General features: G+C 45.4%; 1 pseudogene; it reads right to left on the bottom strand.

Annotated features, from left to right (window-relative positions):
- Positions 1-24,966: 24,966 nt before the first annotated feature.
- LOC147959657 (uncharacterized) lies at positions 24,967-57,135 on the bottom strand (annotated as a pseudogene).
- Positions 57,136-72,089: the final 14,954 nt, after the last annotated feature.

The following is a 72,089-nucleotide window of genomic DNA, read 5'->3' as shown; positions in this document are numbered from 1 at the left end:
TCATGTCTTCATCAACAATTCCACTTCGATGCACATGAAGCATGGCTACTACCTCATATGGATACCTTGTGCATACTAAGGTACAATGGAGAAGCTAAGGAGCAAGGACAAGAAGAAGGGGAAGATGGACGAGAAGACGGAGAAGAAGAAGGGCTACAGGAAAAGTCCCAGCCACCGGACGACCGGCCGGGACCGGACGTCCGGTGCTTGAAGCATCAGCCGAGCCCCAGCCAGCGGACGTCCGGTCCAGACCGGACGACCGGTGCCCCTGCACCTGAGGCCAATGAGCGGACATCGGGCCCTGATCGGACGGCCGACGCGACCGCACCCGAGCCGAAGTCAGCGGAAGTCCGGAGCCTCCGGACGTCCGGCACCGCCATCACAGAGCGGAACCAGCGGACAACCGGAGGACACCGGATGATGAGGACATCAATACCATTGTTACACCCACAGCCCCTACTGTTACATATACTGGACCAATTACTAGAGCTCGCGCATGCCAATTAAATTACCAGGTACTTTCGTTTCTTGGTAATGATTCTAATGTTCATGAGATTATGATGCTGCCTAAATTGGATACATTTGTTTTGCTTTCAAATGAAGGGCCTAGCTTGGAGAAGGATGAACATTGGAGCAAGAACACGCATGAAGTTGATGGCATGCGCAAGGGGATCAAGAATGGAGTTACAAGTGATGATTTCAGGACTTTGAAGCCGCCATAAGGAGTGCATGAAGCCTTGGACGAAATATACAAGATGCCACTTCATAATATTCGTCCATAGGCTATTCTAGGTGCTGCGTCACCTTATTAATGGGCCAGGCCCATGTAATTTCGAAATACTTAAGTATAGGCTATTTTTAGAGTCCGTATGTGTGGGGAAACAAGAGTTAGGGTTGGTTTCGGACCCCACCCTCAAGGGCCACGAAATTCCCCTCTCTTCCTCCATATATACAGCCCTTAGGGCGTCGTTTAGACTTTGGGTTTTGTTTAGATTAAAAGTTCGCCATAGCTGCAACTTCGCGTACTTCGTTTGTGTCCAACGACCAGACCAAGACGTCACAGAACCCCACCTTGATCAATAAAGCTTTCATCTTATATTCGCAATATCCAGATTGCAATCTCAGTTTCTTGCTTGTTCTTCGTTTGCTCGCAGGAAACAGGCCCTCGTGGTCAGGTTGATCGTGCTCCGGCGTGGTCAATAACCCCTCGGAAGTTGGTTTAGCGATTGCTAAGGCGCGACGTCTCGCACGTTCGTAGTCGGATCGTCAAGGTCGACTCCCACAGAAAACGATAGCCACCATCTCATCGAAACATCGGGACACCTTTGCCTCTATCACCGGACGTTCGGCAGCTCCTGAGACACCAGACGACCGCTCCCCAGCGGACGTCCGGTACCTGTCTGCGCACAGAGTTCGGGCCCGAGGCCCATGTACCCCTTCACTTCGCCCCCTTTTGGACTTAGACTATTAATAGACCCCCCTATTCATCCTAGCTAGGGTTAGCATTGGTTTAGCTCATTTGAGAGAGAGAGCATTGCTCATCCATATCGGATCTACTCCATGAGAGAGACCGCGGCCCCTCTTCGGAGAAGATCCACCTTGGATTCAAGACCCCTTTTCAAGGGAAGATCCCCTTGTGGATTCAAGACCTCCTCACGGAGAAGAATCGGTTACCGTGTATCGTCCCTAGTTGTCCATGGATTCGTGTGTCGTTCTATGTACTCGAGGATCTAGCCCATGTGTGACTTATTCGTGTCGGTTTAGTGATTTCCTCTTGTGTTTTCCTTCCGTTCATCCTCGTGTTCTTCGTGTTTTCCCCAGGATCCGCTCCTTTCGTGAAAGATCAGGCGATTAGGGTCTCTACCCTACATCACTATGCTTGACTTGATTGCCTCACACATGGTGAACAATTGCTCTTTCTATTGTGTTGAGTGCCACACGATATTCACTACACCCAATGCACATTATGCTTGTATTGTCTTGCACTTGACACATGTGTTTAGACACTTCATTTTATTTGGTGTTGTGAATGATTCCTATGCCTACCATAGACCTTTCATTGAGCAATTTGTGAATGCTTGCTATGAACTTGAGGTAGAGGCTTCTTCACTTGTCCAACATATTTGCATCAATACCTCACATTTACATGCTTGTCCCCATGATATCCTTGATTATGCTCAATTTATGTGCTTACATGCCATGTCACAATCCTTTGTCACACCATATGCTATGCTTGATGACAACACTTGTTGGTGAATCACCTCTTGAATGCTTGGTTTTGCACTAACGCTAACCGCATTTGTTTTTCCAAGTGTTTGTTCTCCTTGCTCCCTTTGAAGGAATCACAAGACGGTGCGACATTGGAGAGTGCCCATTTTGAGCTTCAAGATGACGAGAACTTGGTGATCGACCACTCCTACACGGCGACGCCATCTCTTTCCCATGGTGATTTGGATTTCGATCCGAGGTCGGATCTTTCCCAAGGGAGGGGAGATGATGCGGAGCATCCTATGGGCATCACCATGTCAAGAGTCCGTTTGGCAAGTGACACGTGCGACCTCTACTTCACATACACAAAGGTGAATCATATCCTTTACACGTGCTCACTTGACCCCTTCGAGGATGGTATACTACTTGACACTTCTCCCGTGTGCATGCATAGGTATTGTCAGAACGCTGCGGACGACGTGGAGGAGTGCAAGCGCCAAGGAACACCTACACCATCCGCGAGGGAAGCATGGAAACGAAGACGCAAGAAGAAGAGATGTCGAAGAAGCTCCAGCCACCGGACGACCGGTCGGGTCCGGACGTCCGGCGCCTGAAGATCCACCAGACGACCGGTGTCCTTGCACCCGAGCCAAATGATCGGACGTCCGACGCCACCGGACGACCGGCGACCGGATGACTGATCCAGACCAGAAATTCGCTACACCAGCATCCGAGCCAGATCGAGCAGACGACCGGCCCCTACCGGACATCCGGCCGCCCACGAGCCACCGGACGACCGGTCCCCAGCGGACGTCCCATACCTGGCTGTGTCCAGTTGCAGGCTGAGGCCCATGTACCCCTTCACTTCACCCCCATTTGCACTAAGACTATAAATAGACCTCTCCCTCCTCCATTCTAGGGTTAGCGTTGTGTTAACTCATTTGTGAGATAGAGCTTCGCTCATCCATATCGGATCTACTCCTTGAGAGAGACCGCGGCCCCTCTTCGGAGAAGATCAACCTTGGATTCAAGACCCCTCTACGGGAAGATCCCCTTGTGGATTCAAGACCTCCTCACGGAGAAGAATCGGCTACCCTTTGTATCGTCCCTTGTTGGATTTGGATCATGTATCTCCCTTTGTGTTCATGGATCTAGCGCATGTGTGATCATTCTTGTTGGTTTGAGTGTTCTCTTGTGTTCCCCCTGTGATTTTCCCCTCGTTTCCCTCCTCGTGTTCTTCGTGTTCATCGCGGGATTCGCTCCTTTCGTGAAAGATCAGGCCACTAGGTTCTACCCTACATCAGGAGGTAGTCCCGAAGGTAGCTCATCGGGGAAAACATCTTGAAATTCTTGCAAAAGAGAAGACAACACTAGAGGAGGAGTGTGAGAAGTGTTAGTTTGTGGTGTGTTGTCCTTGCACACGAGGACGTAGTGTAGGACACTAGATGGGTTCTCACACACTTCTCTCATCTCACGTTTGGTGGCAAATAGAACTAGGTTCTTGTTTTCGCTCATCGTGGAGGCACTCAATTTGGGCTTGTGGCGCTCACTCTCTTTTTGGTGGCTCACTCTCTCACCATTCTCTCCACGATGGGTGGCTTGCTTATCGGCGATCACTTGGCTTGGAGACATAGGTCGTAACATAAACTCCTTTCCTTGCATTTTGAAGCTATAGTGGTTTGTACGCCCATTGTGGACAACTCCTTTATCGAATTGCCATGGCCGTCCAAGGAGAAGATGGCAAACGGTCATTGGGATGATGTCGCACTCCAAGGTGTCTTCGTAGGCGCCGATTTTGAAGGAGACTTATACTCGATGCTCGACTTGGATAGTGCCGGAGTCACTAAGCCATTGCACTTTGTATGGATGTGGATGCTTTGTCTTGGGCAATTGGAGCTTGGAGCAAAGTTCTTCACTTGCGAGATTGTGACAACTCCCTCCATCGATGATGACCTTGACGGATCGTCCATTGATGCCGGCCTTGGTGTGGAATATGGTGCATCTTTGGTCTTCTTCTTGGTGATAGAGTCAAAACTTTGGAGACAACAAGTGCAGGACTTGAGTCTTCATCACAGAAGACTTGTTCTTCTTCATTGTTCACTTGGCGGTGCATGACGACTTGCTCAAGGGCTTCCATTTCTCCTTCGCTCATGGAATCATAAGTGCCATCGTCGTTGAAGATTATGGTGCGCTTGTTGGTGCACTCATATGACTTGTGGCCTCGGCCTCCGCAAGTGAAACACTTGAGGGAACTCGTCTTGACGGTCTCATCGGTAGGGGTTGATGATGATGAAGCTCTCGGCTTGAAGTTGCTTGTAATAGGCGAAGCTTTCTTGGAAGTCGACTTGTCGATGTTGGAAGTAGACGGTCTAGTAGTCGGTGTTGGAGTCGTTGAAGCTTGGTTATTGGAGAAGCCGTAGGACTTGGATGAGAACTTGGCATACTTGAAATCATCTTGCACTTGGCGTTCTGCTTTGGTAGCTTGGTGCACGAGCTCGATGAGATTTGAGTATGGTTGGAAGTCGGCGATCTTCTTGATAGGATGATTGAGTCCATTCAAGAAACGTTCCATAGTTTGCTCATCATCTTCCGTCACATTGGCTCTTATCATTGCAATCTCCATCTCCTTGTAGTATTCTTCAACGCTCTTGGTTCCTTGCTTGAGTTGTTGGAGTTTCTTGAAGAGGTCGCGGTTGTAGTAGGTACGCACAAAGCGTGCTCTCATGACATCCTTCATTTGTGCCCAAGTAGTGATGGGTGGATCACCTCTTGCCTCGCGGCGTTCAATCACTTGTTCCCACCAGATGAGGACATAGTCTTGGAACTCAAGGGATGCCATCGCGATCTTCTTCTCTTCTTCATAATTGTGCAAACGGAAGATGTTGTCAACTTTCAATGCCCATGAAAGGTATTCTTCGGGGTTGTTGCTTCCGTTGAACTTGGGCATGGTGAACTTGAGCTTGCCGTAGCGTTGCTCTTCATTGTGATGGGGTCGGGGATGATGACGCCCATGTTGTAGATGATTGTCCAACTCGTGGTGCTCTTGATGCGGAGGGTTGTCAACCTCGTGTTGCTCTTGTCACGGAGGATTCCCATTGTTTTCATGCTCTTGATGAACTTGATGGTCTTGCCGAGCTTGTGGAGGAACGCGTTGAGCTCGAGGGGGAACTAGACGATGCAGGCGAGCTTGAAATCGTCGTTCATGAAGTTCTTCGCGAAGTGCTTCCTTTTGTTCACGTGCTTGTCGGCCTCGGTCGGCAACGGCTCGACTCGCATCACGTAGAGCTTGTTGCGCCTCAAGTGCTTGAGCATCACGGAGTTGTTGTTCTTGACGTTGAGCCTTGGCATTTTGTGCATTTTGGTGTAGACGCGCGCGTTCTTCCTCTTTATGTTGGCGTTGTTGTTGTCGTTCTCGAGCTAGCGCAAAGGCTTCTTCGGCTTGACGTCATTGGCGCTCTTGAGAGTCGGTGTCCGGAAGCGGATTTAGGTTTGCATGACGGTCGGTGCGCGCGGCTCGACGAAGAGTGTTCGATGTCAGTGTACTTGAGCCGGAGAGGGTAAAGTTGTAATGGCGACTGGAACGGCTCCTTCTTGAAGTGGAAGAAGATCGATTGAGCAACAAAGCGCAAATCTCGTCCATCCGTGCGTCATTCTCTTTCTTGTGATCGTCGAGCTTGTGGTTGAAGTAGTCCCTTGTACGTTGCTCGGAAAGTCGCAAGTCGGTGGCAAGGTTGTTGATGCGTTCACTCATAGCTTGTTGCTCTTGATGCAAAGCACGTTGTGCACCAAAGAGGTGACTCTTGGTGACGAAGGAGTTCATATCGTGGTCTTGCTCCATGAAGAGTGGGTTGGTAGAAGTACTTGGCCTATCCATCATTCCAAGACAAGTGTGAGTGGTAGAAAGATAAGAACGAATACCAAATGTACCTTGACCGAAGTTGAAAGTGAATCGATGATCACTCCAATGTAGGACAAGGAAATAGCCCAATTGGTACGAATTCCCGTCGGTTTCTCACACCTACACAAGTAAAAGCTTATGGTGGAGCTTGGTTAGGATGGTGGCACAATTTTTAATGTGAATGTAAGCAAGATTCAATAATGTTGGAGAAGATTCGCAAGATGCAAAGTAACAAGTAGACCAAGCATATACGGTACACGGAAACACACGCGCAAAAAGATAAGTGGGGTTGTGCAACCAAGGATGAGCCAAAATGTGGTATCCACAAAAATGCTCTTGTTGCACAACACTAGAGAGACGCTAGCACAATTGCACGATAGGCGGATACAAGAACTTGTGCACAACCTACTTAGCAAAAATGCAACGACTTCTATCCCAAATATGTTTTATGCAAGGTGTTGCTAGGATATGATCCAAGATGATCGAGTATGTCAATCTTAATGTTGTATGATGCTATTGTTCTTGCTTAAAAGCTCTTTGCTTATCTTTCCTCTTTGCTTAAAAGCTTGGTTGGCTCTTTGATGTTTGAGCTCTTTTCTCTTGCAATGCTTGACGAACCAAGATAGCAAGTGAGAATGCGGTGACAACTTTGTGACACAAGAGATGATACCAATATAGGCAACAATGATGTATGTATGTATGCTACGGGAAGTATGATCATTAATGTGCACAAGTCTCGTTGCCGGCAATACTCAATGGCTAGTCTCGATGGGTAAGCAATGCAAAGGAGTAAGGCGATGATGGCTATCAATCTAATGGCAAGAGTGATATGTCCAATACCAAGATGAGGTTACCGGTCTTGCTTCCGGTATGGTGTCAAAGTGGAGGCACGAATACCAAGTCGTAGTCAAAGTGGTCGTTGTTGATGACGCATCCATGGCGAAGATGAGCGGCGGTGATGTCGATGTCGAACCGTACCTACATAGCCGAAACACAAAAGGATACGGTACCGCAACTCATATTCTCAAAAGCAAGTGCGACCAAAAACGTCAGAGTAGATAGCGGTTAAGTGGTGGTGTTGTAGCGGATGATGTGGTAGAATCCGAAACAAAATTTGAGCGAAAACAGTGGCAGAGTAGCGGTCGTCCGGGAATGGACGGATGTCCGGTCGCCGGTCGTCCGGTAAGGTCGGACGTCCGGTACTTCCTGGGTCGTCGGACGTCCGGTGAAGTTACGGTCGTCCGGTGGTCGGGGTCAACACGAAATTTCAGATCCGGGAGGTGATTTTGGGAGGGATTTCGAGGTGGGGATGGTGGGGGAAGGCTAGATCCACTTGCAACACAACAAATTCATGGATCAAATCCAACAAAACATCATCAAAACTCACAAAACACAAGAAAAAATTTTGGGCTATTTTTGTGGGGATTTTCGGATTGGGACGAAAAACAACAAAATCAAGCTAGAAAAACGAAGAGGGGGGCTCCGAAACTGTGATCAACCTTGCTCATGATACCAAGATGATGTAGGGTAGGAACCCTATAGCCCGATCTTTCACGAAAGGAGCGGATCCCGCGAAGAACGCGAAGAACACGAGGAGGAAAACGAGGGGAAAATCACGAGGGGAACACAAGAGAACACTCAAACCAACAAGAATGATCACACATGCGCTAGATCCTCGAATACATAAGAGAAGATACACGATCCATGAACAACTAAGGACGATACAAGGGTAGCCGGTCTTCTCCGTGAGGAGGTGTTGAATCCACGGGGGGATCTTCCCTTAGAAAGGGAGCTTGAATCCAAAGGGATCTTCTCCGAAGAGGCCGCAGTCTCTCGCACGGAGGAGATCTGATATGGATGAGCGTAGCTCTATCTCTCAAATGAGATAAACCAACGCTAACCCTAGCTAGGATGAATGGGGGGTCTATTTATAGTCTAAGTGCAAATGGGGGCAAAGTGAAGGGGTACATGGGCCTCGGGCCCGAACACTGTGCGCAGACAGGTACCGGACGTCCGCTGGGGACCGGTCGTCCGGTGTCTTAGGAACTGCCGGACGTCCGGTGTCCTCCGGTCGTCCGCTGGTTCCGCTCTGTGATGGGGGTGCCGGACGTCCGGAAACATCGGTCTTCCGCTGACATTGGTTCGGGTGCAGGTGCGCCGGTCGTCCAGTCCGGACCGGACGTCCGCTCGTTTGCTTCGGGTGTCGGGGCACCGGTCGTCCGGTCTGGAGCGGACGTCCGCTGGCTGGGACACGGCTGAAGCTTCAGGCGCCGGACATCCGGTCCCGGCCGGTCGTCCGGTGGCTGGGACTTTTCCGGCAGCCCTTCTTCTTCTCCGTCTTCTCGTCCATCTTCCTCTTCTTCTTGTCCTTGCTCCTTAGCTTCTCCATTGTACCTGAGTATCCACAAAGTATCCATATGAGGTAGTAGCCATGCTTCATGTGCATCGAAGTGGAATTGTGAGAGGAGAGATGTCACATCAGTTTCAAGGGCTCTTGCATGTGATCGAGTCATGGGTCCGGTAGGCACTTGATGAGACGATGGTAGGTCCATGGGGATGACCTTGGGATGCTCCGCATCACATCTCTCCTCACAATTCCACTTCGATGCACATGAAGCATGGCTACTACCTCATATGGATACTTTGTGCATACTCAGGTACAATGGAGAAGCTAAGGAGCAAGGACAAGAAGAAGAGGAAGATGGACGAGAAGAAGGAGGGCTGGAGGAAAAGTCCCAGCCACCGGACGTCCGGCGCCTGAAGCGTCAGCCGAGCCCCAGCGAGCAGACGTTCGGTCCAGACCGGACAACCGGTGCCCCTGCACCCGAGGCCAATGAGCGGACGTCGGGCCCAGACCGGACGACCGGCGCGACCGCACACGAGCCAACATCAGCGGAAGTCCGGAGCCTCCGGACGTCTAGCACCCCCATCACAAAATGGAACCAGCGGACGACCGGAGGACACCGGACGTCCGGCAGCTCCTGAGACACCGGACTACCGGTCCCCAGCGGACGTTCGGTACCTGTCTGCGCACAGTGTTCGGGCCTGAGGCCCATGTACCCCTTCACTTCGCCCCCATTTGCACTTAGAATATAAATAGACCCCCCATTCATCCTAGCTAGGGTTACCAAATGTTTAGCTCATATTTGTGAGAGATATTTGCTCATCCACTTGGTTACCTTCTCCTCGGAGATTCGAGCCTCCACCGGAGAAGATCCCCCAAGCGGATTCAAGACCTCCTTGCGGAGAAGATCATCAAGACCCCCTCTTGGGCGGCCCCATCAAGACCTCCTCACGAAGAAGAACCGGTTATCGTGTATCGTCCCTAGTTGTCCGTGCATTCATGTATCGTTCTATGTACTCGAGGATCTAGCCCATATGTAACTTATTCGTGTCGGTTTAGTGATTTCCTCTTGTGTTTTCCTTCTGTTCTTCCTCGTGTTCTTCGTGTTTTCTCCGGGATCCACTCCTTTCGTGAAAGATCGGGCGATTAGGGTCTCTACCCTACATCATCTTGGTATCTAGAGCAAGGTTTATCACGATTCGAAGCCCCCCTCTTCGTTTTCTAGCTTGATTTTGTTGTTTTTCGTCCTAATCCGAAAATCCCCACAAAAATAGCCCCAAAATTTTTTCTTGTGTTTTGTGAGTTTTCATGATGTTTAGTTGGTTTTGATCCGTGAATTTGTTGTGTTGCTAGTGGATCTAGCCTTCCCCCACCATCTCCACCTTGAAATCCATCCAAAATCCACGAAATCCTATCAATTTCGCGTTGACCCCGACCCACCGGACGACCGCAACTTACCGGACGTCCGGCGACCCAGGAACCACCGTGATGAGGACATCAATACCATTGTTACACCCACACCCCTACTGTTACATATACTGGACCAATTACTAGAGCTCGCGCACGCCAATTAAATTACCAGGTACTTTCGTTTCTTGGTAATGATTCTAATGTTCATGAGATTATGATGCTGCCTAAATTGGATACATTTGTTTTGCTTACAAATGAAGGGCCTAGCTTGGAGAAGGATGAACATTGGAGCAAGAACACGCATGGAGTTGATGGCATGCGCAAGGGGATCAAGAACGGAGTTACAAGTGATGATTTCAGGACTTTGAAGGCGCCATAAGGAGTGCATGAAGCCTTGGACGAAATATACAAGATGCCACTTCATAATATTCGTCCATAGGCTATTCTAGGTGCTGCGTCACCTTATTAATGGGCCAGGCCCATGTAATTTCGAAATACTTAAGTATAGGCTATTTTTAGAGTCCGTATGTGTGGGGAAACAAGAGTTAGGGTTGGTTTCGGACCCCACCCTCAAGGGCCACGAAATTCCCCCCTCTTCCTCCATATATATAGCCCTTAGGGCGTCGTTTAGACTTTGGGTTTTGTTTAGATTAAAAGTTCGCCATAGCTGCAACTTCGCGTACTTCATTTGTGTCCAACGACCAGACCAAGACGTCACAGAACCCCACCTTGATCAATAAAGCTTTCATCTTATATTCGCAATATCCCGATTGCAATCTCAGTTTCTTGCTTGTTCTTCGTTTGCTCGCAGGAAACAGACCCTCGTGGTCAGGTTGATCGTGCTCCGGCGTGGTCAATAACCCTCAGAAGTTGGTTTAGCGATTGCTAAGGCACGACATCTCGCACGTTCGTAGTCGGATCGTCAAGGTCGACTCCCACAGAAAACGATAGCCACCATCTCATCGAAACATCGGGACACCTTAGCCTCTATCACACCGGACGTACGATGATTACCGGACGACCGGAACCTCTACACCGAGCTGAAATTAGCAGATTTCCGACCCTAGCGGAGGTCCGAGACCGGACATCCGTCCACTTCCGGACGACCGCTCCTTCCACCACATCATCCGCTACACCACCACCGACGTTCCGCAAACATTGCCAATATCCCAACCCACACCACCACTTACCCGCTTCCTACTCCGACGATTTTGCTCGCACTTGGTTTTGAGAATTTGAGTTGCGGTACCGTATCCTTTTTTGTTTCGGCTATCTAGGTACGGTTCAAAATCAACATCACCGCCGCTCATTTTCTCCACGGACGCGTAATCAACAACGACCACCTCGACTATGACTTGGTATTCGTGCCACCATTTTGACACCATACCGGAAGCAAGACCGATAACCTCATCTTGGTATTGGACATATCACTCTTGGCATTACATTGATAGCCATCATAGCCTTACTCTTTTGCGTTTCTTACCCATCGAGACTAGCAATTGAGTATTGCCGGCAACGAGACTTGTGCACATTAGTGATCATACTTCCCATAGCATACATACATACATACATACATCATTGTTGCCTATATTGGTATCATCTCTTGTGTCACAAAGTTGTCATCGCATAGTAACTTGCTATCTTGGTTCGTCAAGCATTGCATAAGAAAAGAGCTCAAACATCAAAGAGCCAACCAAGCTTTTAAGCAACGAGGAAAGGTAAGAAAAGAGCTTTTAAGCAAGAACCATAGCATCATACAACATTAAGATTGTCATACTCGATCATCTTGGATCATATCATGGCAACACCTTGCATAAAACATATTTGGGATAGAAGTCGTTGCATTTTTGCTAAGTAGGTTGTGCACAATCCGCCTATCGTGCAATCGTGCTAGCGTCTCTCTAGTGTTGTGCAACAAGAGCATTTTTGTGGATTCCACATTTTGGCTCACCCTTGGTTGCACAACCCCACTTATCTTTTTGCGCGTGTGTTTCCATGTACCGTATCTGCTTGGTCTACTTGTTACATTGCATCTTGCGAATCTTCTCCAACATTATTGAATCTTGCTTCATTCACATTAAAAATTGTGCCACCATCCTAACCAAGCTCCACCATAAGCTTTTACTTGTGTAGGTGTGAGAAACCAACGAGAATTCGTACCAATTGGGCTATTTCCTTGTCCTACATTGGAGTGATCATCGATTCACTTTCAACTTCGGTCAAGGTACATTTGGTATTCGTTCTTCTCTTTCTACCACTCACATTTGTCTTGGAATGATGGATAGGCCAAGCACTTCTAACAACCCACTCTTCATGGAGCAAGACAACGACATGAACCCCTTCGTCACCAAGAGTCACCTCTTTGGTGCACAACGTGCTTTGCATCAAGAGCAACAAGCTATGAGTGAACGCATCGACAATCGTGCCACCGACTTGCGACTTTCCGAGCAACGTACAAGGGACTACTTCGACCACAAGATTGATGATCACAAGCAAGAGAATGACGCAAGGATGGACGAGATTCACGCTTTGTTGCTCAACCGCCCTTCTTCCTCTTCAAGAAGGAGCCGTTCAAGTCGCCATTCCGACTTTACCCTCTCCGGCTCAAGTACACCGACATCGAACAGTATTCGTCGAGCCGCGCGCACCGACCGTCAAGCAAACCTTAATCCACTCCGATACACCGATTCTCAAGAGCGCCGACGACGTCAAGCCGAAGAAGCCTTTGCGCTAGCTCGAGAACGGCAACAACAACGCCAATATGAAGAGGAAGAACGCGCGCGTCTACACCAACATGCACAAGATGCCGAGGCTCAACGTCAAGAACAACAACTCCATGATGCTCAAGCACTTGAGGTGCAACAAGTTCTACGCGATGTGAGTCGAGCCATTGCCGACCGAGGCTGACAAGCCCTTGAAGAAGAGGAAGCACTTCGCGAAGAAATTCACGAGCGGCGATTTCAAGCTCGCATGCATCGTCTAGTTCCTCCTCGAGCTCGACGCGCTACTCCACAAGCTCGCCAAGACCATCAAGTTCATCAAGAGCATGAAGACAATGGGAATCCTCCGCGACAAGAGCAAGACAAGGTTGACAACCCTCCGTGTCAAGAACACCAGAAGTTGAACAATCATCTACAACATGGGCGTCATCATCCCCGACCCCAACACAATGAAGAACAACGCTACGGCAAGCTCAAGTTCACCATGCCCAAGTTCAACGAAAGCAACGATCCGGAAGAATACCTTTCATGGGCATTGAAAGTTGACAAGATCTTCCAATTGCACAATTATGACGAAGAGAAGAAGATCGCGATGGCATCCCTTGAGTTCCAAGACTATGTCCTCATTTGGTGGGAACAAATCATAGAGCGCCGCGAGGCAAGAGGTGAACCACCCATCACTACTTGGGCACAAATGAAGGATGTCATGAGAGCACACTTCATGCCTACCTACTACAACCGTGACCTCTTCAAGAAACTCCAACAACTCAAGCATGGAACCAAGAGCGTTGAAGAATACTACAAGGTGATGGAGATTGCAATGATAAGAGTCAATGTGATGGAAGATGATGAGCAAACAATGGCACGTTTCTTGAATGGACTCAATCATCCTATCAAGAAGATCGCCGACTTCCAACCAAACTCAAATCTCATCGAGCTAGTGCACCAAGCTACCAAAGCGGAACGCTAAGTGCAGGATGATTTCAAGTATGCCAAGTTCTCATCCAAGTCCTATGGTTTCTCTAATAACCAAGCTTCAACGACTCCAACACCGACTACAAGACCGTCTACTTCCAACATCGACAAGTCGACTTCCAAGAAAGCTTCGCCAACTACAAGCAATCCTAATACGAGCAACTTCAAGCCGAGAGCTTCATCATCATCAACCCCTACCGATGAGACCGTCAAGACGAGTTCCCTCAAGTGTTTCACTTGCGGTGGCCGAGGCCACAAGTCCTATGAGTGCACCAACAAGCGCACCATGATCTTCAACGACGATGGCACTTATGATTCCATGAGCGAAGGAGAAATGGAAGCCCTTGAGCAAGTCGCCATGCACCGCCAAGTGAACAATGAAGAAGAACAAGTCTTTTGTAATGAAGGCTCAAGTCCCGCACTTGTTGTCTCCAAAGTCTTGACTCTACAACATCACCAAGAAGAAGACCAAAGATGCCACATATTCCACACCAAGGCCGGCATCAATGGACGATCCGTCAAGGACATCATCGATGGAGGGAGTTGTCACAATCTCGCAAGTGAAGAACTTTTCTCCAAGCTCCAATTGCCCAAGACGAAGCATCCACATCCATACAAAGTGCAATGGCTTAGTGACTCCGGTACCATCCAAGTCGAGCACCGAGTGCAAGTCTCCTTCAAGATCGGCGCCTACGAAGACACCTTGGAGTGCGACGTCATCCCAATGACCGTTTGTCATCTTCTCCTTGGACGGCCATAGCAATTTGATAGAGGAGTCGTCCACAATGGGCGTACAAACCACTATAGCTTCAAGATGCAAGGAAAGGAGTTTGTGTTACGATCTATGTCTCCAAGCCAAGTGATCGCCGATAAGCAAGCCACCCATCGTTGAGAGAATGGTGAGAGAGTGAGCCACCAAAAAGAGAGTGAGCGCCACAAGCCCAAATTGAGTGCCTCCACGATGAGCGAAAACAAGAACCTAGTTCTATTTGCCACCAAACGTGAGATGGGAGAAGTGTGTGAGAACCCATCTAGTGTCCTACACTACGTCCTCGTGTGCAAGGACAATGCACCACAAACTAACACTTCTCACACTCTTCCTCTAGTGTTGTCTTCTGTTTTAAAGGAATTTCAATATGTTTTCCCCGATGAGCTACCTCCGGGACTACCTCCACTACGAGGCATTGAGCACCGCATCGACCTCATCCACGGAGCACCGCTTCCAAACAAAGCTCCCTACCGCGTCAACCCCGATGAAACCAAAGAAATTCAAAGGCAAGTAAAGCATCTCATAGAACATGGTCATGTGCGTGAAAGTTTGAGCCCTTGTGTCGTGCCGGTCATTCTTGTGCCAAAACGTGACGGTATCTTTCGCATGTGCTCCGATTGTAGACCAATCAATGCTACCATAGTTTGCTATAGGTACCCCATTCCACGCCTAGATGATATGCTAGATGAGCTTAGTGGTGCAACTATATTTTCCAAATAGATCTCAAGAGTGGTTACTATCAAATCCGCATACAAGAGGGCGATGAATGGAACACTGCCTTCAAAACCAAGTTTGGTTTGTATGAGTGGTTAGTCATGCCTATGGGTCTCTCGGAAGCACCGGGCACTTTTATGCGCCTTATGAATCATGTCTTTCGCCCTTACATTGGTATATTTGTTGTGGTTTACTTCGATGACATTCTTGTGTTTAGCAAATCTATGCAAGAGCATGTCACCCATGTCCGCACTATTTTGCAAACTCTTAGGAAAGAGCGTCTCTATGCTAATATGGAGAAATGCCTTTTTGGTGTTGATAAGCTCGTTTTCTTAGGGTTTGTTGTCTCTTCTAAGGGTGTTCATGTAGATGAGTCCAAGATCAATGCTATTAAGACTTGGCCGCAACCAACCAACTTGCATCAAGTCCGTAGTTTCCTTGGTTTTGCGGGTTTCTATCGTCGCTTTGTGAAGGATTTTAGCACCATTGTTTCACCTTTGCATGCTTTGAGCAAGAGGAATGCGCCGTTTGTTTGGGGACCATCCCAAGATACCGCATTCAATTAGCTTAAGAATTTGCTTACTCATGCTCCTGTGCTTGCTTTACCCAACTTCGACAAGCCTTTTGAGATTCATTGCGATGGTAGCGGTAATGGCATAGGAGTTGTGTTAACGCAAGAGAAGCGCCCCATAGCTTACTTTAGTGAGAAACTTCCGGAGCGCAACTCAACTATCCCATCTATGACAAAGAGCTATATGCTTTAGTCCGTGTTTTACATGAATGGGAACATTACCTTCGTCCCCATGAGTTTATCATTCATACTGATCATGAGACTCAAGTATCTTAAGGGTCAAACTAAGTTGAACAAGCATCATGCTAAATGGAGTGAATTCATTGAGTCTTTTCCCTATGTCATCAAGTACATCATGGGTAAGAAAACATCATAGTGGATGCTCTTTCCCTCATATGCATGCTAGTCACACAACTTGAGTTAGATGTCATTGGCTTCGAGCATATCAAAGAATTGTATGAGCATGATGAAACTTTTGCCACTCCTTACGCCAAGTGTTTGTCGAATACATCTTGGGAACGCTATTACATCAAAGACGGCTATCTTATGAGAGCTAACAAACTTTGCATCCCCAAGGCGTCCCTTTGTTTGTTGCTTTTGTAGGAATCACATGGAGGAGGCTTAATGGGACATTTCGGACGCGACAAGACGTTCGCCACGCTCTCGAAGAGCTACTTTTGGCCAAAGATGTTTCGAGACATCAATCGCTTCACCAACAGAGGTTCGACATGCCGCAAAGCTAAGTCCAAAGCTCAATCTCATGGCCTCTATATGCCTCTACCGATTCCATACCAACCATGGGAAGACATTACCATGGACTTTGTACTTGGTTTGCCTAGAGCTCGCAATGGGAAAGATTCCATATTTGTCGTTGTGGACCATTTCTCCAAAATGGCACATTTTATTCCTTGTCACAAGATAGACGATGCTTCACATGTTGCTAATCTCTTTTGTAGGGAAATATTGCGTCTCCATGGTGTGCCAAAGACAATTTTCTCGGACCACGACGTCAAGTTCCTTAGCTACTTTTGGAAGACCTTATGCGCCAAGCTCGGAATCAAGCTACTCTTCTCCACGGCGTACCATCCTCAAACCGACGGCCAAATGGAGGTGACAAACCACATACTCTCCGCTCTACTTCGAGTACTCATCAAGAAAAACATCAAGGAGTGGGAGGAGTGCCTACCTATCACCGAGTTCGCCTACAACCGAGCAAGACACTCAACAACCGGCAAGTCTCCTTTCGAGGTCGTTTACGGATTCAACCTGATGAGGACATCAATACCATTGTTACACCCACAGCCCCTACTGTTACATATACTAGACCAATTACTAGAGCTCGCGCACGCCAATTAAATTACCAGGTACTTTCGTTTCTTGGTAATGATTCTAATGTTCATGAGATTATGATGCTGCCTAAATTGGATACATTTGTTTTGCTTACAAATGAAGGGCCTAGCTTGGAGAAGGATGAACATTGGAGCAAGAACACGCATGGAGTTGATGGCATGCGCAAGGGGATCAAGAACGGAGTTACAAGTGATGATTTCAGGACTTTGAAGCCACCATAAGGAGTGCATGAAGCCTTGGACGAAATATACAAGATGCCACTTCATAATATTCGTCCATAGGCTATTCTAGGTGCTGCGTCACCTTATTAATGGGCCAGTCCCATGTAATTTCGAAATACTTAAGTATAGGCTATTTTTAGAGTCCGTATGTGTGGGGAAACAAGAGTTAGGGTTGGTTTCGGACCCCACCCTCAAGGGCCACGAAATTCCCCCCTCTTCCTCCATATATACAGCCCTTAGGGCATCGTTTAGACTTTGGGTTTTGTTTAGATTAAAAGTTCGCCATAGCTGCAACTTCGCGTACTTCGTTTGTGTCCAACGACCAGACCAAGACGTCACAGAACCCCACCTTGATCAATAAAGCTTTCATCTTATATTCGCAATATCCAGATTGCAATCTCAGTTTCTTGCTTGTTCTTTGTTTGCTCGCAGGAAACAGACCCTCGTGGTCAGGTTGATCATGCTCCGGCGTGGTCAACAACCCTCGGAAGTTGGTTTAGCGATTGCTAAGGCGCGACGTCTCACACGTTCATAGTCGGATCGTCAAGGTCAACTCCCACAGAAAACGATAGCCACCATCTCATCGAAACATCGGGACACCTTAGCTTCTATCAAGTGGTATCAGATTTCCAGGTTGCTCAGTGAGATTTTACAATTTTTCGTAGATTAGATCGAGTCTGTTCTTCATACCTACAGTCCACGAAAAAGCCAGAAAAAAAAATTAGGGTTAGTTCATCATATCCGAACCAATCTGAGCCTTTGCATAATCTTTTTAGGGTTTTTGCTTTGTTGAATTTGCGGTTGCATCGTCGTGTCAAGTTGCTGGTCTTAGAGTCTAGTCTTTTAGAGTTTCGAGTTCTGGTCACAAGTTGTCACGCCGCCGCCTCACCATCATCATCGCCCATCTACCACTTTTGCTTATCCGCCACCGCTCTGAATCCATATCCATATACCACCACCAATCCGTATCCATATACCACCACCGCTACCATATACCACCACCGCTGCCATATACCACAACCATATATCCACCACCAATCCGAGTTCTTCACATATTAGGTTTGTTCTTGAGATCAATCTAAATTCCGATTCGTGTTTCCTTGCCTGCGTAGGTCTCGGGGAAAAAAAAAGGAGACCCCCGGGCAGTTTTTAGGCCAAAATTTTCACGGGCAAATTTTTTTTCCCTATCCTATTTTTAGACTTTTCTGAGTCTTTTGAGCCACGTGCCATCATAGTGATTTTTTGTCGCACATTTTCGTCGTCGCTCCCCTGATTTCCGAAAAAAAAGTGAAAAAAAAAATTTCGTGCCCATCCTATTAGTTTGACGAGGGAAGAGTTTTGAGACACTCGCCATTATAGTGATTTTTCGCAAAAAAAAAGAGGAGCGCAAAAAAAAAGAGGAGCGCAAAAAAAAGGAGCGCAAAAAAAAAGAGAGCGAAAAAAAAGAGATAGTTCCAGAGTGTGCTTTTCCCTTATTTACGTGCAGCGCCGTGATTTTGTTAGTGTTCTAGGCTCGCGTCTCTAGCACGGTCTAGCCTAGGACCAGCACAGTACCGTCGTTGAGCGTTTATTCAACTTTGCATCTCTGAATTGATTATTGCTGACCCTTTTTGCTACCATACTATAAGCCTTCCCAGCTCCACATACATCTACGTCGTGCGTTTGACTCTCCCTGGCAATCGCTCTATCCAAGCTTTTGAGAGTTTTTGACTACAACAGTTGCCGATCACCGCCTGCTGCTGGGTAAGAACTGGTAAGAATTTGAAATTTGCTTGACGGATTTGTGACACCCGCCACCACCACCACTTGTTAGTAGTCTGTAGGATCATATTCTTGTGTGTTTCTATTGCTGCTAACCATGCCAGGATCACAAGCCGACGAGACTGACTGGGAGAACTTGACGAACAAGGAGCTTCATGATACGTTTCAGCAAATGATGAATGGACAGGTGCAAGATGTGATAAACAGATTTGAAGAGGCCATGGAGAAGATAGATGGCATGGAGAAGACGTTTGAAACAAAGCTCGATAACAAGTTTGCTGAATTGCTGTCGCGTTTTCCACCACCACCACCGGCTGCTCCTGCCGCACCTCTGCAACAACAGCAACAACACTGACTACCTCCACATCGGGAAACAGACCTCCGCTGAGTGAGCCGTGTCCCTCTTCAGTCGGGCCAAACTGCTGGTGCTGCTGTTGATACTTCTGTGGCTCCTACTGCTGATGTGGAGGAGGATGCTTATGTGGGAGATTATGAGGATGAGGTTGATCAAAATCAGAACTACGTGCCACCAACAGCACAGCAACCACCAGGTCGTCCACATGCAAATATTGGCAATGCTAGGGCTCACCCTCAGGTACGAGATCATGACCATCTCCCTAAACTAAAATTGAATATTCCACCATTTGAGGGTAGATATGTTCCTGATATATATCTTACTTGGGAGTTAGAAACTGAACAACGATTTACATGTTTACAATATCCCGAGGAGAGACGTGTTCCTGCTGCTGTTTGTGCTTTTACTAGTTTTGCATGTGTTTGGTGGTCTCAGCATTGTAGATTATATCCTATTCCGGCTACTTGGGCTGCTTTGAAAACTGCTATGCGTACTCGTTGGGTTCCACCATATTATCAACGTGAATTACTTCAAAAATTGCAGCGCTTAAGACAGGGAAAAAATTCTATAGAAGAATATTATAAGGAATTACAAACTGGCATGATTAGATGTGGTATTGTTGAGGAGAATGAAGCTATAATTGCACGTTTTATGGGTGGATTAAATAGAGAGATTCAAACGATTCTAGAGTATAAGGAGTATACTAATATCACTCGTTTATTCCATCTTGCTTGTAAAGCTGAACGTGAAGTGCAGGATCGACAGGCATTGGCGCGGACTAACTTTTCTGCAGGTCGACCTTCATCATGGACACCACGTGCATCATCTACTTCCACACGTTCTGCTACACCGGCGCCTCCGTCGGCTGCCACCTCCAACCGTGATACAATAAAGCAGGCACAATCACCACTATCTGCCAAGAGCACACCTTCTGGGCCTGCAAAGAGCTCTTCTTCATCCATGGCATCAACAGGGCAAACACATGATATTATTTGTCGACGTTGCAAGGGTGGAGGTCATTATGCAAGAGAATGCCCATCTAAGCGTGTGATGATTGTTACTGAGGATGGTGGGTATGAGTCCGCTAGTGACTATGATGAGGAGACTTTGGCTCTTATTACACGTGACGAACACGGTGGAGACGATTCTGATCATGAGACGCAATACATGGCTCCTGAAGATGCTGACAGGTATGAATGTTTAGTTGCTCAACGTGTTTTGAGAGTGCAGGTTACACAAGCTGAGCAAAATCAGAGGCATAATTTGTTCCATACAAAGGGAGTTGTGAAGGAACGTTCTGTCCGCGTGATCATAGATGGAGGGAGCTGCAATAACTTGGCTAGCATGGAGATGGTGGAGAAGCTATCTCTCACCACAAGACCACATCCACATCCTTACTACATCCAATGGTTCAACAACAGCGGCAAGGTTAAGGTAACACGTACTGTTCGTGTGCATTTTAGTATCTCTACATATGCTGATTATGTTGATTGTGATGTGGTACCTATGCAAGCATGTTCCTTATTACTTGGTAGACCATGGCAATTTGATAAAAATTCTGTACACCATGGTAGAAACAATCAGTATAGTCTTGTTCATAACGATAAAAATATTACTTTGCTTCCTATGACTCCTGATTCCATTTTGAAAGATGATATTAATAGAGCTAATAAAGCAAAACAGGAGACAAATAAGAGTGAAAATCAGATTGTGGCAAAAGAATTTGAGCACCAAATGAAGCCTAATAATAAACCATCTACTGTTGTTTCTGAAATTAAATTGAAAAGTGCATGTTTACTTGCCACCAAATCTGATATTGATGAGCTAGATTTTAGCAAATCTGTTTGCTATGCTTTTGTGTGCAAAGAGGCATTATTTTCATTCGAGGACGTGCCTTCCTCTTTGCCCCCTGCTTTCACTAACATTTTGCAGGAGTTCGCTGACGTCTTTCCACAAGATGTGCCACCGGGATTACCACCTATTCGAGGGATTGAGCATCAAATTGACTTAATTCCCGGTGCTTCGCTACCCAACCGTGCACCATACCGTACCAATCCAGAGGAGACGAAGGAGATTATGCGTCAAGTACAAGAACTGCTCGACAAAGGTTATATACGCGAATCCCTTAGTCCTTGTGCTGTTCCTATCATTTTAGTGCCGAAAAAGGATGGTACGTCGCGTATGTGCGTTGATTGTAGAGGCATTAATAATATTACTATTCGTTATCGTCATCCTATTCCTAGGTTAGATGATATGCTTGATGAATTGAGTGGCTCTACAATATTCTCCAAAGTTGATTTGCGTAGTGGATACCATCAAATTCGTAAGAAATTGGGAGATGAATGGAAAACAGCATTTAAAACTAAGTTTGGATTATATGAGTGGTTAGTCATGCCTTTTGGGTTAACTAATGCACCTAGTACTTTCATGAGGTTAATGAACGAAGTTTTACGTGCTTTCATTGGACGATTTGTGGTAGTTTACTTTGATGACATATTGATTTATAGCAAATCTTTGGAGGAACATTTGGAACATTTACGTGCTGTTTTTATTGCTCTACGTGATGCACGTTTGTTTAGAAACCTTGGAAAGTGCACCTTTTGCACCGATCGAGTATCTTTTCTTGGCTATGTTGTTACTCCACAGGGAATTGAAGTTGATAAAGCCAAGATTGAAGCTATTGAGAGCTGGCCGCAGCCCAAAACGGTCACACAAGTGAGGAGTTTCCTTGGCCTCGCTGGTTTCTATAGGCGTTTTGTGAGAGATTTCAGCTCCATTGCTGCACCTCTCAAAGAGCTTACAAAGAAGGATGTGCCTTTTGTTTGGGGTACCGCACAGGAAGAAGCCTTCACGGTATTGAAAGATAAGTTGACACATGCTCCTTTACTCCAACTTCCTAATTTCAATAAGACTTTTGAGCTTGAATATGATGCTAGTGGAATTGGATCAGGAGGTGTTTTATTACAAGATGGAAAACCTGTTGCATACTTTTCTGAAAAATTGAGTGGGCCTAGTCTGAACTATTCTACTTATGATAAAGAATTATATGCTCTTGTTCGGACCTTAGAAACATGGCAACATTATTTATGGCCCAAGGAATTTGTTATACATTCTGATCATGAATCTTTGAAACACATTAAAAGTCAAGCAAAACTGAACCGTAGACATGCTAAATGGGTTGAATTCATTGAGACTTTCCCTTATGTCATTAAACACAAGAAGGGTAAAGAAAATGTTATTGCTGATGCCTTGTCTCGTCGTTATACTATGCTTTCACAACTTGACTTTAAAATATTTGGTTTGGAGACCATCAAAGATCAATATGTTCATGATGCTGAATTTAAAGATGTATTGCAGAATTGTAAGGAAGGGAGAACTTGGAACAAGTTCGTTCTTAACGATGGATTTGTGTTTCGTGCTAACAAGCTATGCATTCCAGCTAGCTCCGTTTGTCTTTTGTTGTTGCAGGAGGCGCATGGAGGAGGATTAATGGGACACTTTGGCGTCAAGAAGACGGAGGATATACTTGCTACACATTTCTTTTGGACAAAGATGAGACGGGATGTTGAGAGTTTTGTTGCTCGCTGCACTACCTGTCAAAGAGCTAAGTCACGACTCAATCCTCATGGTTTATATATGCCTTTGCATGTACCTAGTGTTCCTTGGGAGGATAAATCTATGGACTTTGTTTTAGGTTTACCTCGAACAAAGAAGGGGAGGGATAGCATATTTGTTGTCGTGGATAGGTTCTCGAAAATGGCACACTTTATACCATGTCATAAAAGCGATGATGCTGTTAATGTTGCTGATTTGTTCTTTCGTGAAATTATTCGCTTACATGGTGTGCCAAATACTATTGTTTCAGATCGTGATACTAAATTTCTTAGCCACTTTTGGAGATGTTTATGGGCTAAGTTGGGGACTAAGCTGCTTTTTAGTACTACTTGTCACCCCCAAACTGATGGACAAACTGAAGTAGTCAATAGAAAATTGTCTACTATGCTTAGGGCTGTTTTGAAGAATAACAAGAAAATGTGGGAAGAATGCTTGCCTCATATTGAATTTGCTTATAATCGCTCATTGCATTCTACTACTAAGATGTGCCCTTTTGAAATTGTGTATGGTTTCCTACCTCATGCACCTATTGATTTGTTGCCTCTTCCATCTTCAGAGAAGTTTAATTTTGATGCTAAAGAACGTTCTGAATTGATTTTTAAAATGCATGAGTTAACTAAGGAAAACATTGAGCGTATGAATGCTAAATATAAACTTGCTGGAGATAAGGGTAGAAAACATGTTGTGTTTGCGCCTGGAGATCTTGTTTGGTTACATTTGCGTAAAGATAGATTTCCTAATCTGCGCAAATCAAAGCTAATGCCACGTGCTGATGGTCCTTTTAAGGTGTTAGAGAAAATAAATGATAAGGCATATAAACTTGAGCTACCTGTAGATTTTGGGGTTAGTCCCACTTTTAACATTGCAGATTTGAAGCCTTATTAGGGTGAGGAAGATGCGCTTCCGTCGAGGACGACTTCATTTCAAGAAGGGGAGGATGATGAGGACATCAATACCATTGTTACACCCACAGCCCCTACTGTTACATATACTGGACCAATTACTAGAGCTCGCGCACGCCAATTAAATTACCAGGTACTTTCGTTTCTTGGTAATGATTCTAATGTTCATGAGATTATGATGCTGCCTAAATTGGATACATTTGTTTTGCTTACAAATGAAGGGCCTAGCTTGGAGAAGGATGAACATTGGAGCAAGAACACGCATGGAGTTGATGGCATGCGCAAGGGGATCAAGAACGGAGTTACAAGTGATGATTTCAGGACTTTGAAGCCGCCATAAGGAGTACATGAAGCCTTGGACGAAATATACAAGATGCCACTTCATAATATTCGTCCATAGGCTATTCTAGGTGCTGCGTCACCTTATTAATGGGCCAGGCCCATGTAATTTCGAAATACTTAAGTATAGGCTATTTTTGGAGTCCGTATGTGTGGGGAAACAAGAGTTAGGGTTGGTTTCGGACCCCACCCTCAAGGGCCACGAAATTCCCCCCTCTTCCTCCATATATACAGCCCTTAGGGCGTCGTTTAGACTTTGGGTTTTTTTTAGATTAAAAGTTCGCCATAGCTGCAACTTCGCGTACTTCGTTTGTGTCCAACGACCAGACCAAGACGTCACAGAACCCCACCTTGATCAATAAAGCTTTCATCTTATATTCGCAATATCCAGATTGCAATCTCAGTTTCTTGCTTGTTCTTCGTTTGCTCGCAGGAAACAGACCCTCGTGGTCAGGTTGATCGTGCTCCGGCGTGGTCAATAACCCTCGGAAGTTGGTTTAGCGATTGCTAAGGCGTGACGTCTCGCACGTTCGTAGTCGGATCGTCAAGGTCAACTCCCACAAAAAACGATAGCCACCATCTCATCGAAACATCGGGACACCTTAGCTTCTATCACAACCCATTGTCACCATTGGACATTCTTCCTCTACCACTCCAAGAGCGCATCAATTTGGACGCAAGTGCGCGTGTGACACATCTCAAGAAGATGCATGAAGATACAAGAAACAACACCGAGTGCCAAGTTCAACGCCTTGCGACCAAGCACAACTTCAACAAGCAACCTATCGTCTTCAATATCGGTGATCAAGTGTGGCTACACCTTCGCAAGGACCGTTTCCCACAAGAACGCAAATCCAAGCTTCGACCAGGAGCGGATGGACCCTTCAAGGTGCTTGCACGCTACAACGACAACGCTTACAAGATCAACCTCCCACGCGACAAGTACAACGTGAGCGACATCTTCAACATCAAAGATCTCTCTCCCTTCCATGGTGATGAAGAATTTGATCCGAGGACGGATCTTCCCCAAGGGAGAGGAGATGATGCGGAGCATCCCAAGGTCATCCCCATGGACCTACCATCTCATCAAGTGCCTAGTTGACCCATGACTCGATCACGTGCAACAGCTCTTGAAACCACGGTGACATCTCTCCTCTCACAATTCCACTTCGATGCACATGAAGCATGGCTACTACCTCATATGGATACTTTGTGCATACTCAGGTACAATGGAGAAGCTAAGGAGCAAGGACAAGAAGAAGAGGAAGATGGACGAGAAGAAGGAGGGCTGAAGGAAAAGTCCCAGCCACAGGACGACCAGCCGGGACCGGACGTCTGGCGCCTGAAGCGTCAGCCGAGCCCCAGCGAGCGGACGTCCGGTCCAGACCGGACGACCGGTGCCCCTGCACCCGAGGCCAATGAGCGGACGGCCGGCCCAGACCGGATGACCGGCGCGACCGCACCCGAGCCAACATCAGCGGAAGTCCGGAGCCTCCGGATGTCCGGCACCCCCATCACAGAACGGAACCAGTGGACGACCAGAGGACACCGGACGTCCGACAGCTCCTGAGACACCGGACGACTGGTCCCCTGCGGACGTCCGGTACCTGTCTGCGCACAGTGTTCGGGCCCGAGGCCCATGTACCCCTTCACTTCGCCCCCATTTGCACTTCGATTATAAATAGTGATAGAGGCTAAGGTGTCCCGATGTTTCGATGAGATGGTGGCTATCATTTTCTGTGGGAGTCGACCTTGACGATCCGACTACGAACGTGCGAGACGTCGCGCCTTAGCAATCGCTAAACCAACTTCCGAGGGTTATTTACCACGCCGGAGCACGATCAACCTGACCACGAGGGTCTGTTTCCTGCGAGCAAACGAAGAACAAGCAAGAAACTGAGATTGCAATCGGGATATTGCGAATATAAGATGAAAGCTTTATTGATCAAGGTGGGGTTCTGTGACGTCTTGGTCTGGTCGTTGGACACAAACGAAGTACGCGAAGTTGCAGCTATGGCGAACTTTTAATCTAAACAAACCCAAAGTCTAAACAACGCCCTAAGGGCTGTATATATGGAGGAAGAGGGGGGAATTTCGTGGCCCTTGAGGGTGGGGTCCGAAACCAACCCTAACTCTTGTTTCCCCACACATACGGACTCTAAAAATAGCCTATACTTAAGTATTTCGAAATTACATGGGCCTGGCCCATTAATAAGGTGACGCAGCACCTAGAATAGCCTATGGACGAATATTATGAAGTGGCATCTTGTATATTTCGTCCAAGGCTTCATGCACTCCTTATGGCGGCTTCAAAGTCCTGAAATCATCACTTGTAACTCCGTTCTTGATCCCCTTGCGCATGCCATCAACTCCATGCGTGTTCTTGCTCCAATGTTCATCCTTCTCCAAGCTAGGCCCTTCATTTGTAAGCAAAACAAATGTATCCAATTTAGGCAGCATCATAATCTCATGAACATTAGAATCATTACCAAGAAACGAAAGTACCTGGTAATTTAATTGGCGTGCGCGAGCTCTAGTAATTGGTCCAGTATATGTAACAGTAGGGGCTGTGGGTGTAACAATGGTATTGATGTCCTCATCATCCTCCCCTTCTTGAAATGAAGTCGCCCTCGACGGAAGCGCATCTTCCTCACCCAAATAAGGCTTCAAATCTGCAATGTTAAAAGTGGGACTAACCCCAAAATCTACAGGTAGCTCAAGTTTATATGCATTATCATTTATTTTCTCTAACACCTTAAAAGGACCATCAGCACGTGGCATTAGCTTTGATTTGCGCAGATTAGGAAATCTATCTTTACGCAAATGTAACCAAACAAGATCTCCAGGCGCAAACACAACATGTTTTCTACCCTTATCTCCAGCAAGTTTATATTTAGCATTCATACGCTCAATGTTTTCCTTAGTTAACACATGCATTTTTAAAATCAATTCAGAACGTTCTTTAGCATCAAAATTAACCTTCTCTGAAGATGGAAGAGGCAACAAATCAATAGGTGCACGAGGTAGGAAACCATACACAATTTCAAAAGGGCACATCTTAGTAGTAGAATGCAATGAGCGATTATAAGCAAATTCAATATGAGGCAAGCATTCTTCCCACATTTTCTTGTTATTCTTCAAAACAGCCCTAAGCATAGTAGACAATGTTCTATTGACTACTTCAGTTTGTCCATCAGTTTGGGGGTGACAAGTAGTACTAAAAAGCAGCTTAGTCCCCAACTTAGCCCATAAACATCTCCAAAAGTGGCTAAGAAATTTAGTATCACGATCTGAAACAATAGTATTTGGCACACCATGTAAGCGAATAATTTCACGAAAGAACAAATCAGCAACATTAACAACATCATTGCTTTTATGACATGGTATAAAGTGTGCCATTTTCGAGAACCTATCCACGACAACAAATATGCTATCCCTCCCCTTCTTTGTTCGAGGTAAACCTAAAACAAAGTCCATAGATATATCCTCCCAAGGAACACTAGGTACTGGCAAAGGCATATATAAACCATGAGGATTGAGTCGTGACTTAGCTCTTTGACATGTAGTGCAGCGAGCAACAAAACGCTCAACATCCCGTCTCATCTTTGGCCAAAAGAAATGTTTAGCAAGTATATCCTTCGTCTTCTTGACGCCAAAGTGTCCCATTAATCCTCCTCCATGCGCCTCCTACAACAACAAAAGACGAACGGAGCTAGCTGGAATGCATAGCTTGTTAGCACGAAACACAAATCCATCGTTAAGAACGAACTTGTTCCAAGTTCTCCCTTCCTTACAATTCTGCAATACATCTTTAAATTCAGCATCATGAACATATTGATCTTTGATGGTCTCCAAACCAAATATTTTAAAGTCAAGTTGTGAAAGCATAGTATAACGACGAGACAAGGCATCAGCAATAACATTTTCTTTACCCTTCTTGTGTTTAATGACATAAGGGAAAGTCTCAATGAATTCAACCCATTTAGCATGTCTACGGTTCAGTTTTGCTTGACTTTTAATGTGTTTCAAAGATTCATGATCAGAATGTATAACAAATTCCTTGGGCCATAAATAATGTTGCCATGTTTCTAAGGTCCGAACAAGAGCATATAATTCTTTATCATAAGTAGAATAGTTCAGACTAGGCCCACTCAATTTTTCAGAAAAGTATGCAACAGGTTTTCCATCTTGTAATAACACACCTCCTAATCCAATTCCACTAGCATCACATTCAAGCTCAAAAGTATTATTGAAATTAGGAAGTTGGAGTAAAGGAGCATGTGTCAACTTATCTTTCAAAACCGTGAAGGCTTCTTCCTGTGTGGTACCCCAAACAAAAGGCACATCCTTCTTTGTAAGCTCGTTGAGAGGTGCAGCAATGGTGCTGAAATCTCTCACAAAACGCCTATAGAAACCAGCGAGGCCAAGGAAACTCCTCACTTGTGTGACCGTTTTGGGCTGTGGCCAACTCTCAATAGCTTCAATCTTGGCTTTATCAACTTCAATTCCCTGTGGAGTAACAACATAGCCAAGAAAAGATACTCGGTCGGTGCAAAAGGTGCACTTTCCAAGGTTTCCAAACAAACGTGCATCACGTAGAGCAATAAAAACAGCACGTAAATGTTCCAAATGTTCCTCCAAAGATTTGCTATAAATCAATATGTCATCAAAGTAAACTACCACAAATCGTCCAATGAAAGCACGTAAAACTTCGTTCATTAACCTCATGAAAGTACTAGGTGCATTAGTTAACCCAAAAGGCATGACTAACCACTCATATAATCCAAACTTAGTTTTAAATGCTGTTTTCCATTCATCACCCAATTTCATACGAATTTGATGGTATCCACTACGCAAATCAACTTTGGAGAATATTGTAGAGCCACTCAATTCATCAAGCATATCATCTAGCCTAGGAATAGGATGACGATAACGAATAGTAATATTATTAATGCCTCTACAATCAACGCACATACGCGACGTACCATCCTTTTTCGGCACTAAAATGATAGGAACGGCACAAGGACTAAGGGATTCGCGTATATAACCTTTTTTCGAGCAGTTCTTGTACTTGACGCATAATCTCCTTCGTCTCCTCTGGATTGGTACGGTATGGTGCACGGTTGGGTAGCGAAGCACCGGGAATTAAGTCAACTTGATGCTCAATCCCTCGAATAGGTGGTAATCCCGGTGGCACGTCTTGTGGAAAGACGTCAGCGAACTCCTGCAAAATGTTAGTGACAGCAGGGGGCAAAGAGGAAGGCACGTCCTCGAATGAAAAATAATGCCTCTTTGCACACAAAAGCATAGAAAACAGATTTGCTGAAATCTAGCTCATCAATATCAGATTTGGTGGCAAGTAAACATGCACTTTTCAATTTAATTTCAGAAACAACAGTAGATGGTTTATTATTAGGCTTCATTTGGTGCTCAAATTCTTTTGCCACAATCTGATTTTAACTCTTATTTGTCTCCTGTTTTGCTTTATTAGCTCTATTAATATCATCTTTCAAAATGGAATCAGGAGTCATAGGAAGCAAAGTAATATTTTTATCGTTATGAACAAGAGTATACTGATTGTTTCTACCATGGTGTACAGAATTTTTATCAAATTGCCATGGTCTACCAAGTAATAAGGAACATGCTTGCATAGGTACCACATCACAATCAACATAATCAGCATATGTAGAGATACTAAAATGCACACGAACAGTACGTGTTACCTTAACCTTGCCGCTGTTGTTGAACCATTGGATGTAGTAAGGATGTGGATGTGGTCTTGTGGTGAGAGATAGCTTCTCCACCATCTCCATGCTAGCCAAGTTATTGCAGCTCCCTCCATCTATGATCACACGAACAGAACGTTCCTTCACAACTCCCTTTGTATGGAACAAATTATGCCTCCGATTTTGCTCAGCTTGTGTAACCTGCACACTCAAAACACGTTGAGCAACTAAACTTTCATACCTGTCAGCATCTTCAGGAGCCATGTATTGCGTCTCATGATCAGAATCGTCTCCACCGTGTTCGTCACGTGTAATAAGAGCCAAAGTCTCCTCATCATAGTCACTAGCGGACTCATACCCACCATCCTCAGTAACAATCATCACACGCTTAGATGGGCATTCTCTCGCATAATGACCTCCACCCTTGCAACGTTGACAAATAATATCATGTGTTTGCCCTGTTGATGCCATGGATGAAGAAGAGCTCTTTGCAGGCCCAGAAGGTGTGCTCTTGGCAGATAGTGGTGATTGTGCCTGCTTTATTGTATCACGGTTGGAGGTGGTAGCCGACGGAGGCGCCGGTGTAGTAGAACGTGTGGAAGTAGATGATGCACGTGGTGTCCATGATGAAGGTCGACCTGCAGAAAAGTTAGTCCGCGCCAATGCCTGTCGATCCTGCACTTCACGTTCAGCTTTACAAGCAAGATGGAATAAACGAGTGATATTAGTATACTCCTTATACTCTAGAATCGTCTGAATCTCTCTATTTAATCCACCCATAAAACGTGCAAGCATAGCTTCATTCTCCTCAACAATACCACATATAATCATGCCAGTTTGTAATTCCTGATAATATTCTTCTACAGAATTTTTTCCCTGTCTTAAGCGCTGCAATTTTTGAAGTAATTCACGTTGATAATATGGTGGAACCCAACGAGTACGCATAGCAGTTTTCAAAGCAGCCCAAGTAGCCGGAATAGGATATAATCTACAATGCTCAGACCACCAAACACATGCAAAACTAGTAAAAGCACAAACAGCAGCAGGAACACGTCTCTCCTTGGGATATTGTAAACATGTAAATCGTTGTTCAGTTTCTAACTCCCAAGTAAGATATATATCAGGAACATATCTACCCTCAAATGGTGGAATATTCAATTTTAGTTTAGGGAGATGGTCATGATCTCGTACCTGAGGGTGAGCCCTACCATTGCCATTATTTGCATGTGGACGACCTGGTGGTTGCTGTGCTGTTAGTGGCACGTAGTTCTGATTTTGATCAACCTCATCCTCATAATCTCCCACATAAGCATCCTCCTCCACATCAGAAGTAGGAGCCACAGAAGTATCAATAGCAGCACCAGCAGTTTGGCCCGACTGAAGAGGGACACGGCTCGCTCGGCGGAGGGCTGTTTCCCGACGTGGAGGTAGTCGGTGTTGTTGCTATTGTTGCAGAGGTGCGGCAGGAGCAGCCGGTGGTGGTGGTGGAAAACGCGAAAGCAATTCAGCAAACTTGTTATCGAGCTTTGTTTCAAACGTCTTCTCCATGCCATCTATCTTCTCATGGCCTCTTCAAATCTGTTTATCACATCTTGCACCTGTCCATTCATCATTTGCTGAAATGTATCATGAAGCTCCTTGTTCGTCAAGTTCTCCCAGTCAGTCTCGTCGGCTTGTGATCCTGGCATGGTTAGCAGGAATAGAAACACACAAGAATATGATCCTACAGACTACTAACAAGTGGTGGTGGTGGCGGGTGTCACAAATCCGTCAAGCAAATCTCAAATTCTTACCAGTTCTTACCCAGCAGCAGGCGGTGATCGGCAACCGTTGCAGTCAAAAACTCTCAAAAGCTTGGATAGAGCGATTGCCAGGGAGAGTCAAACGCACGACGTAGATGTATGTGGAGCTGGGAAGGCTTATAGTATGGTAGCAAAAAGGGTCAGCAATAATCAATTCAGAGATGCAAAGTTGAATAAACGCTCAACGACGGTACTGTGCTGGTCCTAGGCTAGACCGTGCTAGAGACGCGAGCCTAGAACACTAACAAAATCACGACGCTGCACGTAAATAAGGGAAAAGCACACTCTGGAACTTTTTTTTTCGCTCTTTTTTTTGCGCTCCTTTTTTTTTGCGCTCCTCTTTTTTTTTGCGAAAAATCACTATAATGGCGAGTGTCTCAAAACTCTTCCCTCGTCAAACTGATAGGATGGGCACGAAAAAAAATTCACTTTTTTTCGGAAATCAGGGCAGCGACGACGAAAAAGTGCGACAAAAAATCACTATGATGGCACGTGGCTCAAAAGACTCAGAAAAGCCTAAAAATAGGATAGGGAAAAAAAATTTGCCCGTGAAAATTTTGGCCTAAAAACTGCCCGGGGGTCTCCAGACTCTTTTTTTTCGAGACCTACGCAGGCAAGGAAACACGACTCGGAATTTAGATTGATCTCAAGAACAAACCTAATATGAGAAGAACTCGGATTGGTGGTGGATATATGGTTGTGGTATATGGCAGCGGTGGTGGTATATGGTAGCGGTGGTGGTATATGGATAGAGATTGGTGGTGGTATATGGATACGGATTGGTGGTGGTATATGGATATGGATTCAGAGCGGTGGCGGATAAGCAAAAGTGGTAGATGGGCGATGATGATGGTGCGGCGGCGGCGTGACAACTTATGACCAGAACTCGAAACTCTAAAAGACTAGACTCTAAGACCAGCAACTTGACACGACGATGCAACCACAAATTCAACAAAGGAAAAGCCCTAAAAAGATTATGCAAAGGCTCCGATTGGTTCGGATATGATGAACTAACCCTAATTTTTTTTGTGTGGCTTTTTTTTCATGGACTGTAGGTATGAAGAACAGACTCGATCTAATCTACGAAAAACTGTAAAAAATCTCACCGAGCAACCTGGAAATCTGATACCACTTGATAGAGGCTAAGGTGTCCCGATGTTTCGATGAGATGGTGGCTATCGTTTTCTGTGGGAGTCGACCTTGACGATCCGACTACGAACGTGCGAGACGTCGCGCCTTAGCAATCGCTAAACCAACTTCCGAGGGTTATTGACCACACCGGAGCACGATCAACCTGACCACGAGGGTCTGTTTCCTGCGAGCAAACGAAGAACAAGCAAGAAACTGAGATTGCAATCTGGATATTGCGAATATAAGATGAAAGCTTTATTGATCAAGGTGGGGTTCTGTGACGTCTTGGTCTGGTCGTTGGACACAAACGAAGTACGCGAAGTTGCAGCTATGGCGAACTTTTAATCTAAACAAAACCCAAAGTCTAAACGACGCCCTAAGGGCTGTATATATGGAGGAAGAGGGGGGAATTTCGTGGCCCTTGAGGGTGGGGTCCGAAACCAACCCTAAATCTTGTTTCCCCACACATACGGACTCTAAAAATAGCCTATACTTAAGTATTTCCAAATTACATGGGCCTGGCCCATTAATAAGGTGACGCAGCACCTAGAATAGCCTATGGACGAATATTATGAAGTGGCATCTTGTATATTTCGTCCAAGGCTTCATGCACTCCTTATGGCGGCTTCAAAGTCCTGAAATCATCACTTGTAACTCCGTTCTTGATCCCCTTGCGCATGCCATCAACTCCATGCGTGTTCTTGCTCCAATGTTCATCCTTCTCCAAGCTAGGCCCTTCATTTGTAAGCAAAACAAATGTATCCAATTTAGGCAGCATCATAATCTCATGAACATTAGAATCATTACCAAGAAACGAAAGTACCCGGTAATTTAATTGGCGTGCGCGAGCTCTAGTAATTGGTCCAGTATATGTAACAGTAGGGGCTGTGGGTGTAACAATGGTATTGATGTCCCCCAAGGTCATCCCCATGGACCTACCATCGTCTCATCAAGTGCCTAGTTGACCCATGACTCGATCACGTGCAATAGCTCTTGAAACCGCGGTAACATCTCTCCTCTCACAATTCCACTTCGATGCACATGAAGCATGGCTACTACCTCATATGGATACTTTGTGCATACTCAGGTACAATGGAGAAGCTATGGAGCAAGGACAAAAAGAAGAGGAAGATGAACGAGAAGAAGGAGGGCTGAAGGAAAAGTCCCAGCCACAGGACGACCAGCCGGGACCGGACGTCTGGCGCCTGAAGCGTCAGCCGAGCCCCAGCGAGCGAACGTCCGGTCCAGACCGGACGACCGGTGCCCCTGCACCCGAGGCCAATGAGCAGACGGCCGGCCCAGACCGGATGACCGGCGCGACCGCACCCGAGCCAACATCAGCGGAAGTCCGGAGCCTCCGGACGTCCGGCACCCCCATCACAGAACGGAACGAGCGGACGACCAGAGGACACCGGACGTCCGACAACTCCTGAGACACCGGACGACCGGTCCCCAGCGGACGTCCGGTACCTGTCTGCGCATAGTGTTCGGGCCCGAGGCCCATGTACCCCTTCACTTCGCCCCCATTTGCACTTAGATTATAAATAGACTCCCCATTCATCCTAGCTAGGGTTAGCAAATGTTTAGCTCATATTTGTGAGAGAGCTTTGCTCATCCACTTGGTTACCTTCTCCTTGGAGATTCGAGCCTCCACCGGAGAAGATCCCCCAAGCGGATTCAAGACCTCCTTGCGAAGAAGATCATCAAGACCCCCTCTTGGGCGGCCCCATCAAGACCTCCTCACGGAGAAGAACCGGTTATCGTGTATCATCCCTAGTTGTCTGTGGATTCGTGTGTCGTTCTATGTACTCGAGGATCTAGCCCATGTGTGACTTATTCGTGTCGGTTTAGTGATTTCCTCTTGTGTTTTCCTTCCGTTCTTCCTCGTGTTCTTCGTGTTTTCTCCGGGATCCGCTCCTTTCGTGAAAGATTGGGCGATTAGGGTCTCTACCCTACATCACTCTAGAATGGTCTGAATCTCTCTATTTAATCCACCCATAAAACATGCAAGCATAGCTTCATTCTCCTCAACAATAACACATCTAATCATGCCACTTTGTAATTCCTGATAATATTTTTCTACAGAATTTTTTCCTTGTCTTAAAAGCTTCAATTTTTGAAGTAATTCACGTTGATAATATACAATGTTCATACCACCAAACACATGCAAAGCTAGTGAAAGCACAAACAGCAGCAGGAACACGTCTCTCCTCAGGATATTGTAAATATGTAAATCGTTGTTCAGTTTCTAACTCCCAAGTAAGATATATATCAGGAACATATCTACCCTCAAATGGTGAAATATTCAATTTTAGTTTAGGAAGATGGTCATGTACCTCAGGTGGTGGTGCAGCCCTACCCTTGCGATGATATTCATGAGGACGACCTGGTGGTGGTGGTGCTGGTGGTTGAACATAGTTCTGATTTTGGTCAACCTCATCCTCGTAATGGTCCTCCACCTCTGCAGTAGCAGCAGGAGCGGCAGAAGCATCAACAGCGGCACCAAAATTTTGCCCAGGGTCAATGGGAACGCGCTGTGCTCATCCCACTTGATTTGGAAAGCGACGTTGTTGTTGTTGTTGTTGTTGTTGGAGAGGTGCGTTAGGTGCAGCCGGTGGTGGTGGTCGAACACGCGCGAGCAATTCATTAAACTTGTTATCGAGCTTTGTTTCGAACGTCTTCTCTGTTCCATCTATCTTCTCCATGGCCTCTTCAAATCTGTTTAGCACATCTTGCACCTGTCCACTCATCATTTGCTGAAATTTATCATGCAACTCCTTATTCGTCATGTTCTCCCAGTCAGTCTCGTCGGCTTGTGATCCTGCCATGGTTAGCAGCAATAGAAACACACAAGAATATGATCCTACAGACTACTAAAAAGAGGTGGTGGTGGATGTCACAAATCCGTCAAGCAAATCTCAAATTCTTACCAGTTCTTACCCAGCAGCAGGCGGTGATCAGCAACCGTCGTAGTCAAAACTCTCACAACTTGGATAGAGCGATTACCAGGGAGAGAAACGCACGACGTAGATGTATGTGGAGCTGGGAAGGCTTATAATATGGTAGCAAAAAGGGTCAGCAATAATCAATTCAGAGATGCAATGTTGAATAAACGCTCAACGATGGTACTATGCTAGTCCTAGGCTAGACCGTACTAGAGACGCGAGCGTAGAACACGAACAAAATCACGGCGCGGCACGTAAATAAGGGAGGAGCACTCTTTGAATTTTTTTTCCTTTTTTCACTTTTTTTGCACTTTTTTTCCTCTTTTTTTCCTCCGCAACAATTATTTTCGAAAAAGTCTACAAATAGTCTAAAAAATGCCTAGCCAGAATTTTCCAGACTTAGTTTTTTTTGAGTTTGGAACTATTTTTCTTCTGCGGGTAGCACGGAATCTCACGAGTCCTACTCTGTCACGACTCGGAGTATGGCGTGATCTGGAACTCAAAAACAAAGCAACAAATACTGGACTTGGACTAGGACTGGTGGCGGAGATGAATCTGGTGGAACTCGGATTGGTGGTATATCTGGACTCGGATTGGTGGTAGTATATGGCGATGGTATATCTAGACTCGGATTGGTGGTGGTATATGATAGAGGCTAAGGTGTCCTGTCTTTCGATGAGATGGTGGCTATCATTTTAGAGGAAGTCGACTTTGACGATCCGACTACGAACGTGCGAGGACGTCGCGCCTTAGCAATCGCTAAACCAACTCCGAGGGGTTATTGACCATGCCGGAGCACGATCAACCTGACCACGAGGGCCTGTTTCCTGCGAGCAAACGAAGAACAAGCAAGAAACTGAGATTGCAATCTGGATATTGCGAATATAAGATGAAAGCTTTATTGATCAAGGTGGGGTTCTGTGACGCCTTGGTCTGGTCGTTGGACACAAACGAAGTACGCGAAGTTGCAGCTATGGTGAACTTTTAATCTAAACAAAACCCAAAGTCTAAACGACGCCCTAAGGGCTGTATATATGGAGGATGAGGGGGGGGGGATTTTGTGGCCCTTGGAGGAGGGGTCCGAAACCAACCCTAACTCTTGTTTCCCCACACATACGGACTCTAAAAAACAGCCTATACTTAAGTATTTCGAAAATACATGGGCCTGGCCCAATAATAAGGTGACGCAGCACCTAAAATAGCCTCTGGACGAAATTTATGAATTGGCATCTTGTATATTTCGTCCAATGCTTCATGCACTCCTTATGTTGGCTTCAAAGTCCTGAAATCATCACTTGTAACTCTGTTCTGGATCCCCTTGTGCATGCCATCATCTCCACGCTTGAACTTGTTCCAAGGTTCATCTTTCTTGTCCAAGCTAGGCCCTTCATTTGTAATCAAGACAAATGTATCCAATTTAGGCAGCAACATATTCTCATGAACATTAGAATCGTTACCAAGAAACGAAAGTACCTGATAATTCAATTGGCGTGCGCGAGCTCTAGTAATTGGTCCAGTATGTATAGCAGCAGGGGCTATGGGTGTAACAATGGTATTGATGTCCTCATCATCCTCCCCTTCTTGAAATGAAGTCGTCCTCGACAAAAGTTCATCGTCCTCACCCAAATAAGGCTTCAAATCTGCAATGTTAAAAGTGGGACTAACCCCAAAATCTGCAGGCAGCTCAAGTTTATATGCATTATCATTTATTTTCTCTAACACCTTAAAAGGACCATCAGCACGTGGCATTAGCTTTGATTTGCGCAAATTAGGAAATCTATCCTTACACAAATGTAACCAAACAAGATCTCCAGGTGCAAACACAACATGTTTTCTACCCTTATCTCCAGCAAGTTTATATTTAGCATTCATACGCTCAATGTTTTCCTTAGTTAACTCAGGCATTTTTAAAATCAATTCAGCATGTTCTTTAACATCAAAATTAACCTTCTCCGAAGATGGAAGAGGCAACAAATCAATAGGTGCACGAGGTAGGAAACCATACACAATTTCAAAAGGGCACATCTTAGTAGTAGAATGCAATGAACGATTATAAGCAAATTCAATATGAGGCAAGCATTCTGCCCACATTTTCTTGTTATTCTTCAAAACAGCCCTAAGCATAGTATACAATGTTCTATATACTACTTTAGTTTGTCCATCAGTTTGGGGGTGACAAGTAGTACTAAAAAGTAGTTTAGTCCCCAACTTAGCCCATAAACATCTCCAAAAGTGGCTAAGAAATTTAGTATCACGATCTGAAACAATAGTATTTGGCACACCATGCAAGCGAATAATTTCACGAAAGAACAAATCAGCAACATTAACAACATCATCGCTTTTACGACATGGTATAAAGTGTGCCATTTTCGAGAACCTATCCACGACAACAAATATGCTATCCCTCCCCTTCTTTGTTCGAGGTAAACCTAAAACAAAGTCCATAGATATATCCTCCCAAGGAACACTAGGTACAGGCAAAGGCATATATAAACCATGAGGATTGAGTCGTGACTTAGCTTTTTGACATGTAGTGCAGCGAGCAACAAAACGCTCAACATCCCGTCTCATCTTTGGCCAAAAGAAATGTGTAGCAAGTATATCCTCCGTCTTCTTAACGCCAAAGTGTCCCATTAATCCTCCTACATGCGCCTCCTGCAACAACAAAAGACGAACGGAGCTAGCTGGAATGCATAGCTCGTTAGCACGAAACACAAATCCATCGTTAAGAATGAACTTGTTCCAAGTTCTCCCTTCCTTACAATTCTGCAATACATCTTTAAATTCAGCATCATGAACATATTGATCTTTGATGGTCTCCAAACTAAATATTTTAAAGTCAAGTTGTGAAAGCATAGTATAACGACGAGACAATGCATCAGCAATAACATTTTCTTTACCCTTCTTGTGTTTAATGACATAAGGAAAAGTCTCAATGAATTCAACCCATTTAGCACGTCTACGGTTCAGTTTTGCTTGACTTTTAATGTGTTTCAAAGATTCATGATCAGTATGTATAACAAATTCCTTGGGCCATAAATAATGTTGTGATGCGGAGCATCCTACGATCATCCCCATGTACACTTCGACTACTCCCCAAGCCGCAAGAGGACATACGATGAGACCTCGACCATACGCCATTGGACACAAGGTGAACTCACTCCTCTTCGAACCGTCACTTTCCACATATGAGACATGGCTACTACCTCATGCATGGACCTTGCATATACTCAGGTACAACCGAGATGACCATGGAGGATCCAAGGACCAAGGCCAAGTGATGAGGACATCAATACCATTGTTACACCCACAGCCCCTGCTGCTATACACACTGGACCGATTACTAGAGCTTGCGCATGCCAATTGAATTATCAAGTACTTTCGTTTCTTGGTAACCATTCTAATCTTCATGAGAATATGATGCTGCCTAAATTAGATACATTTGTTTTGCTTACAAATGAAGGGCCTAGCTTGGACAAGAAAGATGAACCTTCGAGCAAGTTCAAGCATGGAGATGATGGCATGCGCAAGGGGAACAAGAACGGAGTTACAAGTGATGATTCCACGACTCTGAAGCCACCATAATGCGTGCATGATGCATGGGACGAAATATACAAGATGCCACTTCATAAATTTCGTCCAGAGGCTATTTTAGGTGCTGCGTCACCTTATTATTGGGCCAGGCCCATGTATTTTCGAAGTACTTAAGTATAGGCTGTTTTTAGAGTCCGTATGTGTGGGGAAACAAGAGTTAGGGTTGGTTTCGGATCCCTCCACCAAGGGCCACGAAATTCCCCCTCTCTCCTCCATATATATAGCCCTTAGGGCATCGTTTAGGCTTTGGGGTTTTGTTTAGATTAAAAGTTCGCCATAGCTGCAACTTCGCGTACTTCGTTTGTGTTCAACGACCAGACCAAGGCATCACAGAACCCCACCTTGATCAATAAAGCTTTCATCTTATATTCACAATATCCAGATTGCAATCTCAGTTTCTTACTTGTTCTTTGTTTGCTTGCAGGAAACAGACCCTCCTGGTCAGGTTGATCGTGCTCCGGCGATTGCTAAGGCGCGACGTCTCGCACGTTCGTATTCAGATCGTCAAGGTCGACTCCCACAGAAAACGATAGCCACCATCTCATCGAAACATCAGGACACCTTTGCCTCTATCACCAAGCATGGAAGAGAAGGAAGAAGAAGGACAAGCTTCTGGAAAGCCCGGAACTTCCGGCCTCCGCCCGGAACTTCCGGCCCCCGGACCTTCCGACCTTCCCGGAACCTCCGGCCCTGGAGTCCAGACCAGCCCCGAGCGCGCCAACTCTCTGGATAGCCCGGAACCCGGCCGGAACCTGCCCGGAACATCCGGAGCCCGGAACATCCGGCCCCACCCGGAACTTCCAGCCTGCCTGGTGCAAAGACTCGGGCCAAGGGCCCATGTATCCCCCCTATCACTTACCCCTTCATGGGCTAGCACTATATATACTCCCCCACCTCCTCCTAGTTAGGGTAGCATTTGTTTAGCTCACTGAGAGATAGAGCATTGCTCATCCATATCGGATCTACTCCACGAGAGAGACCGCGGCCCCTCTACGGAGAAGATCCACCTTGGATTCAAGACCCCTTTACGGGAAGATCCCCTCGTGGATTCAAGACCTCCTCACGGAGAAGAACCGTCCACCCTTTTGTATCGTCCTTAGTTGTCCGTGGATTCGTGTATCGTTCTATGTACCCGAGGATCTAGCACATGTGTGACTTGTTCTTATTAGTTTGAGTGTTCCTCTTGTGTTTCCCCTCGTGATTTCCCTCGTTTCCCCCCTTGTGTTCCTCGTGTTCTTCGCGGGATCTGCTCCTTTCGTGAAAGATCGGGCGATTAGGGTTCTACCCTACATCATCTTGGATCAGAGCCAGCTTGTCTCTTGATACCATCATCTTGGTATCATGAGCAAGGTTGATCACGATTTCGGAGCCTCTCCTCTTTGTTTGCTAGCCTAATTTTGTTGATTTCGTCCTAAATTCGAAAATCCCCACCAAAAATAGCCCTAAGTTTTTTTGTGATTTGTTGGTTTGATGATATTTTGATGAGGACATCAATACCATTGTTACACCCACAGCCCCTACTGTTACATATACTGGACCAATTACTAGAGCTCGCGCACGCCAATTAAATTACCAGGTACTTTCGTTTCTTGGTAATGATTCTAATGTTCATGAGATTATGATGCTGCCTAAATTGAATACATTTGTTTTGCTTACAAATGAAGGGCCTAGCTTGGAGAAGGATGAACATTGGAGCAAGAACACGCATGGAGTTGATGGCATGCGCAAGGGGATCAAGAACGGAGTTACAAGTGATGATTTCAGGACTTTGAAGCCGCCATAAGGAGTGCATGAAGCCTTGGACGAAATATACAAGATGCCACTTCATAATATTCGTCCATAGGCTATTCTAGGTGCTGCGTCACCTTATTAATGGGCCAGGCCCATGTAATTTCGAAATACTTAAGTATAGGCTATTTTTAGAGTCCGTATGTGTCGGGAAACAAGAGTTAGGGTTGGTTTCGGACCCCACCCTCAAGGGCCACGAAATTCCCCCCTCTTCCTCCATATATACAGCCCTTAGGGCGTCGTTTAGACTTTGGGTTTTGTTTAGATTAAAAGTTCGCCATAGCTGCAACTTCGCGTACTTCGTTTGTGTCCAACGACCAGACCAAGACGTCACAGAACCCCACCTTGATCAATAAAGCTTTCATCTTATATTCGCAATATCCCGATTGCAATCTCAGTTTCTTGCTTGTTCTTTGTTTGCTCGCAGGAAACAGACCCTCGTGGTCAGGTTGATCGTGCTCCGGCGTGGTCAATAACCCTCGGAAGTTGGTTTAGCGATTGCTAAGGCGCGACGTCTCGCACGTTCGTAGTCGGATCGTCAAGGTTGACTCACACAGAAAACGATAGCAACCATCTCATCGAAACATCGGGACACCTTAGCCTCTATCAAGTGGTATCAGATTTCCAGGTTGCTCGGTGAGATTTTTATAGTTTTTCGTAGATTAGATCGAGTCTGTTCTTCATACCTACAGTCCACGAAAAAAAAATCCACACAAAAAAAATTAGGGTTAGTTCATCATATCCGAACCAATCGGAGCCTTTGCATAATCTTTTTAGGGCTTTTGCTTTGTTGAATTTGTGGTTGCATCGTCGTGTCAAGTTGCTGGTCTTAGAGTCTAGTCTTTTAGAGTTTCGAGTTCTGGTCATAAGTTGTCACGCCGCCGCCGCACCATCATCATCGCCCATCTACCACTTTTGCTTATCCGCCACCGCTCTAAATCCATATCCATATACCACTACCAATCCGTATCCATATACCACCACCAATCTCTATCCATATACCACCACCGCTACCATATACCACCACCGCTGCCATATACCACAACCATATATCCACCACCAATCCGAGTTCTTCTCATATTAGGTTTGTTCTTGAGATCAATCTAAATTCCGAGTCGTGTTTCCTTGCCTGCGTAGGAAAAAAAAAGAGTCTGGAGACCCCCGGGCAGTTTTTAGGCCAAAATTTTCACGGGCAAATTTTTTCCCTATCCTATTTTTAGGCTTTTCTGAGTCTTTTGAGCCACGTGCCATCATAGTGATTTTTTGTCGCACTTTTTTGTCGTCGCTGCCCTGATTTCCGAAAAAAAAGTGAATTTTTTTTTTCGTGCCCATCCTATCAGTTTGACGAGGGAAGAGTTTTGAGACACTCGCCATTATAGTGATTTTTCGCAAAAAAAAGAGGAGCGCAAAAAAAAGGAGCGCGAAAAAAAAAGTTCCAGAGTGTGCTTTTCCCTTATTTACGTGCAGCGCCGTGATTTTGTTAGTGTTCTAGGCTCGCGTCTCTTGCACGGTCTAGCCTAGGACCAGCACAGTACCGTCGTTGAGCGTTTATTCAACTTTGCATCTCTGAATTGATTATTGCTGACCCTTTTTGCTACCATACTATAAGCCTTCCCAGCTCCACATACATCTACGCCGTGCGTTTGACTCTCCCTGGCAATCGCTCTATCCAAGCTTTTGAGAGTTTTTGACTGCAACGGTTGCCGATCACCGCCTGCTGCTGGGTAAGAACTGGTAAGAATTTGAGATTTGCTTGACGGATTTGTGACACCCGCCACCACCACCACTTGTTAGTAGTCTGTAGGATGATATTCTTGTGTGTTTCTATTGCTGCTAACCATGCCAGGATCACAAGCCGACGAGACTGACTGGGACAACTTGACGAACAAGGAGCTTCATGATACGTTTCAGCAAATGATGAATGGACAGGTGCAAGATTTGATAAACAGATTTGAAGAGGCCATGGAGAAGATAGATGGCATGGAGAAGACGTTTGAAACAAAGCTCGATAACAAGTTTGCTGAATTGCTTTCGCATTTTCCACCACCACCACCGGCTGCCTGCCGCACCTCTGCAACAACAACAACAACACCGACTACCTCCACGTCGGGAAACAGCCCTCCGCCGAGCGAGCCGTGTCCCTCTTCAGTCGGGCCAAACTGCTGGTGCTGCTGTGGATACTTCTGTGGCTCCTACTGCTGATGTGGAGGAGGATGCTTATGTGGGAGATTATGAGGATGAGGTTGATCCAAATCAGAACTACGTGCCACCAACAGCACAGCAACCACCAGGTCGTCCACATGCAAATAATGGCAATGGTAGGGCTCACCCTCAGGTACGAGATCATGACCATCTCCCTAAACTAAAATTGAATATTCCACCATTTGAGGGTAGATATGTTCCTGATATATATATCTTACTTGGGAGTTAGAAACTGAACAACGATTTACATGTTTACAATATCCCGAGGAGAGACATGTTCCTGCTGCGACAAAAAATCACTATGATGGCACGTGGCTCAAAAGACTCAGAAAAACCTAAAAATAGGATAGGGAAAAAATATTTTTGCCCGTGAAAATTTTGGCCTAAAAACTGCCCGGGGGTCTCCAGAATATGGAGTTGATGGCATGCGCAAGGGGATCAAGAACGGAGTTACAAGTGATGATTTCAGGACTTTGAAGCCGCCATAAGGAGTGCATGAAGCCATGGACGAAATATACAAGATGCCACTTCATAATATTCGTCCATAGGCTATTCTAGGTGCTGCGTCACCTTATTAATGGGCCAGGCCCATGTAATTTCGAAATACTTAAGTATAGGCTATTTTTAGAGTCCGTATGTGTGGGGAAACAAGAGTTAGGGTTGGTTTCGGACCCCACCCTCAAGGGCCACGAAATTCCCCTCTCTTCCTCCATATATACAGCCCTTAGGGCGTCGTTTAGACTTTGGGATTTGTTTAGTTAAAAGTTAGCCATTGCAACTTCGTGTACTTCGTTTGTGTCCAACGACCAGACCAAGACCGCTTACGGATCCCCACCATTATCAATACCTCATATATATTTGCAATATTCAGATTGCTTTATCATATTCTTGCTCGTTCTTCGATTGCTTGCAGGAATAGACCTTCATGGTCAGGCTGACCGTGCTTCCGGCATCGTCAGTAACCTCAGGAGATTGGTTTAGTGATTGCTAAGGCGCAACGTCGTGCACGTTTGTAGTCGGATCGTCAAAGTCGTCTCCACTAAATCGATAGTTATCATCTCATCGAAAGATCGGGACACCCTCGCCTCTATCAAACCTCCGGCCCCAGAGTCCAGACCAGCCCCGAGCGCGCCAACTCTGTGGATAGCCCGGAACCCGGCCGGAACCTACCCGGAACTTCCGGAGCCCAGAACTTCCGGCCCCACCCGGAACTTCTGGCCTGCCTGCGTGCAAAGACTCGGGCCAAGGGCCCATGTATCCCCCCTATCACTTACCCCTTCATGGGCTAGCACTATATATACACCCCCACCTCCTCCTAGTTAGGGTAGCATTGGTTTAGCTCATTGAGAGATAGAGCATTGCTCATCCATATCGGATCTACTCCACGAGAGAGACCTTGGCCCCTCTACGGAGAAGATCCACCTTGGATTCAAGACCCCTTTACGGGAAGATCCCCTCGTGGATTCAAGACCTCCTCACGGAGAAGAACCGGCCACCCTTTTGTATCGTCCTTAGTTGTCCGTGGATTCGTGTATCGTTCTATGTACCCGAGGATCTAGCACATGTGTGACTTGTTCTTGTTAGTTTGAGTGTTCCTCTTGTGTTTCCCCTCGTGATTTCCATCGTTTCCCCCCTCGTGTTCCTCTTGTTCTTCGCGGGATCCGCTCCTTTCGTGAAAGATCGAGCGATTAGGGTTCTACCCTACATCATGTTGCCATGTTTCTAAGGTCCAAACAAGAGCATACAATTCTTTGTCATACGTAGAATAGTTCAGACTAGGCCCACTCAATTTTTCAGAAAAGTATGCAACAGGTTTACCATCTTGTAATAACACACCTCCTAATCCAATTCCACTGGCATCACATTCAAGCTCAAAAGTCTTATTAAAATCAGGAAGTTGGAGTAAAGGAGCATGTGTCAACTTATCTTTCAATACCATGAAGGCTTCTTCCTGTGCGGTACCCCAAACAAAAGGCACATCCTTCTTTGTAAGCTCGTTGAGAGGTGCAGCAATGGTGCTGAAATCTCTCACAAAACGCCTATAGAAACCAGCGAGGCCAAGGAAACTCCTCACTTGTGTGACCGTTTTGGGCTGCGGCCAACTCTCAATAGCTTCAATCTTGGCTTTATCAACTTCAAATCCCTGTGGAGTAACAACATGGCCAAGAAAAGATACTCGGTCGGTGCAAAAGGCGCACTTTCCAAGGTTACCAAACAAACGTGCATCACGTAGAGCAATAAAAACAGCATGTAAATGTTCCAAATGTTCCTCCAAAGATTTGCTATAAATCAATATGTCATCAAAGTAAACTACCACAAATCATCCAATGAAAGCACGTAAAACTTCGTTCATTAACCTCATGAAAGTACTAGGTGCATTAGTTAACCCAAAAGGCATGACTAACCACTCATATAATCCAAACTTAGTTTTAAATGCTGTTTTCCATTCATCTCCCAATTTCATACGAATTTGATGGTATCCACTACGCAAATCAACTTTGGAGAATATTGTAGAGCCACTCAATTCATCAAGCATATCATCTGGCCTAGGAATAGGATGACGATAATGAATAGTAATATTATTAATGCCTCTACAATCAACGCACATACGCGACGTACCATCCTTTTTTGGCACTAAAATGGTAGGAACAGCACAAGGACTAAGGGATTCACGTATATAACCTTTGTTGAGCAGTTCTTGTACTTGACGCATAATCTCCTTCGTCTCTGCTGGATTGGTACGGTATGGTGCATGGTTGGGTAACGATGCTCCGGGAATTAAGTCAATTTGATGCCCAATCCCTCGAATAGGTGGTAATCCCGGTGGCACGTCTTCTGGAAAGACGTCAGCGAACTCCTGCAAAATGTTAGTGATAGCAGGAGGCAAAGAGGTCCTCGAATGAAAATAATGCCTCTTTGCACACAAAAGCATAGCAAACAGATTTGCTGAAATCTAGATCATCAATATCAGATTTTGTGGCAAGTAAACATGCACTTTTCAATTTAATTTCAGAAGCAACACTAGATGGTTATTATTAGGTTTCATTTGTTGCTCAAATTCTTTTGCCACAATCTGATTTTCACTCTTATTTTTCTCCTGTTTTGCTTTATTAGCTCTTTTAATATCATCTTTCAAAATGGATTCAGGAGTCATCTGAAGCAAAGTAATATTTTTATCCTTACGAACAAGAGTATATTGATTGTTTCTACCATGGTGTACATAATTTTTATCAAATTTCCATGGTCTACCAAGTAATAAGGAACATGCTTGCATAGGTACCACATCACAATCAACATAATCAACATATGTAGAGATACTAAAATGCACACGAACAGTACGTGTTACCTTAACCTGCCGCTGTTGTTGAACCATTGGATGTAGTAAGGATGTGGATGTGGTCTTGTGGTGAGAGATAGCTTCTCCACCATCTCCATGCTAGCCAAGTTATTGCAGCTCCCTCCATCTATGATGACGCGAACAGAATGTTCCTTCACAACTCCCTTTGCATGGAACAAATTAGGCCTCTGATTTTTCTCAGCTTGTGTGACCTGCACACTCAAAACACGTTGAGCAACTAAACATTCATACCTGTCAGCATCTTCAGCGGCCATGTATTGTGTCTCATGATCAGAATCATCTCCATCGTGTTCTTCACGTGTAATAAGAGCCAAAGTCTCCTCATCATAGTCACTAGCGGACTCATACCCACCATCCTCAGTGATGTAGGGTAGAGACCCTAATCGCCCGATCTTTCACGAAAGGAGCAGATCCCGGGGAAATCAAGAAGGATACGAGGAAGAACGGAAGGAAAACACAAGAGGAAATCACTAAATCGACACGAATAAGTCACACATGGGCTAGATCCTTGAGTACATAGGACGATACACGAATCCACAGACAACTAGGGACGATACACGGTGTCCGGTTCTTCTCCGTGAGGAGGCCTTGAATCCACAAAGGGATCTTCCCGTAAAGGGGGCTTGAATCCGCTTGGGGGATCTTCTCCGGTGGAGGCTCGAATCTCCAAGGGGAAGGTAACCAAGTGGATGAGCAAAGCTCTCTCACAAATGTGAGCTAAACATTTGCTAACCCTAGTACGGAGCTAAGGGACAAGTAGATATAGTCCAAGGGGGGTAAGTTGGGGGATACATGGGGTGAAACCCTTGTCGCTGCGCGTAGGCAGGGCGGTTGTACCGGTCACGGGGGCGGTTGTACCATTGGAAGTTCAGGTACTGGTTCCTGGAGGCGTTCCCGGATGCGCTCAGCGGTTGTACCGGTGCGCGGGGCGGTTGTACTGGTCTGGTGGCTGTTGCAGGGATAAACCGGTGCTGTACCGGCCTTGCACCGCTTGATGTCAGGAGCTTGACCGGTAGTTGACCGATGGCCGACTGGTTGTACCGCCCAGGCGGAAGTTGGTCGGTGCATGGGCGGTTGTTCCGGGACTTCGGAGCTGGGATGATGTTCTTCATGCTCTTGATGTCCTTCTTGCATCGTGACTTCTCCTTGGTTGCTTACATGGTACGTAAGCACACAAAGCATCTCCGTTTGAGGTAGTAGCCATGTCTCAAGTGGGTAAAAGGGAAGTTCAACAAGGAGAGAGTTAACCTCGTTCTCAATGGCTCTCGCACGGGCTCTTGTCATGGGTCCAAGTGGTGTCGTGGGAGATGTAGGTAGGTCCATGGGGATGGCCTTGGGATGCTCCGCATCATCTCCCCTCCCTTGGGGAAGATCCGTCCTCGGATCAAATTCTTCATCACCATGGAAGGGAGAGAGATCTTTGACGGTGAAGATGTTGCTCATGTTGTACTTGTCGCGCGGGAGGTCGATCTTGTAAGCGTTGTCGTTGTAGAGTGCAAGCACCTTGAAGGGTCCATCCGCTCATGGTCGAAGCTTGGACTTGCGTTCTATTGGTAAGTGGTCCTTGCAAAGGTGTAGCCACACGAGATCACCAATGTTGAAGACCATAGGTTGCTTGTTGAAGTTGAGCTTGGTCGCAAGGCATTGAACTTGGCGCTCAATGGTGTTTCTCGTATCTTCATTCACCTTCTTGAGATGTGTCACACGCGCACTTGCGTCCAAATTGATGCGCTCTTGGAGTGGTAGAGGTAGAATGTCCAATGGTGATGATGGGTTGAATCCGTAAACAAGCTCGAAAGGAGACTTGCCGGTTGTTGAGTGTCTTGCTCGGTTGTAGGCAAACTCGGCGATAGGTGGGCATTCCTCCCACTCCTTCATGTTCTTCTTGATGAGTACTCGAAGTAGAGCGAAGAGTGTGCCGTTTTTCACCTCCGTTTGGCCATCGGTTTGAGGATGGTACGCCGTGGAGAAGAGTAGCTTTATTCCGAGCTTGGCGCATAGGGTCTTCCAAAAGTAACTAAGGAACTTGACGTCGTGGTCCGAGACAATTGTCTTTGGCACACCATGGAGACGCAATATTTCCCTACAAAAGAGATTAGCAACATGTGAAGCATCGTTTATCTTGTGACAAGGAATAAAATGTGCCATTTTGGAGAAACGGTCCACAACGACAAATATGGAGTCTTTTCCATTTCGAGTTCTAGGCAAACCAAGTACGAAGTCCATGCTAATGTCTTCCCATGGTTGGTATGGAATTGGTAGAGGTATATAGAGGCCATGAGATTGAGCTGTGGACTTAGCTTTGCGGCATGTCGAACAGCGGTTGGTGAAGCGATTGACGTCCCGAAACATCTTTGGCCAAAAGTAGCTCTTCGAGAGTGTGGCGAACGTCTTGCTGCGTCCGAAATGTCCCATTAAGCCCCATCCATGCGATTCCTACAAAAGCAAAAAACAAAGGGACGACTTGGAGATGCAAATTTTTTTAGCTCTCATAAGATAGCCGTCTTTGATGTAACAGCGTTCCCACGATGTATTCGACAAACACTTGGTATATGGAGTGGCAAAAGTTTCATCATGCTCATACAATTCTTTGATATGCTCGAAGCCAATGACATCTAACTCAAGTTGTGTGACTAGCATGCATATGCGGGAGAAGAGCATCCGCTACGATGTTTTCTTTACCCTTGATGTACTTGATGACATAGGGAAAAGACTCAATGAATTCACTCGATTTAGCATGACGCTTGTTCAACTTAGTTTGACCCTTAAGATACTTGAGAGTCTCATGATCGGTATGAATGATAAACTCATGGGGACGAATGTAGTGTTCCCATTCATGCAAAACACGGACTAAAGCATATAGCTCTTTGTCATAGATGGCATAATTGAGTTGCGCTCCGGAAAGTTTCTCACTAAAGTAAGCTATGGGGCGCTTCTCTTGCGTTAACACACTGCCTATGCCATTACCACTAGAATCACAATGAATTTCAAAAGGCTTGTCGAAGTTTGGTAAAGCAAGCACGGGAGCATGAGTAAGCAAATTCTTAAGCCCATTGAATGTGGTATCTTGGGATGGTCCCCAAACAAAAGGTGCATTCTTCCTGCTCAAAGCATGCAAAGACGTAGCAATGGTGCTAAAATCCTTCACAAAGCGACAATAGAAACCCGCAAGGCCAAGGAAACTACGCACTTGAAGCAAGTTGGTTGGTTGCGGCCAAGTCTTAATAGCATTGATCTTGGACTCATCTACATGAACACCCATAGAAGAGGCAACAAAACCCAAGAAAACGAGCTTATCAACACCAAAAAGGCATTTCTCCATATTAGCATAGAGACGCTCTTTCCTAAGAGTTTGCAAAACGGTGCGGACATGGGTGACATGCTCTTTGATAGATTTGCTAAACACAAGAATGTCATCGAAGTAAACCACAACAAATATACCAATGTAAGGGCGAAAGACATGATTCATAAGGCGCATAAAAGTGCCCGGTGCTTTCGAGAGACCCATAGGCATGACTAACCACTCATACAAACCAAACTTGGTTTTGAAGGCGGTTTTCCATTCATCGCCCTCTTGTATGCGGATTTGATAGTAACCGCTCTTAAGATCAATTTTGGAAAATATAGTGGCACCACTAAGCTCATCTAGCATATCATCTAGGCGTGGAATGGGATATCTATAACGAACGGTGATAGCATTGATAGGTCTACAATCGGAGGACATGCGAAAACTACTGATACGGGGTTGCCCAATCTTCACAGAGGATCGGCTCTATGTTGCGAATCAACGCCACCTGAAGGGTACGAAGGAAACCCTCGATCCCAACCAACAACGCTGTCGGGTAAAGAATAACTAGTGCAACCTGACGAGACGGAAGCTAACTATTGCAAATGCAACAACCAGCGACAATTATTCGCCCAACCACACTCTTAGTTCCAATCCACACAACCACGCACGAAGTTGGAAGCACGAACTGGTCGCCGCCTCAATGACTGCTGTTGTAAAATCACAAAGTGAGTTTACCCTCTCACAAGGCAAGATTACAAGAGCTAAGGAGGAAGTGAACTCTCAAACAATATTCTGGTTGCACTTAGCTAACCTATGCTGAAATCAAATTGCCAAAGAGTTGTGGCTGAAGTGGGGGAAGGGGTATTTATACTAGGAACAGCCCTCCTAGTTTAGGTGTGAAACCAGGCCAAAAGAGGGGCTCAAATTCATGCTAACCAGTTGGTCAAGGGAGCAAACTCATGGAGCCTCGCGCAGCAATTAATGCTCTGGACAGCTTGCATTGGAACTCTCATATCCTTTGACTCAGGACTCCAAATGATGCACCGTTTGATTTTCCTGAAAGTAGACTTCATATGCTCTCCATTTTGTACTCCCACACATGCTGGATGCTCATATATTTGCGTTGCATGATTCAGCAAGTTCTGGGACGAATTCTGGAACTGCACATGCAACAATAGCGTGTTGAGATGGCTTGCTATTCTTCCTTGCGGTGTAACTAGTTGTCCTTGTCACCAAAACAAGGCTTTCATCAGAGTTGAAACTTGTTCTCTTTAAACTTGTTGAATGGGCTCCAAAACTTGGTTCTTCATGTGCTGAATGTTGTTGGTTGTCCTCGACATTGTACCTAAGTAAAATCAGCACACGAGATTTCGGGAGTATAAAGTTCTCATGGTCATTTGAATTATGATAAGCTAGGAGTGTGTTCACCTCTTGTGCTATTTGTTTGGCACGGCTCCTTGTCATGGGACCCAAATAGATCTTCTTTGTAGAAGCTTCACTTGATGGCTGAGATTTATCATCAGGAGAAGATGATAAACGAGGTGAACCTGGGATGTCCTCATCATCCTCCCCCTCTTCAAAAGGAGTCATCCTCGACTCTTGAGCCTCTTGATCGAAGCATGGAGACAAATCAGCAACGTTGAAAGTTGGACTCACAGCATAGTCTTCAGGAAGCTCGATTTTGTAAGCATTGTCATTGATCTTGGCCAAGACTTTGAATGGTCCATCTCGACGAGGCATTAGCTTGGATTTGCGCTTCTCTGGGAACCGATCTTTGCGCAAATGTATCCAAACCAGATCTCCGGGCTCAAAAGTTACCTTCTTGCGATTTTTTTTGCCTTAGCAGCATAGTACTTGGACTTCCTTTCTATCTCTTCTCTGGTCTTCTCATGAATCTTCTTCACATATGCAGCACGCTTGGAAGCCTCCATGTTACATCTCTCTTGCAATGGAAGTGGCAGCAAGTCAATTGGTGCAAGTGGTTTGAATCCATATACCACCTCAAACGGGCACATGTTTGTGGTAGAGTGAACTGCCCGATTGTAAGCAAACTCCACGTGCGGCAAACACTCTTCCCACTCCTTCAAATTCTTCTTGATCATTGTACGCAGCAAGGCTGAGAGTGTGCGGTTCACTACCTCTGTTTGCCCATCAGTTTGGGGGTGACACGTTGTTGAAAACAACAACTTGGTTCCTAATTTTGCCCACAATGTTTTCCAGAAGTAGCTCATGAACTTCACATCTCGATCTGAAACAATAGTCCTTGGCATTCCATGCAAGCGAACAACTTCCCTGAAAAACAAATCAGCAACATGTGAAGCATCGTCGTTCTTGTGGCACGGAATGAAGTGTGCCATTTTTGAGAACCTATCAACCACAACAAAAACTGAATCCCTCCCCCTCTTAGTCCTAGGCAGTCCTAAAACAAAATCCATGCTAATATCTTCCCAAGGAGCATTTGGAACAGTTAGGGGAGTATATAAACCATGGGAGTTCAGTTTAGACTTAGCTTTGTGGCATATGATGCATCGCTGCACAAATCTCTCAACGTCCTTCCTCATCTTTGGCCAATAAAAGTGATCGGCCAACAGCTCATAAGTTTTCTCACGACCAAAGTGTCCCATTAATCCTTCTGCATGTGATTCCTGCAACAACAAAGGCCTAACCGACGAATCTGGAACACACAACTTGTTAGCCCTAAAAAGGAACCCATCATGCACATGGTATTTATCCCAACCTTTCCCATCTTTACATTTTGCATATGGTTCTAAAAATATATGATCAGTGCAATACAGTTCTTTTAAGCTCTCAAGTCCTGGTACCTTCAATTCTAATTGTGTCAAAAGAACATGCCTACGGGACAAAGCATCAGCAACCATGTTTTCCCTTCCTTTCTTATAATTCACAACATATGGGAAAGTTTCAATGAATTCTACCCATTTAGCATGCCTATGATTCAGTTTAGCTTGGCCTTTCAAATGTTTCAAGGCCTCATGATCAGAATGTACAATAAACTCTTTAGGCCATAAGTAGTGTTGCCAAGTTTCAAGCACTCTAACCAAGGCATACAACTCCTTATCATAAACAGAATAATTCAGTTGTGCACCACTCAGCTTCTCACTAAAATATGCTATTGGTTTTTGTTCTTGCATTAACACACCTCCAACACCTATTCCACTTGCATCACATTCTATCTCAAAAGTTTTAATGAAATCAGGTAGAATCAGCAAAGGTGCTTCAGTTAATTGTTTCTTAAGCTCAAGAAATGCTTCTTCTTGTGGTGCACCCCATTTAAAGGGAATTCCTTTCTTTGTCAATTCATTCAAAGGTGCAGCAATTATACTAAAATCTTTCACAAACCTCCGGTAGAAACTAGCAAGGCCATGAAAACTTCTCACCTAGCTTACATTCATTGGAGTTGGCCAATTCTTGATTGCTTCCACCTTAGATTCATCCACTTCAATTCCCTGTCCTGAAACGACATAGCCAAGAAAAACAACCTTATTTGTGCAAAAGGAGCACTTCTCAATGTTAGCATATAGTTTTTCTGTCCTTAGCACATTCAGCACTTGTTTTAGATGTTCAATATGTTCCTCAATGGATCTGCTATAGATTAAGATGTCATCAAAATACACAACAACAAATTTTCCAATGTAAGCTCTCAAAACATGGTTCATCAATCTCATGAATGTACTTGGTGCATTAGTTAATCCAAAAGGCATGACTAACCACTCATACAACCCAAATTTTGTTTTGAAAGCAGTTTTCCATTCATCTCCTTCTTTCATCCTAATAAGATGGTATCCACTCCTCAAATCAATTTTAGAGAAAACAGTAGAGCCACTCAATTCATCAAGCATATCATCTAACCTAGGAATAGGATGACGATACCTAATAGTTAATATTGATAGGCCTACAATCCATTACCAATCGCCATGTGTCATCTTTCTTGGGCACCAAAATCACAGGTACAACACAAGGACTTAAGCTTTCACGCACATAACCTTTATCTAAAAGTTCTTGTACCTGCCTTTGTATCTCCTTTGTTTCTTCAGGATTGGTGCGGTAGGGAGGTCAATTCGAAAGTGATGCTCCTGGAATGATGAGGACATCAATACCATTGTTACACCCACAGCCCCTACTGTTACATATACTGGACCAATTACTAGAGCTCGCGCACGCCAATTAAATTACCAGGTACTTTCGTTTCTTGGTAATGATTCTAATGTTCATGAGATTATGATGCTGCCTAAATTGGATACATTTGTTTTGCTTTCAAATGAAGGGCCTAGCTTGGAGAAGGATGAACATTGGAGCAAGAACACGCATGAAGTTGATGGCATGCGCAAGGGGATCAAGAACGGAGTTACAAGTGATGATTTCAGGACTTTGAAGCCGCCATAAGGAGTGCATGAAGCCATGGATGAAATATACAAGATGCCACTTCATAATATTCGTCCATAGGCTATTCTAGGTGCCGCGTCACCTTATTAATGGGCCAGGCCCATGTAATTTCGAAATACTTAAGTATAGGCTATTTTTAGAGTCCGTATGTGTGGGGAAACAAGAGTTAGGGTTGGTTTCGGACCCCACCCTCAAGGGCCACGAAATTCCCCTCTCTTCCTCCATATATACAGCCCTTAGGGCGTCGTTTAGACTTTGGGTTTTGTTTAGATTAAAAGTTCGCCATAGCTGCAACTTCGCGTACTTCGTTTGTGTCCAACGACCAGACCAAGACGTCACAGAACCCCACCTTGATCAATAAAGCTTTCATCTTATATTCGCAATATCCAGATTGCAATCTCAGTTTCTTGCTTGTTCTTCGTTTGCTCGCAGGAAACAGGCCCTCGTGGTCAGGTTGATCGTGCTCCGGCGTGGTCAATAACCCCTCGGAAGTTGGTTTAGCGATTGCTAAGGCGGGACGTCTCGCACGTTCGTAGTCGGATCGTCAAGGTCGACTCCCACAGAAAACGATAGCCACCATCTCATCGAAACATCGGGACACCTTTGCCTCTATCATGGAATGAGGTCAATCTGATGTTCTATGCCACGCAAGGGAGGTAGGCCAACGGGTACTTCCTCCCGAAAAACATCCTCGAATTCCTGCAAGACATCACAAACAACACTAGGGAGACATGTTAAGTCGTTAGCTGAAAGCAAAGCATCTTTGTACACAAGTACAACGACCACTTGATTTGGGTTGAGCCTCACATCTCTTAGTTCGGATTTGGTGGCTAACATTACTAAGTTCTCTCCCTCTCTTTTATTCTTCTCTCTCAGATTTGGCTTGTGGCGCTCACTCACCGATTTGTGGATCTCTCTCTCGCTCTTTTTCTCTCCCTCTTTCTTACTCACTATTTTTACTTCAGAAACTTTCTGCAAGTGCTCAGCCATGATTTGTTGGGGTGTCATGGGTCTAAGCACCAAGTCTTTTCCTCTCCACTTGATGGTGTATTGATTGGTTCTGCCACAATGTTGAGCTGAATGATCATATTGCCACGGTCTGCCCAACAGCAAGTGACACACCTTCATTGGCACCACATCACACTCAACGGTGTCATTATAATCTCCAATCTTGAATTGCACCTGTACCATGTGTGTGATCTTAATCTCTCCACATTCACTCAACCATTGTATATGATATGGATGAGGGTGTTGTAGCAGCTTCAGCCCAAGCTTATCACACATTTCTTTGCTTGCAAGATTGTGACAACTCCCACCATCAACAATTACCTTGCATACCTTGTCTTGCACTTTGGCTCTTGTTTGAAACAGATTGTGTCGTTGTCCATTCTCAGCTTCTTTGATCTGCACACTCAAAACTTTAGTGACAACAAGAGAGGCACCTTGCTCATAATCACAATAGGTTTGCTCATCACCATCTGAACCATCACCATCTTCAGTTTCTTCTTCAGGTTCACTACAAGACTCATATTCTCCATTCTCGGTGATCAGCATGGTACGCTTGTTGGGACAATCCTTCTTCATGTGGCCACGTCCCTTACATGTAAAGCACTCTATCTCACTAGTTTTCCCTATGGAGCCAATGGAGGATGAACTAGGAGCTGCAAATTTGCTCTTCTCCTTCAAATTTGATGCATCACTTCTGCTCGTGGCTGCACGTGCATGGGTTTGATTTCCACCACCAGAACTAGTCATAATACCTCGACCAACGTTGAATTGAGGTATAAACTTACTCCCACTTGATGTAGCTCGAGCTGTGAAGGACGTAGTTCTGTTTTGCTTCGAGTCTTCTTGCAATTGACGTTCAGCCTTAGAAGCAAGATGTACCAGCTCTACTACATTATGATATGGCTGCAAATCAACCACTCGTTTAACATTAGGATTTAGCCCATAGAGGAACCTTGCCATGGACTGCTCCTCATCTTCATGTATGTTGGCTCTTATCATTGCCTTCTCCATCTCCTTATGATACTCCTCAACTGATAACTTTCCTTGCCTCAAATTCTGGAGCTTATCAAAGATGTCACGTCTATAATGCCTTGGGACAAATCTTGCCCTCATCTCTCTTTTCATTTCTGTCCATGTAGCAACAGCAGGCTCTCCTTCTTCTTCTCGCTGAATCTGAACTTGCTCCCACCAAATTAGAGCATAGTCTTCAAACTCAAGTGAGGCCATTGCTAATTTCTTCTCTTCAGAGTAGTTGGGCATGCGTAAAATCTTGTCAACCTTCAATTCCCATGTGAGATAACTTTCTGGATCAGATCCACCATCAAACTTGGGCATGGTAAATTTCAGCTTTCCAAACCTCTCCTCCTCCTGCCATCCACGACCATAGTTTCTACGATGATGAAATCTGTCATTCTGGTGCATGCCTTCTTCATCTTCATCAAACTCATCTCCACTACCTTCATGGTGCAGATTTGCTCTTCGGTGGCCTCCTCTAAGACCACGACCAGCAGCAGCTTCATGATGATCACGTCCATTACCATGATCATTTCCACGTCCGGGACCGGGAGGTCTCATGGCATGGGGAGCAGGAGCACGGTTCTTCTAGCTTGTGCATTGGAGGCAGCACCTTCCCCATCAGTTACATTTTGTTCTTCACCATGGACACTTGCATCTTCTCGGTTCTGACGAAGCTCTCGCACAATATCAGCAACAATACCAGTCCTCATGGCTGCCATGTTCTGAGTGAGTTGCTCATCAACATTACCCATAAGTTGCTACAAATCTCTCGACAACTTGTCTTGCTTCTTTTCAATTGGGTCAAGGTTGTTTCTGAACTCTCGGCGTAGATGATCGCGTAATGCGTTGAAGTGAAACCGTGTGACAGGCTGATTGAGATGCCCATTTCCTTCAACATCATACTCGTTTTCTTCACCTACCATGGTTAGTTCTCCAAAAGCCCTATAGTACTAGAAGCATATATGTGGATAACAACTCAAGCTCACCTCACTTACCAACCGAAGCTCATGTAACTTCCAAATGAGAGCAGAATCGTGCTCAACCGTGGTGTTGGTGGTTGGTATACAAAGAGTGATAATCAAGCGAATACAAGTCTAGGGTTGCACATGCGGGGCTGTTTGGTGGAGTTTGGGTGGGGTATATATGTAGCAAAAGGTGCACTAATCTGCAATCTAGATATTGTTAAACCAAGTAATCATCCACACAAGATTCTAATGCATTTAGTTGCTGAATGAGGTATACATGAGGTACATGCAACTCTCACCAAGGAATCAGATTTTCTGCAAGCAAGGATTGAAGACTTTGCACACTTGACATGTTTCAGCTCACAACACAAACATGGATTTCTCTCTTTTGCTTCTTGCACACACTTTCTTTCTTTGGGCAGATCTCTTTTTTTTGCTCTTTTTTTTGACAAACTTTCAACAAGGGACTTGGATCTGAACACACTTTGGGGGAATCACGAAAATCACAATAGATAAAGTCAACCAACAAGAACATGCAGCTGAAACTTTGGCAGCAAACACACACGAACTGATCTGATTTTACTGGGTGGAAAAGACGCTGGGAATCAGATCTAACAAGGATGAATGGAGAGCACACAGTGTGGGCTTTTCAAAATGCACAAAAACACTCAAAATGGACTCCAGATGACAAAGATATGCATGATTTGGTGGAGGATGCAGATCTGAAATCTGTGCACGAGAATGAACACAAACACACAAGATTGGATGGGGGGAAACTCAGCAACTAAAAACAAAGATCTAGTGGACAAGAACTTGATAAAACTCACCAAATAACAGATTAAAGGCTGCAAAGGGCTAGGTAAAGGGATTTTTTTGTGGGGCCATTTTCTGGACTTTTAGGATGAACAAGAACATGAACTAAACTAGGGATACAAGATCCTACCGTGTCAACCGAAGCTCTGATGCCAAGATGATACGGGGTTGCCCAATCTTCACGGAGGATCGGCTCTATGTTGCGAATCAACGCCACCTGAAGGGTACGGAGGAAACCCTCGATCCCAACCAACAACGCTGTCGGGTAAAGAATAACTAGTGCAACCCGACAAGACCGAAGCTAACTATTGCAAATGCAACAACCAGCAACAAATATTCGCCCAACCACACTCTTAGTTCCAATCCACGCAACCACGCACGAAGTTGGAAGCACGAACTGGTCGCCGCCTCAACGGCTGCTGTTGTAAAATCACAAAGTGAGTTTACCCTCTCACAAGGCAAGATTACAAGAGCTAAGGAGGAACTGAACTCTCAAACAATATTCTGGTTGCATTTAGCTAACCTATGCTGAAATCAAATTGCCAAAGAGTTCTGGCTGAAGTGGGGGAAGGGGTATTTATACTAGGAACAGCCCTCCTAGTTTAGGTGTGAAACCAGGCCAAAAGAGGGGCTCAAATTCGTGCTAACCAGCTGGTCAAGGGAGCAAACTCATGGAGCCTCACGCAGCAATTAATGCCCTGGACAGCTTGCATTGGAACTCTCATATCCTTTGACTCAGGACTCCAAATGATGCACCGTTTGATTTTCCTGAAAGTAGACTTCATATGCTCTCCATTTTGTACTCCCACACATGCTGGATGCTCATATATTTGCGTTGCATGATTCAGCAAGTTCTGGGACGAATTCTGGAACTGCACATGCAACAATCGCGTGTTGAGATGGCTTGCTATTCTTCCTTGCGGTGTAACTAGTTGTCCTTGTCACCAAAACAAGGCTTTCATCAGAGTTGAAACTTGTTCTCTTTAAACTTGTTGAATGGGCTCCAAAACTTGGTTCTTCATGTGCTGAATGTTGTTGGTTGTCCTCGACATTGTACCTAAGTAAAATCAGCACACGAGATTTAGGCAGTATAAAGTTTTCATGGTCATTTGAATTATGATAAGCTAGGAGCGCGTTCACCTCTTGTGCCCTTCGTTTGGCACGGCTCCTTGTCATGGGACCCAAATAGATCTTCTTTGTAGAAGCTTCACTTGATGGCTGAGATTTATCATCAGGAGAAGATGATAAACGAGGTGAACCTGGGATGTCCTCATCAACTACCGTCACGTTTTGGCCCAAGAATGACCGGTACGGCACAAGGACTCAAACTTTCACGCACATGACCATGGTCTATGAGATGCTTTACTTACCTTTGAATTTCTTTGGTTTCATCGGGGTTGACGCGGTAGGGAGCTTTGTTCGGAAGCGGTGCTCCGTGGATGAGGTCGATGCGGTGCTCAATGCCTCGTAGTGGAGGTAGTCCCGGAGGTAGCTCATCGGGGAAAACATCTTGAAATTCCTTTAAAAGAGAAGACAACACTAGAGGAAGAGTGTGAGAAGTGTTAGTTTATGGTGCATTGTCCTTGCACACGAGGACATAGTGTAGGACACTAGATGGGTTCTCACACACTTCTCCCATCTCACGTTTGGTGGCAGATAGAACTAGGTTCTTGTTTTCGCTCATCGTGGAGGCACTCAATTTGGGCTTGTGGTGCTCACTCTCTTTTTGGTGGCTCACTCTCTCACCATTCTCTCCACAATGGGTGGCTTGCTTATTGGCGATCACTTGGCTTGGAGACATAGGGCGTAACACAAACTCCTTTCCTTGCATCTTGAAGATATAGTGGTTTGTACGCCCATTGTGGACGACTCCTCTATCGAATTGCCATGGCCGTCCAAGGAGAAGATGACAAATGGTCATTGGGATGACATCGCACTCCAAGGTGTCTTCGTAGGCGCCGATTTTGAAGGATACTTGCACTCGGTGCTCGACTTGGATAGTGCCGGAGTCGCTAAGCCATTGCACTTTGTATGGATGTGGATGCTTTGTCTTGGGCAATTGGATCTTGGAGCAAAGTTCCTCACTTGCGAGATTGTGACAACTCCCTCCATCGATGATGACCTTGACGGATCGTCCATTGATGCCGACCTTGGTGTGGAATATGTGGCATCGTTGGTCTTCTTCTTGTTGATGTTGGAGAGTCAACACTTTGGAGATAACAAGTGCGGGACTTGAATCTTCATCGTAAAAGACTTGTTCTTCTTCATTGTTCACTTGGCGGTGCATGGCGACTTGCTCAAGGGCTTCCATTTCTCCTTCGCTCATGGAATCATAAGTGCCATCGTCGTTGAAGATCATGGTGCGCTTGTTGGTGCACTCATAGGACTTGTGGCCTCGGCCGCCGCAAGTGAAACACTTGAGGGAACTCGTCTTGACGGTCTCATCGGTAGGGGTTGATGATGATGAAGTTCTCGGCTTGAAGTTGCTCGTATTAGGATTGCTTGTAATTGACGAAGCTTTCTTGGAAGTCGACTTGTCAATGTTGGAAATAGAGGGTCTTGTAGTCGGTGTTGGAGTCGTTGAAGCTTGGTTATTGGAGAAACCGTAGGACTTGGATGAGAACTTGGCATACTTGAAATCATCTTGCACTTGGCGTTCCGCTTTGGTAGCTTGGTGCACGAGCTCGATTAGATTTGAGTATGGTTGGAAGTCGGCGATCTTCTTGATAGGATGATTGAGGCCATTCAAGACGTGCCATTGTTTGCTCATCATCTTTCGTCACATTGGCTCTTATCATTGCAATCTCCATCTCCTTGTAGTATTCTTCAACGCTCTTTGTTCCTTGCTTGAGTTGTTGGAGTTTCTTCAAGAGTTCGTGATGCGGAGCATCCCAAGGTCATCCCCATGGACCTACCATCGTCTCATCAAGTGCCTACTGGACCCATGACTCGATCACGTGCAAGAGCCTTTGAAACCGAGGTGACATCTCTCCTCTCACAATTCCACTTCGATGCGCATGAAGCATGGCTACTACCTCATATGGATACTTTGTGCATACTCGGGTACAATGGAGAAGCTAAGGAGCAAGGACAAGAAGAAGAGGAAGATGGACGAGAAGACGGAGAAGAAGAAGAGACAGGCGTCAACTCTCCGGACAGCCCGGAACTTCTGGCCAGAGCCCGGAACTTCTGGCCCCCGGACCTTCTGGCCGACCAGGAGCTTCCGGCCTCCGACGACTCAGACCAGCCCAGGCGTGCCAACTCTCGGGTTAGCCCGGACCCCGCCCCGGACCTTCCGGCGCCCGAAACTTCCGGCCTGCCCTGACCTTCCGGCCCCCGGATGCCAGCACAGCTCCACCGCGCCATCTCTCTGGTTAGGCCGGACCCCCCCCCCCCCCGGAACCTCCGGCGCCCGGAACTTCCGGCCCTGCCTGCGCGCAGCCACTCGGGCCCGAGGCCCATGTACCCCTTCACTTCGTCCCCCTTTTGCACTTAGACTATAAATAGACCCCCCATTCATCCTAGCTAGGGTTAGCATTGGTTTAGCTCATATGTGAGATAGAGCTTTGCTCATCCATTACGGATCTACTCCACGAGAGAGACCGCGGCCCCTCTACGGAGAAGATCCCCTTGGATTCAAGACCCCCTCTTGGGTGGCCCCATCAAGACCTCCTCACGGAGAAGAACCGGTTACCTTGTATCGTCCATTGTTGACTTTGGATCTTGTATCTCTATTTGTGTTTTGAGGATCTAGCACATGTGTGATCTATTTCTTGTTGGTTGAGTGTTTCTCTTGTGTTTCCCCTCGTTTTCCCCCTCGTGTTCTTCGTGTTCCTCGTAGGGATCTGCTCCTTTCGTGAAAGATCGGCCATCTAGGGTTCCACCCTACATCATCTTGGTATCTAGAGCAAGTTTGATCACGATTCCGGAGCCCCCTCTTCGTTTTTCTAGCTTGATTTTGTTGTTTTTCGTCCTAATCCGAAAATCCCCACAAAAATAGCCCCAAATTTTTTTTGTGATTTGTTCGTGTGTTGAGATTTTGTTGGTTTTGATCCGTGAAGCTTGTGTGTGGCTCGTAGATCTAGCCTCCCACCTTTTTCCTCCAATTTCTTCTTCTTCCCCTTCGGATCTGGGCTTTTCCCCAAGTTTTTCCGCCCAAATCCACGAACCCTAAGTCCCTGTTCTTGGCAGAATCCCGACCCCCGGAACTTCCGGTCCAGCCCGGACATTCCGGCCCCCGGACCTTCCGTCCTCCCCGGAACCTCCGGACCCCGAACCCTCCGTCTTGCCCGGAAATTCCGGCTTCGATAGAAAGTCTGCACTACCTCCACATCTCCGCCCAAATTCCGCCAAATTTTGTTCCGGTGCTCACCATATGCCATATATACTTCCGCATACCTCCACCATTTCCGCAAAACCGTCCCAATATCCCTACCCACACCACCACCTAACCGCCACCTACTCCGACGATTTTGGTCGCCTTTGGTTTTGAGAATTTGAGTTGCGGTACCGTATCCTTTTGTGTTTCGGCTATCTAGGTACGGTTCGACATCGACACCACCGCCGCTCATTTTCGCCACGGACGCGTCATCAACACCGGTCATCAACAACGACCACCTCGACTACGACTTGATACTCATGCCACCATTTTGACACCATACCGGAAGCAAGACCGGTAACATCATCTTGGTATTGGACATATCACTCTTGCCATCACATTGTTAGCCATCATCGCCTTACTCCTTTGCGTTGCTTACCCATCGAGACTAGCCATTAAGTATTGCCGGCAACAAGACTTGTGCACATTAGTAATCATACTTCCCATAGCATACATACCATCATCGTGTTGCATCTCTTGGTATCATCTCTTGTGTCACAAAGTTGTCATCACATACTCACTTGCTATCTTGGTTCGTCGAGCATCGCATAAGAAAAGAGCTCAAACATCAAAGAGCCAACCCAGCTTTTAAGCAAAGAGGAAAGATAAGAAAAGAGCTTTTAAGCAAGACCATAGCATCATACAACATTAAGATTGTCATACTCGATCATCTTGGATCATATCATAGCAACACCTTGCATAAAACATATTTGGGATAGAAGTCGTTGCATAAGCTAAGTAGGCTGTGCACAAGTTCTTGTATCCGCCTATCGTGCAATCGTGCTAGCGTCTCCCTAGTGTTGTGCAACAAGAGCATTTTCGTGGATTCCAGATTTTGGCTCACCCTTGGTTGCACAACCCCATCTTATCTTTTTGCGTGTGTGTTTCCGTGTACCTTATATGCTTGGTCTACTGGTTACATTACATCTTGCGAATCTTTTCCAACATTATTGAAGCTCACTTACAATTACATCAAATTTTGTGCCACCATCCTAACCAAGCTCCACCAAAAGCTTTTACTTGTGTAGGTGTGAGAACCGACAAGAATTGGTACCAATTGTGCTATTTCCTTGTTACACATTGGAGTCATCTTTGATCCATTGTCAACATCGGTCAAGGTACAATTGATATTGGTTCTTCCCTTCTTCCACTCACACTTGTCTTGGAATGATGGATAGGCCAAGTACTTCTACCAACCCGCTCTTCATGGAGCAAGACGACGACATGAACTCCTTCGTCACCAACAGTCACCTCTTTGGTGCACAGCGTGCTTTACATCAAGAGCAACAAGCTATGAGTGAACGCATCGACAACCTTGCTGCCGACTTACGACTTTCCGAGCAACGTACAAGGGACTACTTTGACAACAAGCTCAACGATCACAAGCAAGAGAATGATGCAAGGATGGACGAGATTCGCGTTTTGTTGCTCAACTGTTCTTCTTCCACTTCAAGAAGGAGCCGTTCAAGTCGACACTCCGACGACACCATCTCCGGTTCAAGTACACTGTCATCGAACACTCTCCGTCGAGCCACGCGCAACGAGCGTAAGCACACCTCAATCCACTTCGAGACACCGATTCACAAGAACATCGACGACGTCAAGCTGAAGAAGCCTTTGCGCTAGCTCGGGAACGGCAACGCCAACGTCAACACGAACAAGAGGAGTGAGCGCGACAACATCAAGATGCACAAGACGCCGAGGCGGAATGCCAAGAACAACAACTACGTGAAGCTCAAGCACTTGAAGCGAACGTGCCCTTCATGAATCAAGTCGTTTCATAGCCGACCGAGGCCGACAAGCTCGACTACATCAAGAAGCACTTCGCGATGAAGCTCAAGAACGAATTTATCAAAGACGTGTGCGTCAACAAGCTCCTCGTCCAGATATACAAGCGCCTCGTCAAGATAGACAAGCTCCCACTCAAGCGAGACAAGAACATCAAGTCCATCGAGAACAAGAAGACAATGGACCCAATCCTCACCAAGAGCAACATGAGGAAGACTTCCAGCTTCGTCAAGAGCACCACGAGTTGTACAATCATCTACAACATGGGCGTCATCATCCCCGACCCCAACACAATGAAGAGCAACGCTACGGCAAGCTCAAGTTCACCATGCCCAAGTTCAACGGAAGCAACGATCCCGAAGAATACCTTTCATGGGCATTGAAAGTTGACAAGATCTTCCGTTTGCACAATTATGAAGAAGAGAAGAGGATCGCGATGGCATCCCTTGAGTTCCAAGACTATGTCCTCATTTGGTGGGAACAAGTCATTGAGCGCCGCGAGGCAAGAGGTGAACCACCCATCACTACTTGGGCACAAATGAAGGATGTCATGAGAGCACGATTTGTGCCAAACTACTACAACCGCGACCTCTTCAAGAAACTTCAACAACTCAAGCAAGGCACCAAGAGCGTTGAGGAGTACTACAAGGAAATGGAGATTGCCATGATATGAGCCAATGTCAAAGAAGATGATGAGCAAACTATGGCAAGGTTCTTGAATGGACTCAATCATCCTATCAAGAAGATCGCCAACTTCCAACCATACTCGAACCTCATCGAGCTAGTGCATCAAGCTACCAAAGCGGAACGGCAAGTACAAGACGACTTCAAGTATGCCAAGTTCTCATCCAAGTCCTATGGCATCTCCAACAATCAAGCTTCGATGACTCCAACACCTTCTACCTCAACCAAGCCTTCTACAAGCAACGGCGACAAGTCAAGTTACAAAAAAGCTTCGACAAGCTCAAGTCGTCCTCCTACTACAAGCAACTTCAAGAAAGCTCCATCATCATCTATTCCACCCGATGAGACCATCAAGACAAGTTCTATCAAATGCTTCACATGCGGCGGCCGAGGCAACAAGTCCTTCGAGTGCACAAACAAGCGCACCATGATCCTCAACGACGACGGAAGCTATGACTCCATGAGTGAAGGAGAAATCGAAGCTCTTGAGCAAGTGGCCATGCACCTACAAGTGAACAATGAAGATGAAGATGACCAAGTCTTTTGCGATGAAGATTCAAGCCCTGCTCTTGTTGTCTCCAAGGTCTTGACTCTTCAACATCAACAAGACGAAGATCAAAGATGCCATATCTTCCACACCAAGGCCGGCATCAATGGACGATCTGTCAAGGTCATCATCGATGGAGGGAGTTGCCACAACATAGCAAGTGAAGAACTATGCTCCAAGCTCCAATTGGTCAAGATGAAGCACCCTCACCCCTACAAGGTTCAATGGCTAAGCGACACCGGCACCATACAAGTCGAGCATAGAGTACAAGTCTCTTTCAAGATCGGCGCCTATGAAGACACATTGGAATGTGATGTCCTTCCGATGACCGTTTGCCACCTCCTCCTTGGACGGCCATGGCAATTTGACCGAGGTGTCATTCACAATGGGCGTACAAATCACTATAGCTTCAAGATGAAAGGGCAGGAGTTTGTGTTACGACCAATGTCTCCAAGCCAAGTGATCGCCGATAAGCAAGCCACCCATCATGGAGAGAATGGTGAGAGAGTGAGCCACCAAAAAGAGAGTGAGCGCCACAAGCCCAAATTGAGTGCCTCCACGATGAGCGAAAACAAGAACTTCGTTCTATTTGCCACCAAATGTGAGATGAGAGAAGTGTGTGAGAACCCATCAAGTGTCCTACACTATGTCCTATTATGCAAGGATGAGGTCACAAAAACTAACAACTCTCACGATCTACCTTTGGTATTATCTTCTCTATTGCAGGAATTCCAAGATGTTTTCCCCGATGAGCTACCTCCGGGTCTACCTCCACTACGAGGCATTGAGCACCGAATTGATCTCATCCCCGGAGCGCCGCTCCCCAACAAAGCTCCATACCGCGTCAACCTCGAAGAAACCAAAGAAATACAAAGGCAAGTAAAGCATCTCATAGACCATGGTCATGTGCGTGAAAGTTTGAGTCCTTGTGCCGTACCGGTCATTCTTGTGCCAAAACATGACGGTAACTTTCGCATGTGCCCCGATTGTAGACCTATCAATGCTATCACCGTTAGATATAGGTACCCCATTCCACGCCTTGATGATATGCTTGATGAACTTAGCGGTGCCACTATATTTTCCAAAATTGATCTTAAGAGTTGTTACTATCAAATCCGCATACAAGCGGGTGATGAATGGAAAACCGCCTTCAAAACCAAGTTTGGTTTGTATGAATGGTTAGTCATGCCTATGGGTCTCTCGGAAGCACCGGACACTTTTATGCGCCTTATGAATCATGTCTTTCGCCCTTACATTGGTATATTTGTTGTGGTTTACTTCGATGACATTCTTGTGTTTAGCAAATCTATCCAAGAGCATGTCACCCATGTCCGCACCGTTTTGCAAACTCTTAGGAAAGAGCGTCTCTATGCTAATATGGAGAAATGCCTTTTTGGTGTTGATAAGCTCGTTTTCTTAGGATTTGTTGTCTCTTCTAAGGGTGTTCATGTAGATGAGTCCAAGATCAATGCTATTAAAACTTGGCCCCAACCAACCAATTTGCCACAAGTGCGTAGTTTTCTTGGTTTAGCCGGTTTCTACCGTATATTTGTGAAGGATTTTAGCACCATTGCTTCACCTTTACATGCTTTGAGCAAGAAGAACGCGCCTTTTGTTTGGGGACCATCTCAAGATATTGCTTTCAATGAGCTTAAGAATTTCCTTACTCATGCTCCCGTGCTTGCTTTACCCAACTCCGACAAGCCTTTTGAGATTCATTGCGATGCTAGCGGTAATGGCATAGGAGGTGTGTTAACACAAGAGAAGCGCCCCATCGCTTACTTTAGTGAGAAACTTTCCGGAGCGCAACTCAACTATCCCATCTATGACAAAGAACTATATGCTTTAGTCCGCGTTTTACATGAATGGGAACATTACCTTCGTCCCCATGAGTTTATCATTCATACCGATCATGAGACCCTCAAGTATCTCAAGGGTCAAACTAAGTTGAACAAGCATCATACTAAATGGAGTGAATTCATTGAGTCTTTTCCCTATGTCATCAAGTACATCAAGGGTATAGAAAACATCATAGCGGATGCTCTTTCCCGCATATGCATGCTAGTCACGCAACTTGAGTTAGATGTCATTGGCTTCGAGCATATCAAAGAATTGTATGCGCATGATGAGACTTTTGCCACTCCTTATGCCAAGTGTTTGTCGCATACATTGTGGGAACGCTATTACATCAAAGACGGCTATCTTATGAGAGCTAACAAACTTTGCATCCCCAAGTCATCCCTTCGTTTATTGCTTTTGCAGGAATCGCATGGAGGAGGATTAATGGGACACTTTGCACGTGATAAGACATTCGCTACACTCTCGAAGAGCTACTTTTGGCCAAAGATGTTTCGCGACGTCAATCGCTTCACCAACCGATGTTCGACATGCCGCAAAGCTAAGTCCAAAGCTCAATCTCATGGTCTCTATATGCCTTTACCAATTCCATACCAACCTTGGGAGGACATAAGCATTGACTTTGTACTTGGTTTGCCAAAAACTCGCAATGGGAAAGATTCCATATTTGTCGTTGTGGACCGTTTCTCCAAAATGGCACATTTTATTCCTTGTCACAAGATAGACGATGCTTCACATGTTGCTAATCTCTTTTGTAGGGAAATATTGCGTCTCCATGGTGTGCCAAAGACAATTGTCTCGGACCGCGACGTCAAGTTCCTTAGCTACTTTTGGAAGACCCTATGCATCAAGCTCGGAATCAAGCTACTCTTCTCCACGGCATACCATCCTCAAACCGACAACCAAACGGAGGTGACAAACCGCACACTCTCTGCTCTACTTCGAGTACTCATCAAGAAGAACATCAAGGAATGGGAGGAGTGTCTACCCATCGCCGAGTACGCCTACAACCAAGCAAGACATTCAACTACCGGCAAGTCCCCCTTTGATAGAGGCTAAGGTGTCCCGATGTTTCGATGAGATGGTGGCTATCGTTTTCTGTGGGAGTCGACCTTGACGATCCGACTACGAACGTGCGAGACGTCGCGCCTTAGCAATCGCTAAACCAACTTCCGAGGGTTATTGACCACACCGGAGCACGATCAACCTGACCACGAGGGTCTGTTTCCTGCGAGCAAACGAAGAACAAGCAAGAAACTGAGATTGCAATCGGGATATTGCGAATATAAGATGAAAGCTTTATTGATCAAGGTGGGGTTCTGTGACGTCTTGGTCTGGTCGTTGGACACAAACGAAGTACGCGAAGTTGCAGCTATGGCGAACTTTTAATCTAAACAAAACCCAAAGTCTAAACGACGCCCTAAGGGCTGTATATATGGAGGAAGAGGGGGGAATTTCGTGGCCCTTGAGGGTGGGGTCCGAAACCAACCCTAACTCTTGTTTCCCCACACATACGGACTCTAAAAATAGCCTATACTTAAGTATTTCGAAATTACATGGGCCTGGCCCATTAATAAGGTGACGCAGCACCTAGAATAGCCTATGGACGAATATTATGAAGTGGCATCTTGTATATTTCGTCCAAGGCTTCATGCACTCCTTATGGCGGCTTCAAAGTCCTGAAATCATCACTTGTAACTCCGTTCTTGATCCCCTTGCGCATGCCATCAACTCCATGCGTGTTCTTGCTCCAATGTTCATCCTTCTCCAAGCTAGGCCCTTCATTTGTAAGCAAAACAAATGTATCCAATTTAGGCAGCATCATAATCTCATGAACATTAGAATCATTACCAAGAAACGGAAGTACCTGGTAATTTAATTGGCGTGCGCGAGCTCTAGTAGTTGGTCCAGTATATGTAACAGTAGGGGCTGTGGGTGTAACAATGGTATTGATATCCTCATCATCCTCCCCTTCTTGAAATGAAGTCATCCTCGACGGAAGCGCATCTTCCTCACCCAAATAAGGCTTCAAATCTGCAATGTTAAAAGTGGGACTAACCCCAAAATCTACAGGTAGCTCAAGTTTATATGCATTATCATTTATTTTCTCTAACACCTTAAAAGGACCATCAGCACGTGGCATTAGCTTTGATTTGTGTAGATTAGGAAATCTATCTTTACGCAAATGTAACCAAACAAGATCCCCAGGCGCAAACACAACATGTTTTCTACCCTTATCTCCAGCAAGTTTATATTTAGCATTCATACGCTCAATGTTTTCCTTAGTTAACTCATGCATTTTTAAAATCAATTCAGAACGTTCTTTAGCATCAAAATTAACCTTCTCTGAAGATGGAAGAGGCAACAAATCAATAGGTGCATGAGGTAGGAAACCATACACAATTTCAAAAGGGCACATCTTAGTAGTAGAATGCAATGAGCGATTATAAGCAAATTCAATATGAGGCAAGCATTCTTCCCACATTTTCTTGTTATTCTTCAAAACAGCCCTAAGCATAGTAGACAATGTTCTATTGACTACTTCAGTTTGTCCATCAGTTTGGGGGTGACAAGTAGTACTAAAAAGCAGCTTAGTCCCCAACTTAGCCCATAAACATCTCCAAAAGTGGCTAAGAAATTTAGTATCACGATCTGAAACAATAGTATTTGGCACACCATGTAAGCGGATAATTTCACGAAAGAACAAATCAGCAACATTAACAGCATCATCGCTTTTATGACATGGTATAAAGTGTGCCATTTTCGAGAACCTATCCACGACAACAAATATGCTATCCCTCCCCTTCTTTGTTCGAGGTAAACCTAAAACAAAGTCCATAGATATATCCTCCCAAGGAACACTAGGTACTGGCAAAGGCATATATAAACCATGAGGATTGAGTCGTGACTTAGCTCTTTGACATGTAGTGCAGCGAGCAACAAAACGCTCAACATCCCGTCTCATCTTTGGCCAAAAGAAATGTGTAGCAAGTATATCCTCCGTCTTCTTGACGCCAAAGTGTCCCATTAATCCTCCTCCATGCGCCTCCTGCAACAACAAAAGACGAACGGAGCTAGCTGGAATGCATAGCTTGTTAGCACGAAACACAAATCCATCGTTAAGAACGAACTTGTTCCAAGTTCTCCCTTCCTTACAATTCTGCAATACATCTTTAAATTCAGCATCATGAACATATTGATCTTTGATGGTCTCCAAACCAAATATTTTAAAGTCAAGTTGTGAAAGCATAGTATAACGACGAGACAAGGCATCAGCAATAACATTTTCTTTACCCTTCTTGTGTTTAATGACATAAGGGAAAGTCTCAATGAATTCAACCCATTTAGCATGTCTACGGTTCAGTTTTGCTTGACTTTTAATGTGTTTCAAAGATTCATGATCAGAATGTATAACAAATTCCTTGGGCCGTAAATAATGTTGCCATGTTTCTAAGGTCCGAACAAGAGCATATAATTCTTTATCATAAGTAGAATAGTTCAGACTAGGCCCACTCAATTTTTCAGAAAAGTATGCAACAGGTTTTCCATCTTGTAATAACACACCTCCTAATCCAATTCCACTAGCATCACATTCAAGCTCAAAAGTCTTATTGAAATTAGGAAGTTGGAGTAAAGGAGCATGTGTCAACTTATCTTTCAAAACCGTGAAGGCTTCTTCCTGTGCGGTACCCCAAACAAAAGGCACATCCTTCTTTGTAAGCTCGTTGAGAGGTGCAGCAATGGTGCTGAAATCTCTCACAAAACGCCTATAGAAACCAGCGAGGCCAAGGAAACTCCTCACTTGTGTGACCGTTTTGGGCTGCGGGCAACTCTCAATAGCTTCAATCTTGGCTTTATCAACTTCAATTCCTTGTGGAGTAACAACATAGCCAAGAAAAGATACTCGGTCGGTGCAAAAGGTGCACTTTCCAAGGTTTCCAAACAAACGTGCATCACGTAGAGCAATAAAAACAGCATGTAAATGTTCCAAATGTTCCTCCAAAGATTTGCTATAAATCAATATGTCATCAAAGTAAACTACCACAAATCGTCCAATGAAAGCACGTAAAACTTCGTTCATTAACCTCATGAAAGTACTAGGTGCATTAGTTAACCCAAAAGGCATGACTAACCACTCATATAATCCAAACTTAGTTTTAAATGCTGTTTTCCATTCATCACCCAATTTCATACGAATTTGATGGTATCCACTGCGCAAATCAACTTTGGAGAATATTGTAGAGCCACTCAATTCATCAAGCATATCATCTAGCCTAGGAATAGGATGACGATAACGAATAGTAATATTATTAATGCCTCTACAATCAACGCACATACACGACGTACCATCCTTTTTCGTCACTAAAATGATAGGAACAGCACAAGGACTAAGGGATTCGCGTATATAACCTTTGTCGAGCAATTCTTGTACTTGACGCATAATCTCCTTCGTCTCCTCTGGATTGGTACGCTATGGTGCACGGTTGGGTAGCGAAGCACCGGGAATTAAGTCAATTTGATGCTCAATCCCTTGAATAGGTGGTAATCCCGGTGGCACGTCTTGTGGAAAGACGTCAGCGAACTCCTGCAAAATGTTAGTGACAGCAGGGGGCAAAGAGGAAGGCACGTCCTCGAATGAAA

The sequence above is a fragment of the Triticum urartu genome, chromosome 7A (assembly GCF_056163025.1).
Source record: "Triticum urartu cultivar PI428250 chromosome 7A, HENAU_Tu73, whole genome shotgun sequence".
Classification (NCBI taxonomy): Eukaryota; Viridiplantae; Streptophyta; class Magnoliopsida; order Poales; family Poaceae; genus Triticum; species Triticum urartu.
This window is presented reverse-complemented; position numbering and strand designations above follow the sequence as displayed.